The 66,718-nt window shown below is 43.0% G+C and overlaps 2 protein-coding genes and 1 long non-coding RNA gene across 6 annotated transcripts; 1 reads left to right on the top strand and 2 right to left on the bottom strand.

The window, feature by feature from the left end:
- Nucleotides 1-5,046: 5,046 nt before the first annotated feature.
- Nucleotides 5,047-29,288, bottom strand: PROSER2 (proline and serine rich 2). Of its 4 annotated transcripts, none has more exons than XM_085082698.1 (4): nucleotides 29,132-29,288; nucleotides 19,689-19,904; nucleotides 9,724-9,976; nucleotides 5,047-8,834 (listed from the first exon to the last, which is right to left on the bottom strand). In XM_085082698.1, the coding sequence occupies exons 2-4, from the start codon at nucleotides 19,866-19,868 to the stop codon at nucleotides 7,843-7,845; spliced, it is 1,425 nt and encodes a 474-aa protein (XP_084938824.1). In that variant the 5' UTR covers nucleotides 19,869-19,904; nucleotides 29,132-29,288; the 3' UTR covers nucleotides 5,047-7,842. The 4 variants fall into 4 exon arrangements, with proteins under 4 accessions (XP_084938824.1, XP_084938842.1, XP_084938834.1 ...); XM_085082716.1 differs by lacking the exon at nucleotides 29,132-29,288 and adding an exon at nucleotides 28,913-29,054; XM_085082708.1 differs by lacking the exon at nucleotides 29,132-29,288 and adding an exon at nucleotides 28,832-28,854.
- An 18,860-nt stretch (nucleotides 29,289-48,148) lies between these two features.
- Nucleotides 48,149-54,077, bottom strand: ECHDC3 (enoyl-CoA hydratase domain containing 3). Its single transcript, XM_085082687.1, has 5 exons — nucleotides 53,912-54,077; nucleotides 53,705-53,826; nucleotides 51,459-51,556; nucleotides 50,428-50,628; nucleotides 48,149-48,640 (listed from the first exon to the last, which is right to left on the bottom strand). Exons 1-5 carry the CDS (start codon nucleotides 54,037-54,039, stop codon nucleotides 48,311-48,313), a joined length of 879 nt encoding a protein of 292 aa, XP_084938813.1. The 5' UTR covers nucleotides 54,040-54,077; the 3' UTR covers nucleotides 48,149-48,310.
- Nucleotides 54,078-55,273: 1,196 nt separating this feature from the next.
- LOC146443103 (uncharacterized) lies at nucleotides 55,274-65,922 on the top strand. Its single transcript, XR_014856563.1, has 2 exons — nucleotides 55,274-55,406; nucleotides 61,911-65,922. It is a non-coding gene; the product is annotated as an uncharacterized LOC146443103 (long non-coding RNA).
- Nucleotides 65,923-66,718: the final 796 nt, after the last annotated feature.

Raw genomic sequence — 66,718 nt, 5'->3', positions numbered from 1 at the left:
GATGGATATTGGAAATAAAAATGAGCTGACAACTGTTTCCTAATAGATGTTTTAGTTATGAAGAAATAATCTCCCCTCCTGCCACAACAGCTTGTAGGAATATTGTTTTCCTTCTGGTGTCATTCCACCCTCTGAGCATCAGTACAACGGGTGGCTTATCTTCATGAATCAGAATATGAACAGTTCCTGGCACATGTGAGTTTGAGCTTCCAGGCTGCTGGATTTTCTCCTGGGCTGGCAAGGGAATGCTACCAAAGGGGCAGGTGTGGTGGTGGGAGAGGAAGGGTGATTCAGGATTACTCCATAAGCCTGGAAACCCGAAGGTCAGGCTCATCTCTGCTCTTTTTCCTTGGCTTAACGTCATTGCCCTTGTTTCCTAGCTGGGGAATGCAGCCCTTGCCCTTCCTTGTGGGAATGGATAAACGAGCAGAGAACAGATTAAAAAATTACACAGTTTTCTGATGCTGAAGTTCAGGGAGTTAAGAGCTTCCTTTGAAATGATGGGAAAAAATACATCATGAACATTTGAAGGTGAAGTTGACCTCCCCGACCCTGTGAGGAAATGAGCAATCCCGTTCTAACAGAGAGCTCTGAGGCTGAATCAGAGAGGAAAGTTTTGCACGGGAAGCCCCAGGCAGCAGTGAGGGGGATGCTGTGGCAGCTGCCATGGAGCATGAGTTGGGCTCAGCAAGGGCTGGGGGCTCCAGGGCTCTGTGCAGCTCCCTGCTGGCTCTCCAGGCTCAGGGAGGAAGCTCAGGATGCTGACATAGCTGCACTGAGCTGCTGTGGCTCAAGGACATGGGTCCTCCTAAGGGTCTGTGTGGGGCTTTGGAGGGAGTGTGGGGACACTGGGAGGGGACAGAGCAGGAACATGGCTTTGTGCATCACCTCGCAGAGAAGTGTGATGTTCAGTAGTACCCACTGAACTCATAATGCCCCAGGTTTGGGGTCTGGGTGAGACATCCCTTGGCTGCCCCAGTGCTGTGTCCTTGGTCTGGGGCTCAGATTTTACTTTTCCAGTACTCCTGTAATCTTCCATTTGCAAACAAGGAAAGGGGAAGGAAGGACATCCTGGCTCCTCTGCTACAGCAGCACCCTGGGAAGGCAGATTGACTGTTCGGTGGGATGAAAGGCACTGCTGAGCTGCACTTCCCACCCCCACCTGCTCCACCAGCCCACACAGGGCTGATGGCAAACAAATCAAGAGAACTCTGCAATAGATAAGGTGAGACAACCCTCTCCTGAGCCCAGTGCAGTGTTCAGTGCTCAGGTGGCTGCTGGGGCACGTGGCAGGGGCTGAGCTGGTGACAAGGGCAAATTGAGAGGGTGGACAGGGTGATGCTGCTGTGGGATCAGTGCAGACACTGAACTGGGTGCAGCAATCACCAGGAAGGACTAAAGCCAAAAGCTCTGACAGACCTCAAGGAGCAGCTCAAGAGTCCCTGGCTGGCTGAAGCACTTCTGGATCGTAGACTTTGGGAATTGGGGCTGCTCCCTGGCTTGGTGGTCAAGCAAAGGATTTTATGTATTTATTTTCTTTTAAATTCAAGCCTTCAACATACCTAAAAAAAAAAAAAAAAGATGGGGACAAAAAACCCAAACCCCCAAAAAAATTTGTCTTTCAGGTAAAGGTTCTGTAGCAGTTGCATTTCTTAGGGATACACAGACACGCCTCTGAGAAGAAAATAATGGTCCTGGGTAAGAGTGCTCAGCAGCTTTGGAACCACTCAGAATTAGTTTGTGGTTCCTGGGGCTCTGTGAAACATTCATTAAAGCTCAGGGGCAGGTGCAGAGATCCATGAACAAAAGAGAAATTGAATCTGAGTCGCTCCTTCAAGCCTGCCAGATGGTTTATCTACTGCTGCTCATGCCTGCTCACTTTAATCCCAAAGTTACTGAAGCCTCTCCTGGTGTTCTTTTTTTGGCCAGCTGGAACTAGCAGCAGGTAGCTATGGCCCAGTGGAAAATAATCTTTCCTGGCAGTTCCCCTGAGGTAAGGACACATCTGAGCATTTGGTGATGTAGTCAGGGATGCACCGAGGACTTTTCAGGGAAGGCATTTCCTCATCTGGGAGGAGTCACCTCACATGGGAAGAGAAACCCCGTTCTGGGGGAAGAAGAAAGACCAAACAATAACAAACCACACAAGACTAGGGTGTGTTCCTTTGGAAGGGTTTGGCTCCATCCAGTCTAAGGACCCTCCATAGCTCAGAGGAAAAGATATTTATAGTTTGGGAGTCAGCATTGGGAGGGAGATTTGTCTCCCTGTACCTCTATGGGATGCAGGAATTATCTGAAGGCAAGAACAGCTGGAGGGGTGACGAATTAAAGGTCTCCTCATTGAAAAGTTGTCAGAGTCCCTTGGGAGGCAGCACTGGAAGGCAAAGGAGTTCAGGAAGGCTGGATGTGCTTTTAAGAAGGCGATTTTAAAGGCACAGGAGCAGATGAGCCCACATGCCAAAAAATGTGCCAGCAAGGAAGGAGACCAGCCGGGCTGAACAGGGAGCTTTCGCTGGAACTGAGGGGAAAAAAGGAGTGCATGACCTTTGGAAGAACTCAGAAGGAATACAAGGGTATCAGGGTTATGCAGAGCTAAAGCTTAACTGGAACTTAATCTGGCTACTGCTGTAAAAGCCCAAAGCAAAAGTTTCTACAAATACATTGGCAACAACAGGAGGGCTGATAAGAATCTCCATCCTTTACTGGATGCAGGAGGAGACACAGTGACAAAGGATGAGGCTGAGGAACTTAATGCCCTCTTTGCCTCAGTCTATAATGGCAAGACCAGTTGTTCTCTGGGTACTCATCTCCTGAGACAGGGATGGGGAGCAGAAGGAAGGCCTCATAATCCAAGGGGAAATGGTCAGTGAGCTGCTACAGCACTTGGACACACACAGGTCCATGGGGCTGGTGGGATCCACCCACTGTTGCTGTGGGAGCTGGTGAAGGGCTCACTGAGCCACCTTCCATCCTTTACAGCAGTTCTGGCTAAGTGGGGAGGTCTGGGTTGTAAACTGGCAAATGTGATGTCCATCTACAAGGGCTGGAAGTAAAATCCATGGAACTGCAGGCTGGTCAGCCTGACCTCAGTGCCAGGGAAGGTCATGGAGCATCCCCAGTGCCACCACACAGCACATGCAGGACAACCAGGGAATCAGACCCAGCCAGCAGGGGCTTGTGAAAGGCAGGTGCTGCCTCAACAACCTGAAATCCTTCCATGACCCAGCTGGAGGGTGAGGGGAAGGCTGTGGATGTGGCTTCCTGGACTTCAGCAGAGTCATTGACATCACCTCCCACAGCACTCTCCTGGAAAAGCTATCAGCCCACAGCTTGGACAGTGCTCTCCTGGCTGCGTTAATCCTGTCTGGATGGCCAGGCTCAGGGAGTGGTGGGGAATGGTGCTGGACCCAGCTGGCATCCTGTCACTGTGGTGTCCTTTAGGGTTCAGTGCTGGGGCCAGCCCTGGTTAACAGCATCATGGATGACTTGGCCAAGGGGATCAAGGGAGTTTGCAGGTGCTGTGGAGTTGGGCAGGAGTGTTAATCTGCAGGAGGGTGGGAAGGCTCTGCAGAGAGATTGGGACAGGCTGGATCCATGAGCCAAGAGAAGGAGGTTCAACACCAAGTGCCAGGTCCTGCCCTTGGGTCACAACAATGCCATGGATCACTCCAGGCTGGGGGATGAGGGACTGAAAGAGTGGCCAGTGGAGCTAGGGGTGCCTGGGATGGCAGAACTGCCTCAGGGTGCAGGCAGGGTCCACTCTGCTCTCCCTGGGCTGAGCTGGCCTGGTGCTGCCTCCCTGCTCCAGAGCAATCCCCCCAGAGCAGGCCCTGCTGTGCCTGAGCTGTGCTTCCCTGGCTCCCACTCTGCCAACAACCAGCCAGCTAAAGAAGGGCTGTGATTTTTACCCTGGTGGTTCAGCTATACAACACTTTGAGCTTGTTCTGCAGAGCTGAAGTTACTCTCTGCTCAGACCCAAACAGGACTGGATTAATACTACCCCCTCCCTCAGCCTTCTGACTTCCCTGATCCCTTTATGGATAACACTTTCTGAAGTTGTCTACTCTAAAGTGAGAAACCAAATTGCATGTGTGTGTGTATAAAACAGGAGTCAAAACATCAAAAGCTTCTGCCTCAAGCTGCAGCCACTTGAAAGGCTGCAGGTGCTGGGCAGCTGTGAAGCTTCACCTCCAGTACTGGGTGAGGCACTGGAACCTCCTTTAAGTTTCACTACAGATTGAGCCAACCTAAATTCTCTCCCTCTGGCTCCAGGCTGGAGCTGGACACAATTACAAAAGGCCACCTGCCCTGCCCTGGCTGAGACATGGAGCTGAGCCCTGAGGCAGCCCTGGAAAGCTTGGAGACAAGGCTGCTGCACCTGCTGATGCTTTCTGGCTACCTCATCCGGCCTCAGGGATGAAAAAGTAGCTCAAGCAAAGGGGAAGTATTTCTTTTTTCTAGAGTGATTTCTATTCTCTCTTTTATGACACACGATATTTGGACAAATGCTCAACAACACCTGAATACTTATAAAGAAATCCCTCTTCAAAAGACAGAAAGGCAGCAAACACAGATGCACATACTCAGAAGGGATGGGTAGGAATGTTCTCTGACAGGGAACTTTGACCTGTGCAACGAGGAAGATTTCCACACTCACTTACTGAAACAGCTTTGGAAACAGAGATGTTATTCTTCTTTCAGACAGAAAATATTCCTCTTGGAAAGGTCATTTTAATAATGTGAAACATTGTGAGAGAGGGGCTTTTGTCTAATTCGAACACTGTTCAGACTGAATTTCACTCCAGCAAGTACCCTGATCACAGCTGCTGCCCAGCAGTGAGAACACACATCTCTTGTCAGACATAACCTTTTTTTATTGTCCCTCCTCTATCACCTGGCCTGACAGGGTTGGGCTCTGGCTAACACACATCCACAGTTGCAAAATGAAAGGTTATTAAATCAATATTAGCCATTAAGAAAAGGCACCTCCCTCCTCCAAGAAAGAGTCATGCTACTGGGTGGCAAAGAACACAACAGCACCTCCCATCAGCCATCATTTCATTGGGTTTATTCTAGTTTAATAGATGATTTATCAGATTTGTGCAAGACAGCTACCTCTAGCACAAAGGGGAAGAAAGTAAAATCACAGCAACATATACACACAAAACAAGATACACAAAATAGAGCTAAATTTATATACAGGTTATTAGCAGCTAGACTTAACTTCATTTAGTACATGGCTTTACTCACTACAGTTTTAGGCACAGAGAAGAATTTATCTGCTATGATGAAGAGCCACAATGAATACCTCGTTCGAAGTCCTCCCTGGGCAGAAACTGATTTACCTAATGAGGATCTAACTCTCACTTCCCACCAGTTGAGGACACAGCCCTGCAAAATGATGAAAGAACATGATCCAGCTAATTCAGTGTACAGCAACTTTAGATATTAAACATCTATTTTGGTATTTTTTTAAAGTAGGGTGATGTTACAGAGTTATTGAACTGAACTGGATTTCAATGAAACAGTGTCAGGGTTTTTTCCCCCCTGTTTGCTTAGCATGGACTCTCAGCTGTAAACAACTCAAAGAAGAGGTGGCAAGAAATGATTAGATGTGGAGATTGCTTCGTACGCACTTCACATTCATAATGAAGAATTTGCTTTACCAGGATTTAAAAGCACAAAGGTCGTGAAACATTTAAATTTACTTAGCAGATTATGTTAATAAATTATGATGCATCATCCACATGTCGTCTTCCATTGCAGCCTGCACTGCAGCACGTGCTTGGGTGTATTTTATGTGTTCCCTCATGTTTCTGATTTAGGACTACAGACTCAGAGCACAGCAGAAAAAGCCTGTGCTTTACTTGCAGCACACAAGCAGCCTTTTTTTGTTTCAGCAGCACCTCTCACGTTTGATTATGCATGCCCAAGTGCTCTGCCAGCCCAGGAATGGCCACATATTTTAATTACTGATTGCTTATGTATAGCAAGCCTGTCACAATGAGGAACATGATCACTTACTGAGCGAAAAGGCTGAAAAGAATAACTACAGAACAGAACCAGCCAGATACGGTAACAACACAATTAAAAATTTAAGCAGCAAGCAGATAATTATTAAAAAAAAAAACACAACAAAAAACCCTTTAACTTATGAGGCAGGTTGAGAGTGACACAAAGGTTTTTCCTTCACGACAGCTTTGTTTACAAGTACAGCTCAGCAAGTTTGAAATACTTTATCACAAGAACTACAAACGTGTTTATCACAGTTATGTCAGAACTCCTCGCCAAAGGGTGTGTCAGTTTCTGCTGTAGCCACCCCTCCTCTTCTCCAAGGTTTATTGCTCAGCTCCTTGGGAGAAGGAGTGGGTTGGTCGAGGCTTTAAAAAGTGCAGAGAGTAAGTCAGTTTTTCCCTTTAGAAAAAAATCCAAAACACCGAGAAATCAAACATGGAGGAATAACAAAAAAAAAAAAAAAAAAAAAAAAGGAGAGTTTGAAGTTTGGCATTGATTTTAAAGTGGCTATTCTTGATGTTTTCAGGCAATACAAAAAGGGAAAGTGTTTCAATGTGGGAGGGCAGCTTTGCCATATTAAAAAAAAAATCATATTAACACACAAATATATTTTGGGAATATCTTTAACAGCTTGTCTATTGAACAAAGGCAAGATACCACCGAATTGGACCATTCAGGAATTATGTGCTCTTACATGCAGCTCTCCTGAAACTCCACTTAGCCTGCAAGACTTTTGGCTGTAACTTCTGTTATGCATTGGCAGGGCAGAATCAAATAAGGCTGTGAATAGAGGATTATTAGGGCTGTCAAACTACAGGAAGACCAAATGACAGTTTTAGAACTAACACAATTTATAATTCGTGTAGTACAGCTACTGTTCCCAAAGTAACAGTTCCTTCCCAGGAACCCCAATGTGAAAGACAAGACTTCTGACATATGGGTCTTGCTTTTGGTACAAAGTTAACTTGTTCCTATGGCTTCTCCACTGTGAGATCCTCCCTGGGACAGAGCAGTTGGGGTCACAGATTGTCAGGAGACTCTTTGGCTGTCAGTGCGAAATCCATGCTCGGTGCATATCCTTGAGGCTTTCCTGGTGCCTTTCCTGGACATGTGGGTTGCTCAGGCGTGACCAAGAAGCAGGTGGCTGGGAAGGGAGGGGAGACAAGTGAGGCAGTCACCTGTTCAAAGTTTGGGCTGCTCTGTCCAGGAGAAGGTCAAAGCAGGAACCACCCTGTGCACAGTTCTGAGTCAAGTGCAGAGTGAGGGAGCAGAAGACTCCACCACTGGCAGGGAACAAAGCCAAGCCAGATAACACAGACAACAAAAAGTCACAGAAGGGTGTCACACTGTCAGAAATTTCAGCTGTGACATCATCTCGAGCTCCCACAGACAGACAGACACAAGGGCAGGACAGATGGAGCTCTCAGTTTTGGCTTCAATAAGAGCAAAAGGAAGATTTGCCATTCAGTTTTGCTATGTACAACAATACTGCACTGTACACTTCATTAACTTCATACACTTCATGATGCCTGCTACAGTCCAGCATGAATTAAATAAAATTCCTCTTAGTCACAAAGAGCAACAGATGAGTATCTCTGTAGGAAGGAGAGCCAAAACCCACTGCTGTACATGACCCTACATGGTGCCAGTCCTTCTAGGATAAACACAAGTGGCCATTCCACAGTGTCTAGTACCTCCCTGGCTTGCCTGAAGCAGAGAACTTTCCCTTTTTTCTTCCAATCCGCTTGATCCCAATCCTGTTGGGACTGTTCTAGCACAAAGCCATGCTATGACTTTCCCCCCACTGCCACAACGTTCCCATCCCAGTTACACAGTCTCCTTCAGTAGTCCCAGTTTCCGGAGTGCCTCTCTCCTGGCTTCTTCAGTTGAGCCACGGCCGGAAAACTTCACCGTTATCCCTTGGGATCGAAAGCCTGAAGGTCTAGGCAGCGAACCTGACCTCCTCCTCATGTCCAGGCTCACAGCAGGTTGTTTATAATCATTACAACTTTTTTCTGTGTTCTGCTGTGCGCTGCTGACTTTGTTAGCGGCAAGAGCCACCTCTGGTTTGATTGTTACAGTTTTGCCCATAGGAAGGAAAGGGCTGGGCTCGCTTTTTAAAATCTCATGGATGTTTTGATATCCATTGGTAACAGCGTCTGCCTGCTTGGGCTGCACATCAGGTTGCTGAGTGTTTGGGGCATGGTCCACTTGGTCCTGAGCTGGCTTTCCCTTAACTAGGCCAAGTTTTGTCAGGGCTTCGTAGCGTGTTTGCTCAGAGGAGAGATCCCGTAAGGAAGAACTTCTGTTACGTGACAAGAAATCGTTTTTGTGCAGCTTCTCCTCCAGCTCAGCTGCCAGAAGAGCTCCCCCATTGATGTTGGCCAGCACCTGAGCACGCCGCTCCTGGACGTTAACCGCCGCTTTGGAAATCGTCTCGCTGAACTCCTTGCCACTGATATTTGTTATGTTGATGTTGCTTGGGAAGCGGTGCAGTTTGGGGGCAGGGGCAGGAGGGTGCTTAGGTGCTGCAGAATAATCACCGTTGGCTACCAGGGCTTTCTTCCTGTCAGAATTCCCTTCCTTAAGGGCGCCAGGGAATCGCGCCCGGCTCTCCGCCTGCTGCTCAGAGATCTTCTGGGCCATGATGAGAGGAGTGGGGATGGAACGGAGCAGCTTTGGATGCTGCACCGGAGGAGGGGGTGGAGGAGGAAGAGGAAGTGTCTCAGACACGGCTGGTGGTGGTGCAGGAGGGTGTGGGGGAAGGTCAGCAGGTACAGCTGGCTGAGGGCTCTCGGCTCTCCGGGTGGCATCCACCACTAAAAGGCAAAGCAGCAAAGTCATTAACTCTTCACACTGAGCAGAATGCAAAGTGTGAAAGCAGAATGCATTCCTCCCCTCTCCCTACCTTTCTAACTCAACCTCAGCCCACATAGCCAGAAGAAACTTTAACTGAACTCTCAGCAATGGCACTCACAGGCAATGCTACAGCTCAAATCACCATGTCTACAGTGTGGTCACTATCACAGCCCTCTCTCTGCTCCTCATTCACAGTCTGTGTGTTGTTTCACTGTGCTTCAATGGCTGCTTTTTCATAAGAGTTTTGCAGTTCTTATTTTTTTATTAAGACAGCCAGGAGAGGACTCATTACATCCCACTGTGTGTACTAGCTGATAGATTCATTCTCCAAACACAGAGAGAACACACTCTACAGGGTGACAAAAACAACATGCCATATGCTATCTTGTCACAAACTCACTGATGGGATCATGTGCCTTTCAGTCCCACACAAAGTAACACTGAAAACAATCTGCTATCTTAAAACTCTTGGAGAAAATCTTAAGAAATCTTAGGAAGAAGCAGAGCATAAACAGGTTGGTGAATACTGTGTGCCTTGTTGCAATGACTGTGCACAACAGTGACAAGTCAGTCTCCAGCTTAGAGGACTGAGAGCAGACAAACAACTTCATCAGAAGCATGACCCCCACGAGGGAAAAGGAAAAATTAGGAAAAAAAGTTACAGTAACAGCAAGACTTTCAAAAACCCTAAGGCAAATTAAAATCCGAGTACTCAAAGCTCCTGATGTGTAACAAATTTATCTTGAGGTAGTAAGGAAGGTACAGAATTTCTTTAGCTGTTTCTAAGGAGAACTGAATAGGTCAGGGCTGATCAAAGGAGAAACTCACACTTAAAAGAAACACAACTACCTGGCTCTGTATCTCTGCTGGAAGGGCCTTCATGGTCACTGCTCTCAGGTGTTGACTGCACTAAGTCAATGATATCTTCAGTCTCTGAATGACTGGACACATTTTCTTCTGTTGACCTTGGGGACTGACAGTGGATGCCACTGTCACGTAGGGCCATCTCCTCCAAGTCATCTTCTAAGGCATCTATGGTTTCCTCAAAGAACATGAGAACATCCTGTTCTTCATGAGTTAAGTATTTCAAGCTTTCATCATCCTATGGGAAAAAAGAAGAAAGCCAGGAAGATTAACACCTTCCCAAAGAGACATTCAGACACTACAATGCAAGAAGACAAAAAAAAGTTAAAAAACCAAAACAGCAGCAACTGGTATCATGCCCTTTAAAGTACCCAACTTTGGGGAGCAGCAGGGAAGAGAAAGAGTGCACTCAGGACAGTCCCAGAAAGGTTGATTCCCTTTTTTGCTTTAGGTCAAAGGGTGACTTGGCTTCTAGAGGCAAAACTGGAGCTGAGAAGTGTTGCTGCCACTACAAACTATTAACCAGAGTTACTTGTTAGATTACAAAATAGTAATAGTAATAGTAAGGAGAGAGATGGTTTCTAAAGATTTTACCTCTGAGTTACAGAAAGAAAAACCCAAGAATAAGTATGAAGATGTGTTCTCTAGCACTACAGGGCCTTAGGCTATTTTCTTCAGCAGGAAACAATCCTGTAGACCACAGAAGTGATAAATAATCACTTGGATTATCCAGTCTTCATTTTCTCTGAGTCACTACTGTTGATTAACTTGATTAACACATTATCACTATGAGAAGCTGAGAAGCACTGCATGAACTCTATTCCCTTTACCCTGGGAAAAACTCACTTTTCCAGAAGCTTGGATATGACAAAGAATGAGTAAGAAAGGCACTACATTAGGACAATGGATAAAGGAAAGACATTTCCCAAGGGAACTGTGTAAGTTCTGGAATGTAAGTATATGTTGTTGAAAAGCAAGTGAGGTTTTCCCTTTTCTGGATTGAATTTCTCCCCTGCCAAGCATATACTGGAAACTTTGCTGTCAGTAAGTCAACAAGAAGCAGCAAGGACACCTCATTGCACGTGCAGACAGGGTAAAAAGGCTACTTCTCAGTGGAGGGCTGGGAGAATTTAGGTAAATACATAAAGGTATGCACTACAAATATCCAAGAGGTAGCCACATTCTTGCTAGGGCAGCACAACTTGCTTCAAACTCACCATGCCTGTTCAGATCATCTTACATTAGATTAGACTAAAAAAACCTGTGTGCAGCTCTACCTGTTAACTCCTTGCACAAACAAAGCTTTTATCCCCATACTCAGCATTAAAAATAAGAACAACATAGCTCTGTAGGCAAGTCATGCCTATAGATTAGGAAATATAATGTGCTGCATTGTACCCAGTGGCAGTTGGTCTCCAAGCACTCAGTGTTACAGATGAGAAAATAAATGCTTTGGGGCTCTTAGCTGCCTTCTCCTGTGTGGCCAATAGAGCATTTGGTGGGTGGGAAAGATAAACAGAAGTGTGGGTATTTCTAACTTAGTCTTACTATCCATAGTGTACTGTCAGAGTAAGTAACTTATTCCAGCTTGCAGCAAAACTGCTACAAAAGCTAAAATTTGGATGCCATTTGCCATTGCCTGTTTAAAAGATGAACTTCAAAGGCTGACGTATTCCACAGCTTGCACCCACCAGTTTCAAAGGCCAAGGAAAGTTTTACAGCTGCACTTGAAAAGCAAGAGACAGACAAGCCTTCCTTTTTTGTTTTTCGGGTTTTTTTTTCTTCTTCCCTTAATGGATGTTGCAATCTCCTTCCTTCCCCACCCAAATACTCATAGGGCTGCTATGTCTAGTAGGCGAGAGAATGACAGGAAAAGAGCCCGTGTTAGGTAGCCCTGAGCTGGAGCTGAACAGGAGTCCAAGAACCTTTTGTTGAGGGTGAGCTCATTGCAAGAGCCAGACTTACACAGGCAAAAGAAAAGAAAAGAAGTTGTGTTTAAGAAGTTCATAGTGGCAGCAAATCCAGAGCGTGGTACAGGAATTACCGCACCACTATGCGCCTAAAAACACTGCTCTCCCATGTGAGCATAACTTGTTTGATCAAGGGCTGAGCAAAGAATAAAGCAAGGAAGCAAAGACTTCCAGAAGCACTTCCTTCCATCCTCTTCTGTGCTGTAAGACTGAGCACTTTTCCATGCCAGGGAAGATTTGCGGGAGAGCTTTGCCTGATTTAACCATCCCTCATGGATCTTGCCAAAACGAGCAGCGTCTCTTTAGGTGAAGGATCTAAATTGAGTAACCATCCCTTTGTAAACACATTTGTAATAAATAGCATACCAAGATGTGAAAGGCCAGCCTCATCTCTGTTAGCACTTCTATCTGTTTTCTCAAGCAGTTTCCCTTCAAGATGATCAATGTCACATTGCATCAGAAAAAAACCCAAAGCCAAAACCAACAGCTCTGGAGAACAGGCAGTGTTAGGTCAGGGCACTGTGCTGAGATGCAAGGCATCCAGTCTGGATAGAAACTCCCTCAGGCAAGGCATGTTTCAGTTTGCCAGCCAAGGAAACAATCCCATTTTAGACACACAATCACAGTGGGGAAAAAAAAACCTACTCAGGCTGGTCAAACCAAAGGAGCTCAGCGATGTAAAGCAAGCAGTGACTTGCTTTATTCCCACCTGTATTACCTGTATTATAGTAAAGCCTTCAGAAAGATGGGAGGAATTGTTGTAACTTAACAGGTGCCAGTTTTAAGTAAGGTAACCTAGTCTATTTGCAATTAGTTCATTTTCCATATATTCCAAGTACTGGAACAGTTCACATTCTTTCCAGGCTGGTTTTCCAGGCCTCCCTTCTTCTTCATGAATCCAGGTTTTTTAATAGTCAAAGAAAAGTCTTTTTAGCTACTTGAGTTATTCACCTCATCGTTTCCATCTACTCCCTACTCTTGATACACAAACACACCTCCCAAAACTAAATCTCACATACACCTAACACTACAGACTTTAAAACTACTGTCAAAAGGCATCCTGAATTTGAAACTTGAAAATTGTGCCTCAGCTTAAAATTAAATTAGAAGGATTAAAAAGACTGCTTGGACAAAAAAATTTGGGATGCAAACAGCTGAAATAGCTGAGTATGCTCAGCTGGCATTAATATTTTAGATCTCTGTGCAGCCAAACATTTCCTGCTTACGCCAAACAGGAAAGAATCTGTTATAACAGTGTTTGGTATAAAAGAGGGAAAAAAAAAAGAATTAAGAGAAAGAAAATAATAGAATCTGTTCTACAGAAAAGACTGTTTGATTCCTTTCCTACCTGTTCAAGACAATGACTTAATATCCAGAGGCCCACAATTTTTCATATGCATCTGAAGAAATTCTGATCATCACATCCAGATCTAAAATCCTAACACCAGCACAACTTTGACAGAAACAGAGCAGCACAGGAAATCCCAAGACATCTGTAGTGCTTAAAAAAAAACAACCATGCACAACCTAAAAACTGCTAAGGAACCAAACCTCAATTAGCAAAATACCAGGAGAACTGGTATTCAGTTAATAAATCAGATTCAACTGATTTATCAATCACTTGACAGCACCCAAGGATTAACAGGCACAATTCCATGGGAAAGAACTGACTGGATGTTTCTCAAAAGAACCATGAAGGGAGCAAACTATTCTAATGTGTATTACAAAGGCCAATGTAGCACCACTTGGGCCACAGTCTGTTAATAAAAAGGCAGTTCTACTTGTCAGAAGGGGTGAAAAGGAAAACTCTGCATGCAGGAACTGTATCAGAACAGGTATAAAAGCTTTAGCACAGATGAAGAAGTCAAGTACCTCTGAGTAGATTTACAGAAAAGGGAAACAGAATGGATTGTACTGCTGCATTACTAAAGCTGGAAGCAAGTGAACTACAGCTAAGAACATGAACTACTATACAGGATCAGACCAAAAAGCCCATTCAGCTCAGTAGCCTTCAGCAACTATGAACACACAGGACAAGGGAAAGAGGCTGGTGGGAGGTGTTGCTGTATATTGGATGGATATATATTTTTCTCCCCTAAATCCTTCTAGCAATACATGGCTTAAGGACTTCCCAGATGCTTCTGTGTATTTAATAGCCCTTAATGAGCTTTTCTAGCATGAATTTGTCGTATTGTTTGAGCCATGGAAATGACTGGCATTCACAGCATTCTGTGGCAGGGAGTTCCAGAGTGTAATTGTGTGCTGTGTCAAAAAGTGCTTCCTCTACAACCCACTATCTGATGGTTTTGATAATACCATTTCATTTGGTGAAGAAGACTATAATATTGAACATTGTTTTCTTCAGTTTATGAGCATAATTGTACCCACGTGCTTCATAACAGGTAGCAAAGCATATAATCAATAGGTCGCAAATGAGGAAACAAATTAACTGCAAGTACTTAAAAGATCAACTGGATGAGCTAAAGTCATAAACTGACCAAATTACTTCTAACCTATTTTTAATGAAAGCAAGCAGAATGTCTACGTAAACTCTGAAGACACTTCTTTGATAAATAGTTAGGCTGATCAGTTTATAGAAATTAAGGGAAAAAGAAATTGTGTTAGAACAACATTGAGAAAAGTGGGGAGACATTTCAGACAAAAGCCACTAAATAATTTTCACCAAAAAAAAAAAAAAAGTCAAACTATTTCACACCAAGCTTATTTCTCATGAGAGGGTTATTGACTTGGCCTCGATGGTTGCAAGCACAAGATGTCATATAACTTGATTTGAAGCCTTTATGGCATGGCCCCCAAAAATGCACTCAGATGAACAAAAAAATGATGCTGAGATGAAGTTAGTGCAAGTTACCTGTGCAATCTGTGATTCTGTCAGCTTAAGTGCCATAAAGAGGGAAAAAATCTGCTGTTCAAGGATGCAGGTCTCATTCTGGGATATATTAACTAGGGTGATGACACGACAGCACATCCTCATTCAGAACACAGAGTTCAGATTCAGTTGCTGAACTTTGGAAAGGATGCAGCCAAGCTGGACAGGGTCCAGAACAAAGCAAGGAGTACTGCGAGTTTAGCTGCACAGGAAGGCTCAAATAATGGAATGCATTATATTTAAAACAGGGGAGGATGAATGGGTGGTGGGCAGATGCAGCCCTGTGTGTATTTTAATATATAAAAAGTTGACTACCCATATAATCACAACAAATCTTCTCTACATGCACTGAAGGTGACACAAGTAGAAGTTGGCTTTCATATTACAGAAACTTTAATGCAAGTATTCTGAGAAAAGTAGTGGAAATATACAAAGAAAACACTCTGGAAGTTCAGGAATGCCTATCAGTGTGGTTTCAAGAGCAGACTTGCCCACCTGCTGGAATAATCTCTATCTACCAAATCCTGCTTTGAAGCAGAATAATACAGTTTGTGCATAAAGCCCAAACTGCCTTCAGGACCTATTTTCTCACTAGCACATTTTACAGCAAGATCATTCCTTGCTAGCAGTCAGGTTCTTATTTTTCCAAGGCATACTGCTTCCAGGTCATACTAACATCAGTTTAAAGTGGATGAAGCATAGCATAACTCTCTCCACACCCTGTAAGGAATGGCTTCTACCTGCCCCAAGGCAGCTGTATCCCTACAAAGCAAACAGTCAAAAATTCTTCTCATTTTTTTGGGTATGGTTATTTGGCAAAGTCCTTAGACACAGTGAAAGGTCTTGTAGTACAGTAAAGCCTGTGGAGTATCAAAGGGGAAAAACACATTGATTTTATGAAAGGCATCTTTCTCAGGACTTTCCCTTGAATGTACCTGAAGTGCAGCTCAGCATCACAAGACTCATTCAAATTGTGAGAAAAAGGGGTGGCAGTGGGCTAACAGACACATGATCTGTCCTTTTCCAGAGCCCCTAAATCCACACTGGATTCCCAGTGTATTTTCCTCAGATTCCTCTTCAGAGGGGTTGGCGTAAAGGGATACAAACATGGTGCCCTTAGAATGCCAGGTCTGTTGCATCTGAATTATCTGTACTGATCCAAAAAAGGATAAAGATCATAACAATGAATTTTTAGGCTATGAGAGACACCATAACTACAAAACAACCAGGTCACTCCTGAGTTAAATGTCTGTGTGAAACAAAACACTGAACCAGCTCAGACTGTTCACAGGATACTTGCTCTTCATGTCTATGTAACCAACATTCAGAATGTCACCTGTACTATATACAGGATTCAGGAGTGACAAATCATCTTCAGTGACTGGCTATCAAGTCCTGTTAGAGCCAGAAGGGAAGCTTATTTGAAGAAATAACAATCAATACAAGAAAAATATCTTTTTTAGAGTCATGGCCTCTCCCAACTTAAGGCATTTGATTAGTGATCAAACTAAATCACTTGAACAAATTATGGAGGTCACCATTGCCCCAAAAAGAGTGATGGTGAACTGTGGTATTAATCAAGGATCTGTGTGATCCAAAGGCAAAAAAATAAAAGACACAGTGTGATCCACCAAGAATAACAAGAACTCACCATCCCTCAAAGCTATCCCTCAGTAAGACATGTTCAGATACAGTACTGAAGTTCTAGCAACAGATCCAAGGCACTGACACAGCTTATTATTAGTGGCAGTTCCAATTAGCACAGCTCACTTTAGGTACAACCAGCACCTCTGCCATGATTTTCACAGGTAACATTGTCCTAGCACATTATTCACACTTAGGAACTAAAGCAGTTACTTATGGCTGAGAATAGATACCCAGTCCAATTACCAGAGTGAAGCACTGAAAGAGGATTGGCTTTAAAAAGCTGGTCTGTGCCTATTCAGTCAATGGAACAAGACAAATTGCTTAAAAAAAACCCCAAGACCTAGTTTTATCTTTAAATTAAGTGTCCTTAAATTGCTGGAACTATATTTCATGGCTAGTTAATTCTTATACCACATGTCTGGGAGTGTCATTCCAGACTGGGTTTTGGAAGCTAAAATTGCCAAGAACAGTATTTTCGTTTGCCCTCACTCTTGGATAAGTGCAACTGATTCCATGCATCAAGAAAATACACTTCTCTCAAGCAGATATACGGATATCCTCCTTGTTAAAAAGAAACCAAAATATACATGCAAATTCATGTCCTCATATTTACCAGCTTTTATGGCTACAAACTTTGACGTGAGATGAAGATATCAAGGCATACATTCCTCCCATCTCAACTCAACTTTCTGTGACAAATTCATCAGAATAAATACAGACCCAAACATCTTTAATTTCTGTGGAAATTCTCCTAAAATCAAGGCAGCACCTTGCTTTCCATTTAAAAAAAAAGAAATTTGGCTTGGAAGCCTACAGTTGTCAAAGATTAACTAAAAGCATCATCGTGTAGGTAAGAGAAGCTGAGGAATTTGGCAAAATTAAACTGAAGTGACAACAGCTGAACTGGGAACATCCCACATACAGAATTTTCACACCTTTTTAGCATGTGGCAATTGATGTCCATCTCCTAGTCATTCCTAAACTGACAACCAGTTGCCCAGCAAGTGATGCCAGCAGCGACACACAGGATGCAGGGCCAGCCAGGAGTCAGCCAAACCAGCTCTGAGCAGTCAGTGAAGGCTAAAGCCAGTCCAAGTTTTGTCCCCATTATCACATCCCTGCGTTTATCTGAATTACACAGATGCAATACAAAGGTTATATTTAGTGACTAATGTAGTTTGACACTGAGAAGCTTAAGAGTCTGTTTTTTTTACAATCAAATTGGAAGAAACCTGCAGCAGTTCAGGCCTGTCACGAGAAGCACTGTTATACTTCTTTCCTTTGCAAGGCCAATACAAAAGTCCCCCAAAAATCAAAGCCAACCCTGACCTTCCTTGCCATGTCTCTAGGTGAACAGACCCAGGAAAGTGATAAATGAAGAGGCTGTTAAGTCTTTAGCTGCTTCTGTTTCAAGGCTATGAAGGTTCAGTGTGCCTGAAAATACATCCCCTCCTTTCTCAGAATGGGTGTAATAAGAAATTCTTTGTCTTCATGAAATTGCCTATTTCTTTCTCCTCATTAGGTCATCAAAGCTTCTGCATTTTCTGAACTTTTATAATAAAACTATTGAAGCAAGAAGATAACACATCTAGGAGCATGTTCCAGCAATTAGGCAGAATAGGCAGAGTTTCCTTCATGTTCAGTTTAACACAAACCCAATCTCAAATTTGGAAACTGAAATTATGCCTGTATTGAGAAGAGTTTTCCTTGCCCAACCTGTTACTCCCCACAGGCAAGCTGTCAGCCTTATTGGACACGCCATCTACTACAGTGCTGGAAGAACAACCATGGAAGGGGATCTGTGGCACCACAATTAAACTTGTTGGTACACACTTCACTCTATTCATGAACAAACTCAAACAAGACAAACTAAAGGCTCTGAGAACTTGTGCTAATTCACAGGTCTGATGGGAATTGCCTAAGTCTGCGGCTAACTTTTACTCCATCTATAAATGACTGCATTACAGAGAAGGAAGGGATTCCAATTCTAGCTGATGCATCATCATATGGGTTATCACATGGCAGGATCTAGTCAGACTAAGGGAATCTACGTCATTTTCTGACACAGCAGACCCAGGATGAGACTGTACAAACAGGCTGATTTATACATAGCTTTGTTATTCAATACTGATCATTTCAAATGTCCAGTCTCATGCCTGCTATTGCAGCTAAGAATAAAACCCAAGGCAACATGATTGACTACTACTGTAATAACCTGGGAAACTAGTGGTAATGAGCAAAATTAACTTGCAACTTATGTAAAATTAAGTTGTAATTCTCTAGCAAAGTACTACTTCCTCTGTAATTCTCTAAAATTCAACCAGTTTTCATAAAATAAACAACATACACTAACTTCCTGAGTCCAAATGGTGTGCTTAACCTCTCCTACCCCAATCCTTCACAATGTTTTTCTACAACAGATCAGAAATAGTTAAGGAACTAAATTTCATAAGGCTTGTTTTGTGTTTTAACTAGCAACACAAGCTGAAGGATAGAGTCATATTAACAGTATTTTCAGCAGAAACAATGAAAAAAAGGAAAAGCTTTAAAATTGCCTCCAGGTGCCAGAAAGCTCACAAAGTAGCTCAAAACCATGAGTGCGTTTGACGTATAGCTAAATACAGGTTTTGCCACTTACTCTTCCACAAAAAACTACCACATTAAAAGGAAATTATCAGGGAGGGCAGAGGGAGAGAGACAGAAAGCCTAATTCCATATTTAACGCAAGACAGAGATTTAGATTTCCACTTACGGCAAGCATGTTTACCAGAGTACTCTTTTCTCAATTAAAAATAGATGCTTTTCAAATGGTTGCAATGATAAAAAAATATGGAAGGAACTATACCTGCTTTCTAGGCTCTAGCCTGTCACAGTACAAAGTGTACTGTTGAGTTCATTGCCTGATTCACCCTGCTAATTGGGAAAAATGCAGAAGTGCATCCTACTCCCTCAGTTACTCACTCACGATTTAAATGGCCACACACTCATACTCACTAATGTGAGGACGGCTTTGTTTATGGTGACATGTTTGTTACTCATCTAATTAAGGTGGAATAAGCTGAAACCTTTATTCAGGAGCGTCAACAAAGAGATTAAGCAAAAAGCACTGTGTAGAACAACCACTATCCTTAAATTCCTTTATGAGCTACTTAAAAACGCAAGGGCAGAGCAGCTCTTACTGCCATTCCTGGTTCTCTGGGAGGAAGGGCTGGAGAGAAGCAACTCTCCAAGCTCTCAGAGACAATCAGACCAGAATAACAAGCTGTTGTACCAAAGCAGAGAAGTTATTTCTGGCATTTGAGTTTAACAACCGAGACAACACCAGCAACCACTTAGGATCAGAAATGGCAAAAATCAATCTTAATAAAACAAAAATCGCATGATGTGGATAGAGCTATTAATGTAATCTGTATCACTAAGCACAAGGCTCATTAAACACTTACCATGGCAAGATTTCTGCACCTAGCTTGGCTGCCACGATTCTCCACATTGCCAGCCCTCTCCATGCTCCCATGCATGTGCTCTGGAGAGATTTCAGATGCCATTTCAGGATGATCCGACAGGAGATTCCTAGGCATCACACTTTCTTGACTTGCTGATCCCGATGCAGCACAGAATGCCATCAGAGTGTTACGTGGGGCTGCTTGCTTTATTCATGTCTGGAAACAGAAAATAAAGTGGTATGGTTAAATCTGCTTGTTAAAACACTTGAAAAGGAATGGAAAACAAATGCAAAAAAAGATCGCACACAAGTTAATAAAGGACTTATCTGTATGCTCTGGAACACATCTACCCCTTTATGGGCATCTTTTTAAAGAAATGGTTGTATTCAAAAAGATAACTAAAAAAATCTAACATGGAAAGGTTCTGTACCCCATCTCTCGTGCTTCCAAACCAGATGTCTACAGACAGAAGCAAGAACCCTGCATATATCCTTGTCCTATAGATTCAATTTGTGTTTTCCATTATGACACATCATTAACAGTAATAAAATCCCACTGGCTGAGATACCAACTGGCCCAGTTCAAGTACCTTTATTTGGTTTTAAACAAGAATTCTATTTATGGGATCACACGAGGGAAACAGAACCCCATTCATTTCCTAACACTGCTGCAGTTAACTTGTGTTACTGAAGCAGCTCTATGCCACCTGCTTCTGGTGAAAGATCTATGAGCAGAGCTTGGTGCCATTTTTGCACCAGCACATTACAAACTGCATTTTAAAGCTTCAAGAGCTTTTATTTCACTCAGCCATGAAGAAACAGTACTTGTACATTTGGAAGACACTTACTGAAACAGACATATGCACTAGCACTCACTGGAGCAAAAGTCCCCAGTTTAAGCTTTCCCAACGCCCAGTTCTGTAAAACCTCTCTGAATTGTCGTCATCTCCCAAAACACTCTGGCAGAACTTTTTTTTTTTATTCTCAAGGACACAAACGCAAAAGTCATCTTAGTGCACTAACAGCATGAACGGGGGGTAGGCAAAAAGTAGAACCTAGCTCATTTCTCGCTCCAATACATTAAACCACCCTCTGCAATGAGAAATTGCCTTGTTTGCTAACAGTCCATCTTTTCACCCACCCTGCCTGTGACCCGTGAACAGCAGTGACACATTCCCCAAAACAGCTGGTTGTGAGGTACCACCTTATATGCCACCAGCTGGGAACTGGACACCATTCCCCTGACACTGCACAAATTAAATGAGATGGCCCTGCTTCCCAAGTGCTTCTCCCTTTATTATGGTTCAAGAGGCGACACGAGAAGCAAAGTCAAGCCTGAATTTCCAATTCAATCAGATTACTTCTCCTTGCTCCCCATGGCTGTGGGCTGAGGGCTGAGAAACCAGAGCCTTCTGGTAAGCTGATTAGTGTTTCATAGCAGTGAGATAACATCTGCCAATAGTGAGCAACAATTCCATCCCGCTGATCTCTCATCCCAGGAGAGGGCTATGACATTACCAGAGGTGCAGCACCAACGTGTCCTGTGGGAAAGCTCCCACACAATGTAGCTAGGCTGCAGTCCAGCAAGTCTTGGGAGCACATTCACAATCCGGAGCACTGGGTTGCCACAACAAAAATATCTCAGAGCCCTGCTTATGAACATTAGGTCCAACGATCAAGATTTAGCCTTGCTTTAACACAAAAAGGACATTCTCCCTTTTTTCTATTAATAACTTTAGCAATAAATGATATAATGCATCCTCAGGATAATAGACTTTAAGTGATGCCACAGAGGTAGAAACACGCTCATGGTCCTTGTTTTCAGACTCACAGGACAGGCATGGGAGCACTGAGGCAGCTGCTGTACCTCTGGGTGCTGCAGAAAGCCAAACAGGAAAAGAGCAGCCCAAGCATGGAACATACCCTGCAACAGCAGCTCCATCTGCAACAAACCCTGTGGCGCTGAAAGCCACACATAAACACACCCCCACAAGAAAATCTATGCAATTTTTAGATGCCAACATTATCAGTAAAAATCTTGACTCCTCTGAAATACTACACATGAACAAATACAAACACATAAAATTTTTTTAACACTATCAGAGAAAATCTTGACACCTCTGAAATTCACAGAAAACTCCCACTGACTTCAGATTTCAGTGACTGCCAAGGTGATGTTCAGATGGAAAAAAAGGACTAGCAAGAGGTGAGTACTCCCACTGACATCCAACACAAAGTAAATATTATTTCTCACCAACACTTTTAAGCTGCAGCATGAAATTTTTATCCAGGTGATCCCAATATAAACTGAACTCACCATGTTTGTTCAGTGCCTCAGTGATGCTATAGACTACAAGATTTCTATAATTATAATCAAAACTACGAATATTTTACAGACTATATTATGGGAGGTCATAGCTGCAGATTGTAACAGATATCATAAATAAGATCCACATTTAAAGACAAACCAGGTCAACATACTAATACAAGTTACCAAGAAACTAATCAAGAGGCCCAAATTTTGAGGTAGAAGTATTTAGGGGTATTGTCCTGCCCTCTGCAACAGCAATATCTTAGTATAACCAGGACTGAGTTTGATGGTGGGCTATCTGCATTCAGGACAGCAGGACACCCAGATTCAGCAGCAATAAACATTAAAGCCACAAATTCCAAATAACAAATAATAACTTTGCTCCCAGCAAGCACCCATTACTCATTCTGGAGCTCCAGTTCAGATGTTTCACAAAGCTCCTGAACAATGACTAAAGGCAGTGAGTGCTGCTGGTTCAGAGAGCCACCCACACAAGAGCCAGTATCAAACATTACAGTACCAGTCCTGCTTTTGTGTTGGGAGCTTGCTCTTCTTTGGGAGTTTTCTCATTTCAGAAAAGCTTGGGAGTGATGCAATGGCCTGTGAGCCTGCAGAAAAGGTGTGGGGGAAGATTTTTCTCCTCTTCTATCTTTTACATCATCTTTAACACATCAAGGGCACATGTCAATAAAATCATAATCCATTCATATACATTATTTGTTCTCCCCTTTGCTGTGTTTTTCATGCTTTGGGAAACGCCTACACCTTCGTACAGTGTCTAGAGCAGCTACAGCTGAGGCTGCCCAGCACTGCTGCAATACATATAGCGTGTTTTACAGACAAATTCCCCTCCTAACCATGGCTAACACTAAAATCCCTTCACCCTTTTAATGTCAACTCTATTAAGCAACAGACTTCAGAGATTTAAGACAGAAATAGACAAGAATCTCATGAATTTCCAGACCCCACAGTCTGTTTCAGTAGGATTGCCCAGGTAACAAGCAGGGTTCAAAAATAAGGTAACCTTGATCAGAGAGAGCAGGAGCAGCAGGACGACAGGCGGCTGTTCCTCCTGACCTTCAGAGATGCATTAAAAATGAAAGCTGCTTGCAATGGGATTTGTTGTTCAGTCATTGTAGTGGGTATTTTTTAGCTTGGTTTAAGAGATGTCTGCCCATACCATTACAGATTAATAATAAAAAAGCTATCACACCATGACACAGGAGTGCAGAAGTGTGACAGGGACACACTTCTATTTGGAGAGAGGATCCCAGATATTAAACCAGAAAGGCATCTTAGGGCAGATGTGATTCTATCAGCTGAAGTGATCACTAGAGAGAGCCTTCATGAGATATTTAAAACAATACAAGTCACATATCATGCATGTTTTTCAGAGGGTAAGAGGAAATTGAAAGATTCTGAAGTTAGCACTGAATTTCACCTCCAAAGATTTGATTTTGCTTTGACAGAGGCAAATAATTCAGAGAGAATGTATTAAGTTGCCATCAAAGATAAGGTGCGGTCTGTCCTTTCAAAAAGGATATTTTTATAGTTTTGCTGACTAAGGTTACTTCTTCACTGAAGCTCAATGTTAGCATTTACAAGGGACTGTTTCTATAGTAGCAGGAGACCGAAAGAATTTTTTATTAACAATCCTGTTTGAAGACTAGCTTAATAGGCAAAAAGATCAATCCCACAAAAGTGCAAGACATTTAAATGCTAAAAATCAACTGCTACGTAAGCCAGGAGCCAAAAGTCAGCAGACAGCACCAGGCCATTAACTGCACAATATACTTAAGGTGAGTTGACAATTTTTAGAAAATGATCATACATTTTTAAAAGGGCGCAAGATCAGTCTGTCCCTTTCACTATACATACAATTTCCAGAACACTCTTTGCATGAAACATTTCTCAAGATAGATTTCTCAGCCTCGAGTGTACTCCAAGCATCACACATGCTTTGGCTTTGTTTTCAACCAGCTCCTTCTCAGTGATTCAACTGAAACAGAAGTGGTCAGTGAAGTTCAAGGCTGGTTTAATGTCAGCTGTGTACAGACATACCAATGCACATACTGTCAGTCACCTTGCACTCCATGCTGGTGGTTGAATTTGGAGAGTTAAGCATCTGGAAAAACATGTGGAAATACTCTGTGGTCATTAGAAATGTTACTATGGGATGGGTTTCATAAAAACGATGGTAGAGGGACAGACTAGAGACCTGTATCTCTATCAGCCTCTGACAGCAGAGCACGTAAAACAAGGCAGAGGAGAGTAGGAATTCATTCAGATTCCTGTGTGCTGTGGTCAGGAGACCACAAGGCTTCCCAAAACAGCCAAGGTGTTTGTGTCTAATAACCTCATGAAGTTTTCCTTGTATTAAGTGCTCCTGCAACATACTTTTGAACCAGCTGTACAAGATCAGAGCTAAACAAAACCAGCTGGCCCATGACATGTCTTCACTGAACCACTGCTGTTCCAAACTCCTTAAAACCAACTGATGGTTAGTTATGGTGGATGAATTTACTCCTTCTGAATAGGGCTATCAGCAACTGATTTCTTCTTAACTCCTTCAATATGTGAAATACTGAGTAAATCCTTGAGCTTTAGAGGTAAGCTTACTCTTGTGATGTAGAGTCAGATTTAAGCTTTCTGGTAAAAGAATAGACTAAATAATAGTACTGCCTACAAAGGCCAAACCTCACAGGCAAGTTGACTAATTCTAGGAGCACACAGGATGGCTGAAGAGGTTTTGCTAAGCACATAAAGCCTCCACAGAATCAGACAGTAAATTTATAAGCTGTTCTTACAGAAAGAATCAAACAAAACTGAAATAACAGAGAGAAGCTGATGTTTAGGAAGCAAGGTAAACCAAAACTGGCCAACATGGTTAAATTCTGACTTTTCTTCTCCATGTCGTAAGTATAGAAGCTTATGATAACATTTAGTATGATTCACATTCTTTATCTGCTCATGAAAAATCCTGTCTGAAACAGTCATGGCTATTTAACATTCAGTAGCCCGGAAACATTCCTGCCCTTGTTTAGAGAGGGACTGTCACCACAGTACGGCCAGAAAAATAGAAATACTGAGCATTAATAAAAACAAACAAAAATACACAGACACAGAATCTATGACAGTAAGGTATGCTAAATGAGAGCCAGACCACCAGTATTTGCATAGCCAGTTCCTTGGATATCAATGCTGATTTGCAAAACAGGTGACCAGTAGGACTGAACAATGTTTAGCCAAATGTGAACTCAGGCAGCTCTCATGTCAGCCCATGACAGATATGCAACTTCAAAGTAATTACAGAGTGCCAAGAACCATGCAAGACTCCCAGAATTCAATGTATGTAACCCCAATATTTTGTTTTAAGTTTTCTGGTTTGTGTGGCACATTTGTGAAAATTCAAACTTTCCTCTACAGGCTGAGGAGCTACAAAATCCGTTAGTTTTAAAGTTAAAAACAAAGATTCTCTCAGTCTTCTAAATCTGGAAGCTGGAGCCTCAAGAAACACACTGAATGTCATTCATACAACTCTCACTAGAATTTGTGAGAGCTGCCAACAATGAAATAACTAATGCTGTGTACATATATTTTTGAAAAAACTAGATGGGCAAGGCAGCAATTCAGTAAAACTTAAATCTGACTTCGTTAGAACATTTCATCACATGCTTAAATGGTTCAGTGAATTGGATCTCAAATTAAATGCAGCAACCACTTTAAAAGAAAGGAAACAATCACAAACCAACATTTTCCTCACCTAAGTAATAATTCAATTACTATACTGAATTCTCCAAATCATGCTTTGCTCAGAAACAATGCCTAAGGTCACACCTTTGACCACATTACAAGATACCAGAAAATGTGGATTCCATACTGCACTTCATTCTTAACCGATCTTCTAGATTTTCAAGAACATCCTTTTTACTGTTTTGAGACCCTACTTTAGAGACTCTGCTACCTACAACCAAGCCAGCACAAGAATGTAAATCACCAGTACCTCATACTCCTCTCTGCAGCGTTTGGGAAATGCTCCTTTTTTTAAGGCAGACAGCAGAATATCAGTGCAGGATTTGATGATGCTAAACACATTGGTCCACCCTCAAGACAGAATTTATCAGGGTAAAAAAGGCATCTGTGAAGCATGCAGCCACACATCTTTACCTTTCCCCTTGCAAATAAACTCTGATCCCAGTTCACTGCATCAGCAACAGCATCACCTGAATCTCATCGCCCAAAATGAAAGCCAGTGGCAAAGGCTCCTGCACATCATTATGGATTAAACCACCAAAGATCCATAAAGTGCTCACATTTCCCATGTGTTTACAGTGACAGAATCCCTTCCTGCCCCAACTAAAAATAAAACTACAGCCAGAGACAAGTAGTTACTTTTCTTTAGATTAAGGTCTTACTAAGGATAACGATAAGGCTGGTACTCTCCAGCTGAGATTTGATGACCAGTAGCTGCTCAGTGGGAGAACTGTGTGACACCCAGAGCTGCCGACTCTAGTCCTGTATGGGGCTTTAAACACATCCAGGTGGTGGCTGAGCTCTCCTTCAACTTCAAATGTCCTTATGCAAATTTCAACAAGGAAAGCATCCCATTCTTTTCAAGTTACTCTTTTTAAATCTCCCCAGTTAACATCAGGGTGGTGCTATCTGTGACAGCCAACACTTTAGAACCATGAAGTGTACATAAACAATTTCAGGCATAGACGCCTCTGTAATTAGTCAACTTCTGTCTTGTTACAGGTGCAGCATTGCTGGGGTTTAGGGTTTCATTATGTAACTACTGCTACAGTCATAGCAATGGTGAGCTAAATCCTGTTTTACAGAGTATTCAGGATAGCAAGACGATTTTCAGCCCCAGCACAGCTGTGTCACAGTCTCACAACTGGATTTTAGGCTGCCGTCCTATGTTTCTTTTTATGACTGCTGTGCTGGTGTAGGGAAGAAAGCAGAGGATATCTGAAGCACAAAGCAGGGTATTTACTTTAAAAATTAACTAATTTATGGACATTTCATTCCTATGAAAGTACATAAAGGTCTGCCTGCCCAAGGTAAACAGAGCTGAAAACAGCACTGGTAAGACAGAGCAGTAGAGTCTTGGCCCTGGACTTTACTTGGTACAGAGATAATCCATACACACCCAATTGAAAAGAATATATTTAAGCAGTTACTTACACTGGAAATTAAAATTACTTGCTTTTATTTTTTAATTAAAAAAAAAAAAAAGGAGGAGGGAGGACATGGTAACAGTAACAGCCTGTCTGGCTGGCTTTGAAAGCCACATTCATATGCTCATTTATTTTCATGCTCCAGTATTTCAGAAGGTCAGTCAGCCTGAGACTTGTCAACTGCTCAGGAGTTAAGTTGTTCCAGTTACTATATCCAACCAGCAATCCGTCTGCCAACATTCTTGGTTAATATTTCTCTCAAAGGCATGCAGAGAAAAAGCAGCTATGACTAACAGGAGGAGAAGAGTTTTACTACTGACAAAACAGAGATGCAATATAGAATCTTCCTGTTCCTTTCTAATGCCAGGCATTACTTGCACTTTTAGTCATAAAACTTGGTTTTACTCATTCACTCTCTATAGTAAACCCCCAAACAAATCCTTTATAAGAAAGACACTGCTGGGAAAGACTATTCAATTTCTGAAAAATAAGTAATAACTTCATTTCTTGGAGACCCAAGCAAGTTACATTCCCCCCCGCCCTTTTTATTGTTTAAACATCAGCTCCCCCCTTATACAACAATAATTCCTGCAACGGAAGGAGAAAAGCTACAATCGTTATTTTTTACAGTACCTGTACAAGGAAAGCCAATCTGCAAGGTTGCATTAGTCAAGGATCTGTGGCAAAGTCTTCAAATAATATCTTTTTATTAGCATAAGCCAGAAATTGCAAAAGCTTTTAAAGCTAAGACTTATGCTTTAGGGTTTGGAAAGAAGTCTTTCCGTCTGTCCCTTCATAAAAGTGAGAGGAAAGGAAATAACTGTTACATTTCTGATACTTGTTATAGTTTAAAATCCTTACAAAATGTTTAGAAAAATTCAGAGGATGCTGTGTTATCTCTTTCCTATTTCATCCTCACGCTGGTTACCACAGGAATCATCTCCTGCTACACCCATGCACAGGACCAAGCACAACAGAGCTCCACTTAAAGCAACCTCCTCTCCCTGCCACACTAAAACAAAAACTATACAGGAAACATGCCCTTGAGATCCCGGATTACTGAAAATCCCGAGAGTGTTTTTAAGGCTGTGCTTTCTCTTTACATGCACTAAACCTCGCCCGAACCACCTAAGATTAAGATCTTAATAAGCACCAGCCATCTCATTCTTACCACCTCCAGATGGAAAAAGCACCTGACAGGGGGAAGGGGAAAAATATCCTGAACTAGAATCTTCTACTGTTTACACCAACAGCTTTTCCAATGGAAAACTTAAATTGCAGACAGTCGGAATGCCAAGAGGAGGCATAAGGCAGCTGCTCTCCATCACTCTGAGTCAGGCAGGAACAGCATGCATCAAAGTTTCACGAGTATAAAACCTTTACTTAAACACATTTTCTTAAAGCTGACGATTAGCAGAAGCAAATTTTAGATTATGATAGGGAAGAGCAAGAAATCCACAGGGGAAGAGAATTCTTAACAGCTCAACAGTGGGAAGCCAAGCCTCACACACGGCAGGGCAGCAGTTTGCTGATAGTTTTTCTCCTCCCCGCCTGTGTACCAAAACTACCCCAAGCGCAAAGCTGTTCTGCGGGGCTGTCCCTGTCCCCGGTGCCGCCCGCCACCACAGCCCGCGCAGCACACGGAGCACCCACCGTCCCGCCCGCAGCTGCTCTTGGAACAGGAGGGAAGAACAATTAAAAATCCATTAGTGAGTAATAAGAGTAACGCCGAACCACTGCCGTCGCGGGCTGACAGGGACGCGCAGCTCCGCGGCCTCTCCCCGCAGCGAGACCGAGCCGGGGCAGGCGGAGCGGCGCGGGTTCGTTCCCTCACGCCAGCGGACCCGAACCCCGGCGGAGATGAGCCCGAGAGCAGGCGGGGGAGCAAAGAACCCCTGAGCCGGGTACCCGCGCAGAGCGAGGAGAGCCCCCCGAAGAGGGCGCGGCACTCACCGGGTTTGGGGTCCGCGCCTCTCCCGGCTGAGGGCGGAACGAGAACGGGCGGAGGGCGGGCAGGTGGCCGGAGCAGCGCCGCGGGCTCCGCCGAGCAGCCAGCCCGAACTCATGCGCACTGCGCCGGCCGCCACCCACGGCGGGCGGATAAAGCGGCCGGGCGGTGGCTCTGCCCGGCCCAGCTCCGCCTCGCCCGGGCGGGACCGCCGCCTTTGTCCCGGCGCCCGGGGCAGGCCGTGAGGGAGGGAGGGAGGGAGGCAGTCCTCCCTGCGGAGAGACAGCTGCGGTTGAGGGGCTGCACTGCCCCGGGAGCGAACCCCAGTGTGTTGGAGCTACGAAGTTCGTTAAGGGTCTGGAGAACCTTACTTGTGAGGAAAGGCTGAGGGAAATGGGCCTGATGAGCCTCGGGAAGAGGTGACGGAGAGGGGACGTTGTTAATGTCTGTCAGTATCTAAAGGGAGGGTGTCAGAGGATGGACCAGGCTCTGCTCGGTGGTGCCACCCAGTAGGACAAGAGGCAAAGGGCAGAAGCTGATGCCCAGTAAGTTTCACCTGAACATGAGGGAGAATTTCTGTCCTGTGCAGTGACTGAGCACTGGGACAGGTTGCCCAGAGAGGGTGTGGAGTCTCCCTCACCAGAGTTATTCCAGAACCATCTGGACACAGTCCTGTGCTGTGTGCTCTGGGATGGCCCTGCTTGACCACTGCGGTCCCTTCCAACCTGACTGATTCTGTGATTTTGTGTCCACCTGCAGTGTGGGGGACATGGGACTCCACAGCCACCTTGTGAGGGCACAGAGCTGGGTGCCATGGTGGGCACAGTGGGTGAGGGGACAGTGACACGCTTGGCTGCCTCAGAGAACCCTGAGGTAAAGCCTGTCCCGATCCTGCCTTGGGAACCTGTGGCTGCCCCGTTCCTGAAAGTCTTCAAGGCCAGGGTGGATGGAGCTGTGAGCAGCTTGGTCTAGTCAAAGGTGGCCTTCCCTGCCCATTGGAACTGGGTGATCTTCAAGGCCCCTTTGCAACCCAAACTGTTCTATGATTCTGTGAGGCATAAATTTTGTTGGATCTGGTGTCTGAGGGGCTTGTCCCTCACTAAACTACTGGGAAATGGTGAGGGTAAAAGAAGAGAAAAAATGACTGACACAGCTGCCTGAGTCTGCTTCCTCAGTGGGGAAAAGGTTTGCATGCCTTGTTAATCTGTGCCACCCATATACTTAGCAGCTCAATAACAAATATGGCCTATTTGTACTCTTATTTATTACAAATAAATAAATACTTGCAAGTATTTATCAGGTGATGGTGATAAATCCCTCCTCCCTCTCCCTCCTTCATTTTGCAAGGCCACGGCAGCCAGCAAATTAACAGTTTGACTTATATTACACTGTAAAAATTTCAAGCTGCTCTCAGAAATCATTATTTTTCCCCCATGCTGTGGTGGCTGAAATATTCCTAAAGCAAGAAGTACTTCAAAGTATGGAAGATGGAAATGTTTCAGAAAGATGTGACCCTACACAAATAACAGAACAGGGAAGGGGGAACTGTGCCATGTGGGTCAGTGAGGAATGGACAAGATAAGACCATTCCCAGTCTGTAACTTTCTCTTGAGCATTCTCCAAAGCTACAGGAGCAGTGTCCAGGAGGAAAGTGAACAATTGAGATTCCAAAAAGTAATTTACCTTACGTAATTTTTTGCTTATGTTAAAACTGGTGCCTAAACTAAGATGTTTGGTCATTCTACAGCCAAGAGAGAGAGAAGGAATTTCCACCAGCTTAATCACATTGTGATAAATCACATTGTGATAAATCACATTGTGAGGAAACATCTCTCTAGTAGTTGTAGTGGTGAAGCCTGATCAGAGTCCTATATGTCTCTCTTGAGTGGAGGCCCAGTTTTGAGCTTGCTGATGTTAGGCTAAATGAATCCCACCTTTCTCTTTTATTCTTGGCTCTGGCAACAGCTTGGTACAGGATCATATGTCTGTCCTGTGTAACAACTGTTACACAACAGCCCAGGAGAGGAAAGTGCCTTATTTCATCAAGGAACAAAGTGGGAGTGGTGTCTACTGGATTTATGTAGCATGGACACCCCGGCTAAGGAGAGCATCTCTGTTCTGGGAACATTTAATTCAAGAGTATACTTAAAGGCAAGTGTGTACTTTACCAATTTCCAGTGTGGGAACATCAATACAGACATGCAGAATGCTTTGACATTCATCATGGTGGAATGTTAGATAACTTCAGTGCATTATTTTTACAATGTATTATATGCTAACTCATCCTGCCTGAGCTAAAGTTCTCCTTACTAAGTAGGACATCACACTGAGGAAGATTTTACAGTCCAGGGCTTTATCAGCTCCATGGTGTTATTTTCTTTCTTTATTTACTCTCATCACCTTGTAATATCAGATGTAGTCTTACATTAAAAATGTGCCCTGTTGACATTTTTCTACCTCAGGTATCTCCAAAAGAGTTTTTTGTCCTTTTGATCATCATTCATATGTTTTTTCCCTCTTTCCTCGTTCTTCAACATTACTGATTGCTAATCCTAGCACCAAGTTTATTCTAGGAGACCAACTTTGTGTTGACACATTCTGTCCTGAAGGTGGGGAAATTTATGGAGCACAGTTCCAAGTACACAGCACATTACTATGTATTATAGAGAACTTCCCTCCTCTGCTCGGTGAAAACTTGTTATACCAGTTTAAAAATATGTGAGGTATGCATCTCCGTCCTCCAGCATTAATCATTAATTAACATGTGATACTGACATTTCTGGTTGCTACTTAATGTAGCAAAACAGTATTTTATGTGCGTTTCTAATTTCTTCTATCATACTCCAGCATCAGTGGAGAGTGACACATCCAGCTGTCAGTGTCAGTACACTGGTAATGCTGCCCAAAACAGAGCCACGAGAACAAGCCCATGTTTATAAAACTTCTCTTGCCAATCTGACTCCTTTGCCTTGTGTTGCAGGCCAAAATTCATGTTTCTTCTCACAGAATGTGCTTATTGTATTTGCTACGGCAAATAGCTGAGAGTAGACACACTGAACTAAGCAACTGTGATCAAAGAGGATCTTATTCACCTGTTTTGGACTTTTTTCACAAATAGTTTTCATTTTGGGTCTGTCTTTTCTTTTTCTCTGTGGCCTGGATTTGATAAGAATTAGTAGAACTGAGCAGTCAGAAAGAAAACATAGACTGATGGGAAGCTATCTGCTATTTACTTGAATTTCAGTAGGCTTAGAAAGCTCCACAGTTAAAGTTCAGAGCCCCTTGGGCGAGGCACTGTGTGTAAAGTAAAAGAACAGGCAACAAATAGACAAAACAGGGAAATAAATATGCGCTGAGATATGAGATAACCATGAAAGAAATAGGGTTTAGCCAAAGTGAAGGTTGGGTTACGTTTACAGCCATTATGGTTGACTTAGTGTTGTGATAAACATGGTCTATGTTTATCAAGTCATTATCATGACTTGTTATTTGCATAAGAGTGGCCATAGGAAACCTCCAGACAAGAGCATGGCTTATTGTACAAAGTGCTGTACCAACAGTAGTTCAGGTAGTGCAGTTGCTGTTATTGTTTACAGTCAGTAATCCCATATGAAATGTGCTTTGGGACTGATTCATACAACTTTTCCTTGTGATTGACCACTTCCTTTTTTTGGCAGGGCACTTAACAGCCAGAGCCAAAGGAAGGCTTCAGTGTTGCAGCACTCCCTGCTTTTCAGTGCCCAGCTGGCAGAATGCATTTCCAAGCAATGAGATAAACTTACAGTAACCAAAACTTGGGGCTTTGCCTGTGACTCAGCAGCAGTCAGATATCCCGGCCCAGATGCCTCCCTCCTGCCAGCTCTGTGGCTTTTGTCTTGTGGTCAGGCAGGTTTGCATAGGGAAATAGCTTAAAACAAACAAGACAAGATTGAAAGCTCCCTCCCCAAGTTTGCTGATGACACTAAACTGGGTGGTAAGATGGACATGTGAGAAGTGACAGCAATCTTACAGAGATACCTGGATGGGGTGGAAGCGTGGATTAGCAAGAACTGTAGGAGGTTTATTTGACAAGACAAGAGGCAAGGTGCTGCACCTGGGAAAACATAACCCAAGAACCCATTAGAGGCCAGGCCACACCTGGGGTACTGTGTTTGGTCCTATGCAATTCAAGACACAGTCAGACTGGAGAGGGTTCAAGGAAGGGCCACCAACATGACCAAACCTGCTCTGTGAGGAAAGACAGAGCAAATTAGGTCTTTTCTCCGTAGAGAAGATTTTGAGGGGCCCTTATCACAGTATTTCAGCCCCTAAAGGGTTACTACAGAGAGAGTGGAGGCTTTCTCTTCTCAAGGAGCCACATGGAGAAGACAAGCAGCAATGAGTACAAATTTCTCAAGGAGAGGTTTCATCTTTATATTAAAAATATCTTTTATGGTGAGAACAGTCACTCATCAGAACAACCTTCCCAAGAAATCAGGGAGAGCTGGAGGTTTTTAAGATGTGACTGGACAGGGTGCTAGATAATCCCATCAAGGCTCCCTTCTCCATGAAAGACTGGACCAGGTGATGTTTTGAGGTCACTTCCAACCTGGGCTGTTCAATGATTCAGTGATCATTTTGGCTAGGTGCTCGTATCTTTTTTTTTTCACCCAGATGCTTTTGCATCTGGTTTGGACTTCTATGGGACAAAACTAAACTTTTGGTTGAGGTAGACAGAGATCTGAAACCAGATCCACTGCTGTAGGGACAGGAATATCTCTGAGCTGCGGAGAGCAACTTCCGTCCCTCCCCTGGATGATGAGGGTACATGTGTGGAAAGTGAGAGATGAGTTTGAACAGTCTGGTGGTTCAGAGACAACAGAGTCTCCTAGATGGACACTTCCTAGACAAGCACTTGAGACACCATCACTTGCTGTAAAAAGTGGCTGAGATAGGATCTGTGGAAAGCAGAGACAGTATTTATTTGGTACTCTTTAGGAACACCTAAAGAGCCCTGTTTGTGATTAAGCCAAAAGAATATCTAATTTCCAGGTTATGTTATAAATTAATTCAGAAATGGCCCTGAGGCTGCTGTGGGCAGTGTGGTTCTTTCCCTGTACAGAAGTAGAGCTGGAGGCATTGTGAGCTGTTGTTATTAACTTCTCTCCAGCCAACCTTCACAGTCTTCCTTCTGCCCTCTGGATACCCAGATTCCCCGTTGCCCCTTCCCTCTTCAGTACCTTATCTCCTCTCCGCACTGCAGAGGCCAGCTTGCTGTCCCCAATCCCTTCTGCCTCCTCTGCCATCACCCCCACCCCACCCGTGCTTTTCTCTTTCCCCAGAACTCTCCCTGTTGAATTTGTGGTTTCCTACTGCCTTCTCTGTCCCACTTCCTTGCCTGATCTCATAGGCATACTAGTGAGTTGTCTAGGAAGTCAGACCTAATTTCTCTGCTCTCCTTACTTTGGTCTTTGTGCACCTCACTGGTGAGACAAGATTTGCAGGTACAAGGAGAAGGCTGCAGAGGAAGAAGTAGTTCCCTAATGAGTTGTGCTGCCTTCAGGCTTTGTCTGCAGTTCACCTGGGGGGAGAGAAAGGGGAGCTGGGGTGTATTTTTGGCACTCAATACCTCACTTTAATTTAAATTCGAGTTTTGGCTCCTAAATTCTCTATTAAATCTAATCTTTAATCTTTTCCTTCAGCAGATCCTACTCTGAGAGCAAATACTTCCCTTTTCCTGTGTTTTGTTTAGAGGGGGGTGGGACAGCTTTCTACTGGTGTTGCAGTATGTGGTTAAAAGTGGCCTGATTTTAATGGCTGTTCCTTGGCTTCTGCTATTTAAAACATATGTTTTCTGACATTTAATGATAAACTTGTTCTCCCATACATCCCAATGAGTGTAAACAAACTGCTTATTTTCCAGTGTCAGTGAGTTTGAAATTAATGCAACTTATTTTCCTGTGGGAAATGGAGACATATGTCACGGAATTGAATTAAATATTAATTGTATTGTTTCCAAAGGGGAGAAGTGCAACTAAAATCAAAGAAATATAGAAAATTATTTATTCCAAGAGAGCATAAAATACATGTACTTGGAAATAAACCTGTCTTTTTAAATTGCTGTGGGGTTTAGTGGTTTGTGCTTTTTTCTTTTTCTTTATTTCCCCTTTGTTTTTCTTTTTTCTTTTTTAAAAAAAAATTCTGGTTTGATTTCTCTTAGAACTGAAAGTTAATTCTTCTAATGGTATTCCATTGGCCCATAATGTGTGCCTGGATGAACTTAATTCCAGTTCGCAAGGACAGAGTGTCCTGTGATACAGCAAGCTGTATTTTGCATTTGAGCTGTATTTACTGTTTCAGCAGGACTGAATAGTTTATGGAGGAGGAGAGCAGGACTGAGGGATTCCCTATAGATCATGTTTGAGGGAAGGACGTGCTATTGTCATCCAGGATATTCTGGAAAGGGATTCTGGTGGGCCTGTGGGCTCTGCCCAGGGTCAACTTCAAGTCAGTGGAACAAATCCCAGTAATTTCATTAGGAGCTGAATCAGGCCTTTAGTAGATCAGGAAAGGGGTTTAGACTTCTGTAGAAGAATGTGGATGGACTTTAAACATTTAAATTTCATCTGCAATCCAAACAGTCTCTGCTTATCAGCCATCAAAACCTGCTTCTGCCTTATCTCTTCAGGAGCCTCCCAGTTTTCCATGGAAGTTCAGTAGCTGCATGTGCTGTATGAGGTAAATAGAAATTTTCTGCACAAATTCAACCTTGTCCAACAGGGTGGCTCACACATTTTTCATCCTCAGTGTCCCTCAGGGTCAGAGTGTCACAATGTGTTTGGGGACACTGAGAGACATTTACTTGTGAACTTGGGTTCTGTGACTGTCCCTCCATGAAAACTGGACTGCAGGATACCCATCATGGTTCAGAAGGTGAAAGCAGAGATAAAAGCTTCTACTCAAGGTGCTACAACAAGAAGATGAAAGGAGGAAAGAGGGATGGAAATCCTCAGATCCTCCAGATCTTGAGGGACAAATCACGTATTTTACATTGCCATCAATAGATAAAATAATTCCCCATAGTGGCAATCCCCTAATCCCACAGCACAAGGCTATTAGAGGATAATCCTAACCTAAATTGCAACCCTATGTTTGAGCATTGGTTCTCCTAATGCTCCAGGATACAATTACAGAACAAGGCCTGGAAACCACAGCCTTTGTTGTGTCTTATTGCTTAATTGTTTAATGAAGTATTCACTTCATCTAAGTGAGTGCTTTGTAATTTTGTACTTGCATGCAGCTGGCAGAGGCAAAGAACTGGCTTTTTTACAGAATAACTTGTTCTTTTGGTGGAATAAGGTACCATTAAAGATATCAGGCTACAATAGTAAATAATCTGAGAGATCCCTCCATAAAAAGGAAATCTCACCCTTGAAAGTGAGGAATGAGAGGACATTTGTTACTGCTGGGTTTTTTTCCTTTTTCCTTCTTGATGCTGTACAAAGACAGATGGAGGAGGCAGTGGGACAACTAGAAACAGATCTTGCACTAACAGGTCTGTTCTGAGGTCAGGACACTGCTAACGTGTGCACCTCTCAAACTGGAATGGGAGAGGCCTCTCCAATTTAGGGAGGAAAAAAGTATCCAAATAAGCCTTATTATCAAGATAAGACTAATATTCAGGCCCTTAAATAAGTGCAAAGTCACTACATGTAAGTGCAAATAACATGAAAAAAATACTCTAAAAACTTCTGTGGATTTCCACAATCTCCCTGTTCTACTCTTGAAAATATTCCTATGCTCAGGACAACACGTCAGGCTCCAGCTCCTGAGTAGTTCCCTGATGAAGGTCAAGTGCTCTGAGACATCCATTCCCTACCAGCTATGGGTAGGCAGCTCTGTATCTCCCAGCATTTCAGGCGTTTTGATCTTTTGAAGCTTTTCTTCCTCTTTATAACTATAGAAGGAACTTAGACAATTAGCTCTGGGCTTGGATATCATTTTCGGCTGGCGACCTGAGCTTCAGACACCGGATATCAGGGGATTTGCAACAGGGTAGTGAGAGAGAATGACCCTGGGAACAGGAGAAAATAATTAGAACGTTGGAGGCTTTTTTCAGTTCCAGCCATGCAGGGTCTCTTGCAAATGCCAAATACCAAAGAAAGATTTCCAGTCTGTAATACCAAGTTTTTCGTTAATAGCTGTGGAAGTGTTTTATGAATAACATCAGTACAGACAGAAGAGGTGAGGTCACCTGTGCATAATCCCTTCGTCTCTTGCCAGCCCTGCCTCTTGGGAGGTACTGCCTGTGGATACTTTCCTGGTTCTCACAAGGAAGGGTGCTGCTTCACTGGGAGCACGTTGTTAGAGGGACATAGCCATGAGAGAGGTGGTTCACAGTGGGTTCACTTGGTGCTTTCCATACAGACTCTGCTGTAGGTGCTATCTTGTGAAGTTTGTGGAATGCAGATCATGGGAAGGAAACCATCACACAGTTGTATTTGAGGTACCAACAAACAGAACAGTACAGGGCACCCATTTGTGTATGGTAGATGCAAATGTAAATAGTCAATACGTTGTTTGTGGCCCCCCAAAAGTGACAAATGGATGACTTTTAACTGCTACGTTCCATTTGAAAGCAAGTACAGTGCAAACCTTTTGTTTGTCAGTACACTTTGTAACTTGTTTTCATGCAACTACCATTTTCAACATCATTTAACAAGTCATTATAGACCTTTTAATAAATTATAGTCATTAACCTTGCCTAGGGTAACTGAGGGCAAGATTTTAATTCAGGCAGTAAGAGTCTGTCCTCTAGGCCTGTGTTCAAGATCACAAGAGTGTCAGAGCCAACATCAGTTCAAGGACCAACAGGAACACACCTGGCTTACAGCCATCTGTTGTACCTTTGCAATGCTGCTGGTTCCTGCTCGTGCCAGTGCACAGAGACTTCTCAGGCTGCTGTTATCCATGTTCATTCCAAGCTGCCTCTGTGACCTATTCTTGCAGTTGGAAAAGCTAAACCTGGGAAGACCCTGGTTCCTTTGCCTTTAAGGACATACCTGCCAGCTTCTCTGTAGGGAGTTTCCTGCAGAGGCAGGGATCTGACTCATCATGGTTGCTGGAGACACCTCTTGGAAGATCTGTCATGGAATAGCCACAGGCAGTCGTGATTCAGTCCTGAGCAGTCTCATTAGCACTTGATTTCTTAATGGCATCCCGTATACACTTATATTACCAGCTATTTTTGTATCCTCCATGCAACCAGCCACCGCCTTAACAGGAACTCTCTGTCCACATGAAAGACTGTTTTGTTTTGGGTTTTTTATTTATATGGAAATGCTTGCATAAACTTTCATTTAAACCTTTTAAAATTTGTTTGTAATTAAGAAGAAAATAATAACTCCGCTTAAAACTGATGTTCTGTATGTTTTTTTCCTAAAACAAACACTTTAGCTTCTTTGAAGAGCAGATTCAAAACAGGCAGCAAAAGCATTTATTTAGCACATTTTTGTCTTAAAATATTGTCTTGCCAGATCTGTTGTTATTGCTACTTATCGCTCTGAGGTAACATTTGCTTTTTGTTCCAAAGTTTCAGTTGTTTGCTTTTAGGGATATTACTGGTGGTGGCTCAATATCTGTGGTTACAGATGGCCTTAGTCTGAAACGACTCCTGCCTGAACCAGCTTCTCCCAGTCAGGGAAAGCTCAGAAGTGGCAAAGAGGAAAACAAAGCCAAGAGCACAGGTCACCTCTGTCCCAGCTCTGTGGGAACACACCTGCACAGCAGGACTGAGACTGTCTGGTGGAAAAGGTGTTGAATCACAACTGACTGCTCTGAGTGGAGCCTTTGTAGTGAAAACTGGTAAAGCAGTTAAATTACATCTTCCACTCAGTCCACTGGTGAGAGCTGTCCAGAAGCTGCTGGGCATGGAGCTGACATAACCTGTACCTCATTGCCATGGGCTCTGCAGGTTTGGCCTGGGCTGGACCCCACTTGCCACCTTATCGGTGTTCTTGTTGACCTGGCTGGGTTCACTGCATTCCAGAGCTGGAGTGCTCAATGTTGTTTGTTTGAATTCCTCTGCTGCTCCAGCACAGCTCACTGTACTGGATCTTTTGGGGTCTGAAGTTGTAGATTTCCCTTACTGTGGTGGCTTTGAACAATGGCTGTGCACCTCATCCATCTTCTATAGTATGAGAATTTGGGGAGAATCAGCTGATAACCAGTGTTCCCTGAAATTCCAAATATTATTGAAAGTATCATGATAGGTGGTCATTCTCTCTTACTTTTCATGAAACCAGGAGTAAAACTGAGGTTCAGAGACACCTGGCATTTGTATTCCTTCATATTTACAATAGTGTAATGATTACCTTCACAGATTCTTGCAGAGTGCTCACCTGGCCTGAGGGATGCAATGACTTGGTAGGATATCTGCATTACAATTGGAATATTGTTCCTGCTGGGAGAGGACTTGAGAGAATATTCTTATTTTTCAACAGCTCCTGCTGTGCCATGGCATTTACAGTCCATCTGGACTAACACCTTCAGCAATTTTTTCTCTGCCCACCAGGCTATGGGCCAGCAGTGACAAGCACATTAGTTCATCACCAAATTGTGAGTAGCACAGTTGATTAATTCTTATCATCCACTGCTTTTAGTGTGTCATACAGAACTTTAGAACTTCCTTTACAGCTGGGGAAACTGAGTCACAAAGAGACAAGATGATGCCACTTAGTTCACTTGTTAAGGTGGGTGGAAGAGGCAGCACTGAGATTCTGGCTGGCTGAACTCTGGTGGGGAGACCCATCCTCTGGATCCTATTCCTGAAAACCTGAGGCATGAAGGCATCATTGTCACTCTTCACTCACACTTCACTGTGGCTTGCTGACACAGTCTCCTTGGAAGGTCCTTCTGAATCACATTTCCTCCAGAACCTCTTACCAATCTACACAGACCCATTTGGATCTAAAATTAGATCTAAAACTCCCTAGGAGAGCCAGAACAGCCAGGCTTTCCCAAACTCTGCTCAGCTGAATGGTCCAGCTCCTCAAAGACACCTGTATTTCTCACAGGTGTATTCCTTAAAGCAGAAGAGGGTCTCCTCTTGCTTCCAAAGATCTCCCTGGAATTTGGTACGAAGTTGCCTCTCGAATCAGATTGCAACTGGTCCTCCAAGGTAATCAGTGAGGATGCAAAGGGAGGGAAAGTAGATATGAAATCTTAGATCCCTGGCTTGCGGGGCTCTCGGGGGTACTTTCTCTCCGTGCTGTTCGGAATAAACCAAGGGCTCATTCCCACTGTTAAATCAAGGCTGGCAGCGCCGGCCTGGCGCAGCTCCCGGGAGCTCCTCAAGCTGTGAGCTGCCATTGCCCTCTGCCGACTGTTCCGTGTACCATGCACTGCAAAGTACGTTTCTCTGTTCTACGGCAAACAAGGAGTTCTGGGGATCTGCAGAAAACTGAAGGATCCTCCCCCAGACAGGGATTTTTGGGGTTTATGGTTTTTATTTTTTAATGTCCTTTCTCGCTCTTGTAACTTAGATGCTACACATCAAACAATCACAAATCAATCATCCTGCATCAAGGACAAGTCCGGTGAAAGCTGTTGTGCAAGGGGAGTGAGAGCCAAATTTTTCCTGTAGAGCTTGTGGTGTACAGGAACAACACAGATAAAACATCGTGGAAAAAACCCCATTGATCAGCCCCATTTTACCTGTAAGCTACTGAGATACTTAAAGATCTACCTGAGCCCACAAAAAGGCAGCTCAGGTACTCTACTTGAAAGTCAGGTTAATTCAAAGCAGAAATAAACCACAAGTCCTGACTGCAAGGAAAATGGATCACACTGTTGGCATCTTCTTCTTTTTTTTGCTTTTATTTTTTTTTCATCACAAGGTTAGATAACTCCTTAGCTCGACCAAAGCTCAAATCCAAGTGTTGTTTGGGGGTAAAGCAGGCAGAAGCAATGATCTGTGATAAATAGGAGGTTGGACTGGACAGTCACATTTCTGCCTCTGTCAGTTTGCCCAAGGTCATAATGGAGTTTTGTGAGAAAGCCAGGAAGTGAATCAGGGTTTTTTATTTGTTTTGGTTTTGGTTTGTCTGATTTGGTTTTGTTGTTTTTTTGTTTGTTTGTTTGGTTTTGGTTGGTTTTTTTTTTTTTTGTTGGTTTTTTTTTTGTCCAGGGCTTTAAAATCTTTTATTAATTTTATTTATGTTTCAGAATTATCTAAGAAATTACTTATAAAAATATATTTCAGTATTATAGTGAATGGGACAGAAAGGTCTAGGACATTTTAATAGGTTTTTCTTAGCCAATGAACTGCCACTGAGCTCTTTACCAAGACTTTTCCTGTGGTAAATTCACTGTTTGGGTTCGTTATGAGTGCTGAATAAATTGGTGTTGCATTTCAACCATCCAGTACCTCATAAAGATTTCAGGCTGTCAATGGAAATATCCTTGGGTTGCTTGGTCTGAATAAATGCTCATGTGGAAAAAGACTAAAAGCTTACAGAAATATCCAGACAGCAAAGAAAAAGGATTTTTATCTTCAGCAACTTCCATTTTACTGTGATGAGTACATGGTAGGGACTAAGTGCTTTTTCATAGGCTCTGTAAAAAGATAAAATCTTCTTGTACTGACAGACAAATGCTATCCCTCATATCAAGCAGCAAAGGCTTCTGATTTCAGTGTTTAAAACCAGCTTCCAAATCATGGGGAGGAGATATCAAAATCTAAATTCCTGAATTTTAGTGCTGTCATTTTATTAAATCAATTATTTATTAAATGAATTATAGTAACTATAAAAATAAGTAATAGTATTGACAATTAATAATACTCTCAGGCTAATGAATAAGGGGCTAATCATCTGTGCATGAATATTTTTGCTGGTCCCAATGAAAAAGGGGTAAATTAGATGAATTTTCCAGTGCTCTGCGTGGGTGCTCTGGAGAGCACCTCAATGTTTCTCCTGCAGGGCCTTCTTTGAGAGAGCCAAATTCTCTCATTACCCTGCTATTTCATCTGTTATGTCTCAGATTTGTGGACTCATGTAAGAATGAGTACTTTAGTCATGTAAGAATCTCAGCATTCATTAAAATAAAGTTAACCCCCAAGAGGGAGGAAAAAAAAACCAGAATAAGAGTTCTGACTTTACACTGAGGTCTCAAAACCAAACCAACAAACAAAAAAAGAAAAAGCACAGTGGTGAGGTCGTGAAAGAGAATGGAGATTAACTCAGAATTATTCACCATGTCTATATTTTTGCAGTATCAGAATAGGGATTTTTGGTATAGGATTAACTCCCTTAAACAACAGATTATAAAGTTTTATTGGCATGAAGGGTGAATTTCATTAAACAGGTACAAGAAACAAAATACTAATATCTAGACTGAAGATCAAATTAGGAGAATGACTTCATGTGTTCATTTCCTTCTTCCTTTCCCCTGTGTTCTTATATATGATTTACTAATTCTTTATTGTTTCTTTCCAGAAGCATCGCTCACTGTCCATACAGAGAATGATTTTGGGCCAGGAAGTTGAGAAGACCAAAGCAGGTATATATATCACATTATCCTTGATGCTGAGAGGGCAGAGTTGACAGGGAAAACATCACTCATCTTTCCAAACATGATTTCATCCACTGTAATTGTTTATAGGAGGACAGGTCTGGAATAAAACCTGAGTGCCACTTTGGAAGACCTCACGCTTTCTCTGTCATCAGCAGCTGAGGCAGCCTGAATGTCAACATTCCCTTATTGCAGGGAATGTGTCCTTAAAAACTCCTTCAGGAAGCAGAGCTGCTCCTGCTCCCTCAGACATGGCCCATTACATCAGAGCTCCTGACAGAGCTCTAACGAGCCCAGTGACAGACTCAGACACTGCCATCCACACCTGTGCTGCCTTCCTGGGAGGGGACATTTCTCCAGCACAACTGGTGGATGAGATTGATGCCTAAATCCATGTTCAATCCCACAGGTTAATCTGCACTCTCATTAAAGTTAGGTTAGAGAGCCGGTGGGAAAGTTTACTTTCAGTTAACTCCACAGCATCACAAGTCTTGGTTTTGGCTGGCTGAGAACACCATCCTGCCTCTAGGAGGGAAAATGAAAGTCTCTCATATTAAGTAGCTATGAACAATAGTCATGAATCAAACCCATTTTAGTAGTGCAAATCCCATTAGTTATTTTATCATCTGGTTCTGTTTTAATGTCTTTTCCTATAACAAACATAATCAGTAAAATATACAATAACCCTGTGATGCTTCCATTATCATGAGTCCAGGATAAAAATATTTAAAATAATTGTTAATATTTTAAAACTCATAGCATGAAAATTACTGCAGTTGGGCACATCAAAGTCGAATGAACTCTTTTCCCCTTTCCAAATACATAGTAGTATTAAGAGTATATTTCTACTATTTTCTTTTTAGAAAATGTACAGGTTTGACAAAAATAATTCCTGATACTGACCACAAGCAGCCAGGAGATGGTACATCATACTATGGAGAGTGAGAAAGGTACAGCTCTGATGGTTTTTTCCTTCATTTGCAAGTGCAAAGCAGGACGGGAATGCATTATTCAGCAGTGAAATTCCGAATTAGTGTAATTGAGATGCAATGCCAGTGGAATCAAGACAAATGAATCCTACTCATTGCAGTATGAGATTTGTCCTATAGCTTTAGGTCTTCATGGAAATGTAACCATTTGTCTAGTCTCCTTATTGCTCAGATAAAGCAGCCAGCATTTCCATGAGATTATTTAAATGTAGAATTATTAGAAAAGTTTACAGCTACAGAGATAGATGGTTTTTACATAAAATCCCTGCTCTTTGTAGCAACCCAGTGTGATATTGAGAAAGATAATGGTCAGAAAGTACATTGCCAGGCTCCTAATGAGAAAGTGTTGACAGTAGAATTACCCCAACATTCATCAAAAAGCCAATAAATGTCAAGCAAGAGCCCTTTGATGCAGTAGCTCATAATTCCTGTTCAGAAGCCTTTGCAGTCACTTCAGGGCACACCATCATCCTGCATTTCTGCTGATTTTACCGAAAACTTTGTTGCTGGAGAAATACAAGGAGCAGGTGTCAGCGTTCCAAGTGCCACTACTGTAGTGCCACAGGCTCGCTGTGAGACCTCAGGCGCAGCACATTTGGCCTCAATTTCCCCATCTGCAATACAGGAATGACAATACAAGAATTACCTAGAGGCAATTCTGTGAAGGACATGGTGCTGCCATCCAAATGCTCAGAAATCATGAGCTAGATGGTAAAAACTCTGATGCTGACTCCTGCCAATGAGGTAGTCATGTATTTTTAATGTTAACTACGTCCAGCTTTTTGGGCCTTTGTAGGACATATTTTCAAGCTCTCTCCTTCACAGCTACAGGAGATTACTTCAAACCAACCCAAAAGTAATTCTTACTCAGGCTGCTGAATTCTGGGTTGGGTGGTCTTAAGAAAACTGCATGAAATTTATGTAAAAGTTTATATAAACTGTTCTTGGGCTCTGTGAAGCACAGAGGGTATAAATACCTTGCCCATTACCCAAGTCCTCCGTTTAACTCTACCTTCAGTACATATTTCCCAAGTGATAGGTGAGGCAGGTTGTTGCCTGGCCCATGGATTAGGAATAACCTTGTGCCATGTGATATTTGTGACTGCTCCCTGGCTTTTCACTTGCCTTGTTCATGAGGGGAGCCTCAAACTACATCACAAATGATAATGATCATATCCTCTAGATTTTGCCTATGTGCCTTTTCTGAAATTTCCAGGTAAAGGCTCACAGCCATTCTAAGGCCTCCATGGATGGTGAGGCAGTTAATTCCATTCATACTGGCAAATCCTTGCTTGCATATCATGACTGATCTCCATTCCAGCTCTTCCTGTAATATATGGATAGAAAATGTGTTCCTGTTGATCATTTCCAAGCATAAGCTGCATCCTAGAGGCTGTACAGATATACAGCCTCTATACAGATAGATTGTACTTAGTTTCCAGAGCCACATGCTATTAGGATGTAGGATGACATGAAACTAGGCTAATTACCTGGCAGACTTTGCTGCAGAAAGATTCTTTAGTAAAAATGGATAGGGTGACAAGGGATAGGCTCCTTGCTATTTTGGGACAAACTCTTCCCTCAGGCAGCAGATAACCATGGTGGTAAGGCTCCCCATCGATCATTTGGTTTGCTGTTTCTTGGCTGTAGTATTTAATTAACAATTCTGGGACTGCTCTGTTTCCCAGGAATAGCCTGTAAATCCATTAAATTAAACAATAAGGGCAGATGTAGGCAAAAATAAAAAGCCCATGCAAGTCAGAAATGAAAAATTAAGTTGTTTTGTCAGTCTTCAGGGGCCAGTCTGGGTATGTTATAAAACCTTCTGAAGCTTTTCTGTCTAGTGGTTCAAGCAAGAGGGAAATGTTCCTGTGGATGCAAACATTTTTAGAACTGATGATTGCTAATTACAAAAGCACTAGTGACAGGACAAGGCAGAATGGTTTGAAACTGAAATAGGGTAGGTTTAGACTGGGTATTAGGAAGAAATTCTTTAATTTGAGGGTAGTGATGCACTGGAGCAGGTCTCCCAGATCAGCTGTAGATGCCCCATCCCTGGAAGTGTTCAAGGCCAGGCTGGATGGGGCTCTGAGCAACCTGGGATAGTGGAAGGTGTCCCTGCCATGGGGTTGGAATTAGACGGTCTTTAAGTTCCCTTCCAACTGAAGCCATTCTAGGATGACCTTATGATTCTATAATTATGTAATTACTTCGTTGCATGAAATACCACAAATCCTGTGAAAACTGAGTTAAAACATAAATATTATTTCTCTTCAAGATCTGAATGGAGTTAATAATGCCAAACCCTATCTCGTGTTGATGGCTATCAACTGCAGAAGAACTTCTACATATCTGAAAGAATGTGCTCATCTAAACTGTCACTTATGCTTTAAGATGGCCAGTGAAACCATTTTATTACTGCAGTTAGCTGGAAAGGGCACTGTTCTGCAAAAATCAGATAATGTACTTATTTCTAAAAGCCTGGAACAAACGAGCCAGTAGAGATTTGCTGAGTAGTTGCAAGATAGCCATTAAATATAAATATTTTTAAAAACAATTTACTCTTTCCTAATGCTTTTAGAGCAGCGTGTGGGAACAGAGTCTAAGTGCAGCATCTTACTGCATTGAAAAGGACATGATGAAGGTTACTGGGCTCCAGATTTAACTCTTCTCTCTCTTAATTGCTCATAACAGTTCCTAACCTATAGAAACTATGTGAGATTGTAAAAAACTTACCCATCTTTCCTGGTAGTGATAATAAATGTTTATATTTTTAAAACAACTAGTGCCAACAATGTACATTTTTCACATTTCTATGGAAACAGTTATTGCTGAATTAAAATTTAAGTTTCCATTCCTAAAATTAAGACTCGCAGCAGAAATGAAAATTTTGTTCTTTTGAACCTCTAGATGGAGGTTTGTGGGGCTGATAAGTATAAATAATACTTCCACATTTGGAGTTTTAGTAGCCATAAGGAAGATTAATTTGATCTAACTTAAGACATCCAAGTCTGCATCAAGCACTTTAGGCTTCTTCTACTGTCAACACAGAAAAAAGGTCCATCCATACTGTGATTCATGTGGTCTTGCTTAGATGTCTGTTTAAGGATGAGATGGATGAGCCCTCATGATCTGGCTATGTGGAACTTCAGAAAAAATGTGTTTGCTGGGAAGTCATCCCATGTTGATCACCATGGATTGATACCAAGGCTCGTATCATTCACGATTATCATCAATAACACATCCTCAGCAAATCTGCAAATAATGCAAAAACACACTTCAATCCAAACCAACCACGATCTTCCCCCTGGGAAGAATAACCAGTACAGGATCCCAGTACAGGTGAGGAGTGGACTGGCAGGGCACAGTCCTGCTGCAAACAGGCTCACAGGGGATGCCTGGCTGAATCCAAGTCAGCAGTGCACTCCCATCACGAGGCAGACAAAACACACACTGAGCACCACTCCCTGGCCAGCACATGGAGGGAGTATTTCGCTCTTCTGCTCAGTTCTGGTGAGGCTGTATTAGGGTACAGCCTGGTTTTGGCACAATCAGTTCAAAAAGGATGTGGAGAAACTGGAACTGGTCCACTGGAGGGCTGCAAAACTGGTTACCCAGAGAACATGACCTACAGGGAGGGTGGAGGAAGCAGGGCTTGTTCAGTCTGGCACAGGGGAGTCTAAGAATGTTCTAAATACAGCCTGTGACTGCTTGAAGAGAGTTACACAGATAATGGAGCTGCATTTTCTTAATAATGTCAGATAATGTAGCAAGAGGCAATGGCCAAAAAATCCTGCTTCAAGGCTCAGATTGGACATTAATAAAAAGTATTTCACCTGGAGGGTTGCAACAGATTACCCAGGGGAGTAGCTGAATCCCTTTTGTTGGAGGTTGTCCAGTCCGTAAATCCATGGCTGAACTGCTCCAGTGCTGCTAAAAGCCCAGCTTTGAGCACAAGGATGAACTTCCCAACTAACACACCAGCCTGAAAAGTACAGCTGGGGCAAGCCACTGCCAAGTGAGAATCTCTGCTGAGGCCCACAGGGTGCCTTTCACCCCGAGCCATGTTCATCCTCCCTGGAGGCAACAGCAAAATTCCCTAGAGCTGGGACAAGTGCTTGAATTGATGGTGGAAAACCAGGATTTGCTGTAGGGGACAAACTGCTGACACATACAGTTGATAGAAGATATAAGGAGCAATGGATGACTGTCACAGGCTTCTGTCTGTAACACCCAAACAACCCTAGATGATTATGATATGAACTACCATCATCTCTGGAATGTGTCCAAACCCTTCAATTCTGTATTAATAACAATAAATGGAAATTCTCATCCAGAGCTATGGGGCGCAGGGTCTGAACATGGTGATCTGAGCTCTCAGTCCCTGTGATTCCCTAAGTAACCTAAGATACCTTAAACTGATTTTTGTAGCACTGAGTGACTTCTAAAACCACAGATTAAATTCATTGCTCAGGAAACACATTTTCTTTGATTTTTCTTAACATTTATTACATACTTAAATTTATTGTGTCTGGCATATATAAGAAGAGAAATCGAACTTTAAGTAAGAACAAAAATATAGTTTCCAAAGGCAACTGCGTGAAGAATCATAAGGCACAGCTAAGGTTTGTTTAGAGACAGGACTCATTTCTTCTCCTCCTGAGAGTGTGACCAGACAGGCTTACGCTTCTGAATAAAGGCTTCGATACCTTCCTGCCCATCTCTCAAAGTCAAATTATCTACCATGACCTTAGTAGTCATTTTGTAAGCAGTGTCAAGGTCCTGGGTTATCTGTCTGTAAAAGGTGGCCTTCCCCAAGGCCAGGACAGATTTGCTGCTTTCGCATATCTTCTGAGAGATTTTCATGGTCTCTTCTTCCAGCTTGTCTTCTGGTACCACCTTGCTGACAAGCCCGTGCATTAACGCTTCTTGGGCAGAGAGAGGTTCACCCGTGAAGAGCATCTCTAGTGCCACCTGAACAAGGAAAAATACTGTATTAAGTCAACCCAGCTGCCTCATTGCTTTGCTCTGTTTGGGGAATTTCAGCCTCCTCCTTCAAGTACTGTTGCTGTTGAGCCGCTAGCAGAGAGAAGAATCCAGTTCTCAGTGGCAAGAAGGAAAGACCTTTATTGTTTTGATTTCATCATATATATAGAGTTTTCAAAAGTCACCCAGATTGGTCAGTCAGACACCTCCCCCTAGGCCTGATTGGCCAGGCCTGCACCATCCAGATCTTGGGACACTGTTTTTAATAACATCCAAACTTTATTTATAAAACACAAAAAGAATTCTCATGGGAAAGACCTGCGCTAGCCACAAAGTACAAGTTACTCTTTTGACAAATGATTTAAATCTTTTGGCCTTTTAAACTGCCAAGGACTTTTTAAGAGGTCTCAGCAAAAAGAAGGACTGGGTCTAAAGCTGGTCTCTTCAAACCTGCCCACTGATTCCAGCTGTCCTAGGCTGACAACTCTGGGTTTCTCTTCAAAAGCCCACAATCTCTAGTGATTGCTGTAGAAATTAAAAGAGAGGTGGGATCATCTACAATGTCAAATGACTGAACTTGGTATTTTAAGCTGGGCATATGTGCAGTTTTTTAAAACACCTGTCTTAGTTTTAAGTTTAGTATGAGTGGTTTTTAATACAAACTTTTTATAGCCACATTATTTCAGTCTCCTGCTGCTTTCAGCATCTGGTACTTGACGTTTGAAACTAAAAAATCCCCCAAATACTCAGTGACTATTCAATGTCATGTATAAATAAAGATTGTTTTCCAAGACTCCTGATGCAGTTGACCAATGCCTAAATCATAAGAGCTGATTATCCTCATTAGCATCTTTGCTCTGGTAGCTACAATGGCAACACTTCTTTTGTTAAATGGTAAAAATCAAATCAGCAGTCCTGGGAGCTGTAGGGAATGTTGTTGCTGCTTTGAAAAGTGGCACAGAGAAAAGCATATCCCACACATTTAAAAAGATAATCCTACAGCCCAGAAATACTATTTCAGAAACAGCTATAACTGCACACAAGAGCAGACTTGGAAAAATCCCCCATGGACTATATTTGAACAGGATGGTCCTGCAGATGGGAAATTTTAAGCTGAAGCTCTTATCCAGCAATGGGATGTGTGCAGTTCAGCCACTGCCTCTCACCAGAGCCCTGCTGGGCTTGGACTGTCTGTCTGCATGAATCCAATTGGATCAGAACTTAAAATTTCTATTCTCAGTTGCAGAAGCTTTACAGATTGTACTATTTTTTGTGCTGTGAGAGATGTGCAGCCACAATCAGTAGGACATAAACCAGGAATACAGTATAGGAGGGTTTTAGATGCTATTTAAAGCATCTTGATCTACAGCCAGGCAGATCCTGCTGGCAGTGAAATGTCACTGCCTGGCAAGAATTGATGCCTCGGTGGGATTGTTATCCTGAACTTGCAGGGGTTTCCTCCTCAGGGGAGAACATCATTGGCTGAAGCCCAGAGCTGTCTGTTGGAAAGGAAAGGGATTGCTGAGCTGCTGGGCAGCTGGGATGAGCTCGTGCTGGGTGGAATCACATCAGTAGGAAGCTGCCTTCCCTAAACAGAGTTCACCCTTTATTATTTTTCCCAGTCCAAAGAGTTATGGAGATGCCTTTTGAAAGGAAGTATTTTGAATGTTCTACCGCAGGAAAATAAAGTTCTGGCAATGGAACTAAAACTCCTAACACAGGAGTTTTAACAATTTTTTGCAAAATCACTAAGAGTATCTGGGAAGGAAGCCTACCTTTCTTGGAAGAGATCTGCCCAAGGCCACGGCTGGTGTGGAGCAGAACAGCCCAATGTTTACTCCAGGAGTAGCAAACTGAGATTTCTCACTTGCCACCGCGATGTCACAACTTGCCACGAGCTGGCAGCCAGCTGCTGTAGCCAAGCCATTTACTTTGGCAATCACTGGCACTGGAATTTTCTGGATTAAAGTCATAACCTGCATGCACAAAAGACAGTGGTCAGTATGAAAATTTAGGAAGACATGATCCTGTTTTGGAAGCCCTCAAAAGTACCTTCCTCTCTATTTACCAAAACCCCCAAAACTGCTAGATCTTCTAACGAAAGGATGATGGAGGACCCTTCAGCTGTAGCTTTCACATATGGCTTTTACAGAATTCCTTAAATATGGTCTTGGCAATGTGTTAGAGATCATTAGTTCTGGAGGAACTAAAACAAAAGGTTTCAAAGTACCTTCTGTTGTCACACTGAACAGGATTAGGGGTCAAATCCTAGCACCACCACAACCCAACGGGATTTTGCCATTCTCCCCAAAGGCTCCAGGATTCACTTTAACTTCCCCACATCCCTGGCCCATGTCTTTGACAAGAACTGGGACAGTCAGTGAGTCACATCTTACTTTCACATTTTCTACTTGATGTTTAAGCTGATCCTGAGCTTTTAACTAGATGCTGGGAAAGAACATTTGATCACAAGTGATTTGAAGGTGGTTATTCATAGATTTCTAGGAAAGACATTGCTCAAATACTCAGCTGCAAGGAACACTGGCTAAATTAAGGAACCCTGACTGTGTCCATTGTTGGAGACATGCACATTGGATTTCTAGCCCTTTTATTTACATGTAGAGAAATCCAGGAAAAACATAATTTCATCCGGATCAGACATTAGAATAGCAGAGCAGCAAAAATCAAGGAATCTGAAGGAACAGTCTGTGCTTTAGCAAGCAGATGACCAATGCTGTCCCTCCTTAAACCAATGCTTGCTCTTAATACCAGGCAAAAGCAGAGGCATTCAAGAAGAACTGCTTACCTCTGCACATAATTCAAATACTTGGGAATGATGCTTCACATCATCTTCACTTGACAGTTCCTTTAAATCATGGCCGGAACAAAATACAGGTCCTTCAGCTGCAAAGAATTTCAGGAAAAGTTGGTCTGAATTAATAAAGAAACCAGGGAAATCAATGTCCCAGCTAAAGGGATGTCAATAATACATTCAAAAAGGAGTTTGTGGAGGGAGGGAGCTCCAAAATATTGCCTTCTGGGTTTTGTGATAACTTTAACTCGCTGCAATGTGACATTTAAGCACAGTAATGCCCATTATAATTTTTCAAGGCCTAGTTTTACTTCCATTACACTTAACTCAATTTAAAATAATGCACTTCACACCTCTGAGCCCAGTTTTACGTAAGGATGTTCAAAACAGCTCCTCAGTAAAATGCAAACTTATTAACTGCAGCAAGGCTGGAGTGGCCTGCTCTCAGACTGATAAATACAGTTAGTTCTTATTTATTGTACCCAGAATTAATAATTAACTTTCGCTAAATAAGCATCAACATTTTTTCTATCATGGCGTTGAAGGTCACAATGGAAAAAGAAAGAAAAAAGGTTATTCTGCTACGGGAGAACCAGAAGGGTTGTTGGGGTGTCTTCTCCATTGCTAAACTGTCATCTAGAGAGCCTCCAGAAGCATGTCCACTATTTGGGCAGCAAAAGAGGAGGTTTCTGTGGAACTAAGCTTTGGATTTGCTAAGATCAAAACACTCTGTTAATGTACTCAATCTTTACAACAGTTTTCCTTTGTCATGAAAATACCTGCCATTAGAATAAACCAGTGTGATGCTTTTCAATCTTTCAAAACTTCTCAGGTATTTGTATGAATGTGACATTGGCAGCTATACCTATGTAGACCAAACCTTACTTAAGCATTTGTTTCTTATGGATCATATTATTGAGACACAATCTATCCAGAAATAACCACACAATCAGCTCATGAGGTTGGCAATATATATCTGGAAATTAATTACATCTGCATTTGAGCCTCATTGAAGAATCTGCTGCAAAGTGTGTGTTAAAGGCCCAAAGCATTCCCTGAGGAATCTTTTATTTTCTTGAAATTTCTTCTTTTGCTTTTTATTCAGCAGGTGAATTAGAAATCAACAGGAAAGTGCAATTTCTATAAAAACCAAACACAACTGTGCTCAAAAACTTCCCAGAGCACTGTACTCTCAAAGAAGGACCTTTAGTGTTTCACAAAATTTTTAACTGCTGTTTCAAATGTATATTTAAACTCACCCCTGTGAAATCAGCTCACTTCTGCTCTCATGTGTGTGCCCTAACACACAGAGTTTTCCCCTATGTATAGGAAACAGCATCATCCTAAATTAATAAACCAATTTATCTGAGATGTTTGGAAGGGGGGCTGAGGAAGGTTATCTTAAAATAGCAGAGGAAAAGAAGATGGCTTAAGTATGGCTCAAGTTTCATTAAGAACTCTACAGGTTAATACATAAATGGAAGGAAACTATAACAGGCTCTGAGAGGCTGTTTTACATCCGTGGGTTATGGCTGTCTGTGGTGTTGATATTATGGACTCTCCTTCCCTGGAGTGTCTTAAAAATAGTTCTGACAAACCATTGGCAAGGATAACGAGGCTGATCCTGGCTCAGAGCAGCAAAACAGAGTACCGGATTTGCAGAAACCCTGTGTTTTACTACAGTCTGTAGCCGCCAGAGAAGGCAACAAATGTCATCCCAGCTCTGCCTGTTCCTGCCCAAAACCCCTATCTGGGAATGTTAATGCTTTACTTTGAGAACTCTTAGAACTTTTGTTTTGGTTGGCTTTTTTTTTTTCAGTTTAAAGTATTCTTTCCATACAATCTTAAAACCAACTAACCCTAGTCCTAAACTGCCGATTGTTTTTACAAAAGGAAGCAACTCACCGACGTGTAAACACCCTCATAGCCCGACTGCAATGCTGACACTTTGAAACGTGTTAATGTTTACACACGCTGGCTAAAACCAGAAGTGTAACAAAACCCTCGTCAGTCGTTAATGCTGTGTTAGGAATGAGGAATTGAGTAGAGGAGAGGGGAAACCGGGGCGAGTACACAGGAACAGCGTGACAGGGAGCTCTGACGGGTGCGGGCAGCGCCGGGAGAGCAGGGCAGCGGTAGGGGAACAACACACAGATCCCCTCCCGCCCCGTTCCCTGCGATTCCCAGCGAGGTTTGGGATTCAGCCCCGCGTTCCCCGAGCTCCCCTGCCCGCCCGGTACCCGCGATGACGATGACGCGGAGCTCCGAGCTCTTCACGTCGTGCAGCAGGTCCTGCCGCAGGCTCTGCAGCATGGGCAGCGACAGCGCGTTCCGCCGCCGCGGGTTGTTCAGGACGATGGTGCTGCAAAACCCGTGAAACACAGCGGGGTTACGGTCAGCCGGCTCCGACCGCGGCCGCGTCCCGGAGCCCCGGCGCCCCCGCTCACCGCACGCCCCCCGCCTGCCGCCGCTCCGTCAGCGCCTCCGCCGGCGGGCCCTGCCCTGCTCCCGCGGCCGCGGCGCTGCCGAAGGCGGCCGTGAGGGGCCTCCGCAGCCGGCACAGCCGGGCCGCCATCGCTGCGGGGTCGCGGTGGGGCCGGGCCGGGCAGGGGCGGAGCGGGCCGGGCGGGCGGAGCTCCGCGGCACAGGGGCTGGCAGCGTGCTGTGGGCCTGAGCGCGGCCCAGGGGTGCAGCGGGGCACTGTAGTCTGGTTGGGAAACACCGCTGAGGTCATCGAGTGCAACCTATGACCGAACACCGCTTTGTCAGCCAGACCATGGCACTGAGTGCCACGATCAGACTTTCCTTAAACACCTCCAGGAGCGGTGACTCCATGCCAGCCCCTTCCAATGTCCAGTTGCTCTTTCTATGAAGAAATTTTTCCCAATGTCCAACCCAGACCTCTCCTGTCACAGCTTAAGATCGTGTCCTCTCGTCCTGTCGCTGCCCACCTGGCTGCGCTGTCCTGTCAGGGATTGTAGAGAGCCTTAAGGTTCCCCCGAGCTCCTTTTCTCCAGGCTGAGCCCCCAGCTCCTTCAGCTGCTCCAAACCCACAGCTCTGTTGCTCATCTCGACCCTCTGCAGCACCTCAATGCCTGTCGTGAACAGAGGGGCCCAGAGCTGGACACAGCACTCGAGGTGTGGCCTCACCAGTGCCCAGTGCAGGGGAAGAATCATTTCCCTGGTGCTGCTGGACACACTGGTCCTGGTGCATACCATATGCGCAGAGCTTCCCTTGCTCCTGCTGACCTGACTCTTGCCCTGTAAGGCCTGGGTGGGCAGTGATAGCATTAATACGTAGCTGGGATGTTGGAGAGCACTCAGAAATGTTAACTTTTGTGATAATTTCTTCAGAATCCACCAGGTATTTGTATCTGCGGCCATGGGATGGAGATTAGGACTGTGCTGAGCCAACGTGTCAGACAGGTGTCAGACAGTGGGATCTATCATGACAGAGAGGACAGTGGTGTCATGCAGAGAAAATGACATCGCTTTGAGGCTGAGAGTAACTGGCATGAGATGAAATTCAGTTCTGCAGCACTGCTAGGGAACTAGGAACATAATTTATTCACTGGGAGCTCATAATCTGGAAATTGTCATGGGAGAAGCCTTGTGTGTTCTAATTGGTTCTACAGAGTTAGTCTGTAGTCCATATGATGCATTCAAGAAGACAAAAAAAAGGCAAATGTGATTTTAAGAGGTGATTTGGTGATTTTAAACTTCAAATGTGATTTCAAAATTCAGAGTATTTTAGGGACATACAGGTACATTCACAGCCTGTCTTGATTATTGCTTATGCTTCTGGTTACCTGTATTCCAGAAGTGAAGCTAAAAGAGAATGTGGATGAGCATCATGTGGATGAGGCAGCTGGTGAACAGTCTCATCTGCCAGGAGGTGCTGACAGGCCCAAAGATCAAGCAGCCTTGTTCCACAAGATACAGGTACCCTAAGATGGAATAGATTTATGTCCAGCATATGTTCCTTGTGAATGTAAATCTGTGCTCCTTCTTCCTGATCTCCCTGTTCTTGTGAGTCACTGCAAAGTACTTGTAGGTTCCCAGATGTGTCTCCGGTTTTCACCAGTGGCTGTTGAACCCTTGCAGCTTTTTTGACTGTAGTGGCAATTGAGGCTTCTCAGTTGTGAGCATCAGCCTCATAAAAGAACCACTTGAATTTTGTGATTAATACTATATTTACTTGTACAGATAGTAACAATTTAGTGTGGGGATGCTCTTCCTGCTTACTGATTTTATAGTGACCCCTGAGATCATCAGGCTTTGTGGCTCTGCTGTAAGAGCAACAGTGCGTTTATGTACATTTATGTACCTTTTTTCAGTGTTGAAGGTCCCTGACAGATCTGAGAGCTAATTCTGCTCTGGGCTTTCCCTACTTGACCATTTTCTTTTTCTCATGGTTTGTGCCTCATGGTCAAGTCACTGAAAAGCTCTTCCAAAATATACTTCTAATATGCGGTGGGGATCTGTAGCAAAAAAAGGAGAAAAATTTGGAAGCAAATGAGATCACCTTATATAGATCTCATAAGTTTTCAAAGTCCCTGCTTGGTGTGGCAAAGAGTAGCACACCGAGAACAAACACAACATGTGTGCTTGCTCTGGGAGGAGTTCCCAAGCCCCTGAAACTCTGACCACTGACCTCTTTCAAGCTTGTGAATACCACCTGATTTTTTTTTCTTTCAGTTCCTTCTCTTTCTCCATCTGCTTGTCCTTTTTCTGTCCATCTCCAAGGAAAAAAGTTTTTGTGGTCTTCTCCAAAAAGCTTATTTCTTATATAGTGTTTCCAGCTCTCTGGAAATCTGATTGACAACCTCATGTTTCCTTTCACACCCACCCCCATGACAGATTGTTTTTTGGCTGCAGCTTCCCCAATACATTTAGCAGGCCTGCTGCTGCCTTCTCTGAGAAAGTACTGCAAAAACTTTCTGATTTCAGGCAGATTTCCTTTTTATAGCATTTGCCAGCAGCATTGTGGTTATGGCTGAGCTCACACTTTCAACTGGAGATAGCCAGGAGCCAGGATTGCAAGTACCAGACAGGGCTTTTCTAACCTTTAGCTGTATTGATCCTTAAAAAAGAAGGGAAATTACAAAGAATATAATGCAACTTCATCCTTAGATCATCACAGAAACTTTCAGGGTATCACACTGTGCAGGAAAAGATGTTTTGAGATTCAAGTGTTCTTAGCTGCTGTAAAGCCCTCTGTGGTCTCCATCGTAATGTTGCGGGACAGCATGCATGGACAATAAAGATAAAGGATCCCTTCCTTTATGAAGCACAGGCATTTATTTGGGTCTTTATTTCCTTGGCTTTCAAGGAGCCCAGATGGAATATGCATCCTGCAGGAGCACCTGCTGCTATGAATAGCAGGTCAACCCAGGGCAAAGGCAGACCATGTTGGGATGCAGCTGAAATGGAAAACACATCCACATCCACATCCACAATGTGTTAATTAGTAAATATATCCATAAAGACATTTCTCCCTATTAATTGGAATGCTATGATGAAAATTTGGGACTATTTTATGGAACATGAGGCAGACATATCCTTAGCAGAGTTTCATGCAGATTATCTCTTGTCAAACGTTGGCATTCCCAGAGGATCTTGTGACCTGATTTTCAACGCCGCTGAAGGCATTCAGATTCCACTGGGAGCCAGAGGGGTTTGGCACCTTTAGAACTCAAAGACTGCTTAATTCTAGTCAGGTGTGTAGAAGTTCCAGGATAACAGGGAGAGCAGGGCCCTGTTCTTGCACCCAGGCCAAGGAAAATAATTTATTTCCGTGCTTTGTGAATTCTGCTAGCAAAGAGATAGACTAGTGCATCATGGTTTCTCTGATGTGGAACCCTTCATGACTGACTAAAGAAAAGATGAAAAAAGATTTTGTATTTTTGTTCCCATTTAGCTAGGATTCTGAGCTGTCCCAGCACCACAGGATGGGTTCTGTCTGTGTAACATTTTTCTGTGTCCTTAGACAATTTATGTTTTCGCTATTTCTATTAGGACAGAAATAGCATAGAAACTTCAGGACAATACTTAATTGTCCTGGGAATTTCTACGGGCATGAAGCCTTTTTATTCTATTCACACCTGGAATTCACATGACTTTGCTACCAAGCCTCCTTTGAGTCCTAGCCCTGGTTTTTTTTCTTTGAAAAGTCAGAGAAATGTAAATTGTATATCAGTCTTCTCTTTATAGAGGCTGTAATTATTTGAAGTAGTAATTAAAAGTCAGTTACAGGATTAATGTATAAGAGACTACCAGAAATTTTAGCATGTACTTTAAGAGAAAGTTATATTAAAAAAAAAATTATTATTATTCTGAAAGAAAGGCTTTGAATCCAATTCTACCTCCATGACTGCTATTGAGAATTTGCTGCAGCCTGTGAACCAGGCTAATCACCTGCCATTCAGGCTTATATCAGGTCCTTACCTGGCGGTACTGCTGCCTCCTGCCTTTACATTTAGCGTTCCTTCAGCAAACAATCCAGTGTCCTGTTTGCTTTCGACATTAAACATAAAGCTCCCAGTGCCACTTGTGCTGCAGTGTTTTGCAGTTTCTGCTCAGAGCTGTTTCCCAGACACAGTGTGGCAGCACTGCTCCGTGTAATGGGCGCTGCTCATTTTCCCTTCTGCTTGCGAGCCAGGTGATCGACCAAAGTCCTTTTGTCACTACACTCATCCCTGCTCCTCTTCATTTGCTGTCTTTCTCTTATCCTCCCACATTCATCTTTTATCTTGCATTGTCCTCACTTTTAAAGTGATTTATATTTCCCTGGCGTTAATATTAGATTTTTTGAATGTGCCTTCCAATTGTGAGATTCTTAAGATGTGAACAATGACCACAATTATAAAATATGTGAGGCTATAACAGGCTTGGAAAAAAGGTGATATTCACTCCTGCCCTCAGAGGATCTAACCTCAGGTCCCCAATTTAGATACTTAATCCTGCAAGGCTCCCTACACAATCAATAGAGACATTCTCTCCCCCGCAGGGCTGGTCAGTGTCTAAATTGGCTGCCTGCTCACAGTGCCTCTCCAGGCTCCTCCTGCTCTCCATTCCTTGCATCAGTGTTGGGGTTTAACCCCAGGTGGCGACTCAGCCCTGCACAGCTGCTCACTCACCTCCCCCAACAGGATCGGGGAGAGAGGCAGAAGAGTAAAAGTGAGGAAAGTCATGGGTTGGCATAAAGATAGTTCAATGGGTAAAGCAGAAATGGTGCACACAGGCAAAGCCAAACAAGGAATTCATTCCCCACTTGTCAGGTGTTCAGCCATCCTCAGGACAGCAGGGCTCCATCACACATAACAGTGACTTGGGAAGACAAGTGCCATCACTCAAAATGTCCCCCCCTTTCCTTCTTCTTCCCACAGATTTATGTGCTGATTATAACCCCATATGGTCTGGGATATCCCTGCGGTCACTTGGGGTCAGCTGTCCTGGCTGTGTTCCTGCCCAACTCTTGTGCACCCCCAGCCACTGGTGGGGTGGGGTGAGAAGCACAAAAGGCCTTGACTGTGTGTAAGCACAGCCCAGCAATAACAAAAACATCCCTGATCTATCAACAGTGATTCCAACACAAATCCAAAACAGCCCCATACAGGGTACTGTGAACAAAACCAACTCTGTCCCAGCTCAAATCAGCACTGCAGGGAACCAAGGCAAACTGGTCTAAAGCCTCTTGCAGGTGATGTGAACTTTGCCCTCACCCACATGAAAGGTACAAATACCCAGGGACCTCACTAGGAGAAGGGAGAACCAGAATCCTCTCAGCCTGATGATTCTCTGAACTGTATCTTAGGATTCACTTCCAGATGTCAGTGTCTCTCTGCTGTGGTGACAGACAAAAACATTGCTGTGAATGAAGAGGTAAATTGTAGCAACTGTTTGGGGGCAAGAGCAAAAGTTGGCCTAAAGTTGTCCATACTTGGGAACAGCCACTGCTGTGGCCTGGCTTTGCTTTGCTCCAAGCCCCTTCTGCAAATGACAGTTCTCACCACAAAATTGCACTCTCTACCCTGCTTGTCCCTGCCTCTGCTAGTAACTACTTTACTGTAGCAAAATACATTGAAGTTTCTGGACTCTTCCGGTTCACCTGTTTCCTGCCCCTTGGCCAATTTTCAGGTAGTTTCATTTTCTTTCAATCCTTTTCATATTAGAACCAGGGAAATGATTCATTTTTCAATTAAGTTGGTTTTTTATCCAATAAGAATACCAGAATCTTACAAATGAGCAAGAGAATGACAGAATCCTAATAGTTAATGGTTCCTTGGCACCACCAACATCACAAGGTGCACAGGGATAACACAGACAACATCCACCTTGGGTAGAAAAGTTTTCAAACTTCCTGAAAAAATTAGTTCAGTCAGGAGCTGAAGGCAGTCATGTCCACACCAGACTGGGGCAGGAGGAGGAGGATTTTAAGTGTCCTTGCAACATTTCTTGCAAGAGGCTTGACACAGAACGCTGCTCATTAACGGGTTGTTGGTGACTTATGTATCTTAATGGTGTATATTTTACCTTATCTTACATCTTGTCTCCCCTTTGCTGTGTCAGATGTGGCAGCCATGAGGCAGGACAAGGAGTCACCAGGGAAGCTGCCAAGTGCTTGTGTGCATTTTCTCTGTGGAAGGAAATGCCAGGCAGCAGGCTGGGCTCAGACCATCCAGCTGGCCCTGATACTCTCACTGCACACTTTATCTTATCAAGGCCACACATGTTAAATTCACAGTGTGTTGGCACAAAGGAAGGGGCGATGGCCTGATCCAACACAGCTGTCTCATATTGTGGAGAAACATCCTGTAACTCTCTGTGTCAAAGTGCTCGTGGTTCCTGTTTCCAAGCAGAGGAAACAGTAATACATAATGAGCAAAGAAAATTATTTTGTATTTAGGAAATACTAACTCACACATTAAAAGGGGCATTTTTATAATAAAGAATTATTTGTGTTTTGAAGCAAAAAGAAAAATCTTCAGAAGATTATGTATGCCAGTCCCCTGGAATTGTCAAGAAGATTGGAAGAGATGTTAAAAGTTGCAGGAAAATTATTGCTGAGAAGAACAAAAAGACAGAAATGGATGCTTGCCCTGAGGAAAAGGCTGCAGCACAAGCCCAGTAATGATCTCTTTGGTGTGACCTTCTGACCAATCCAGGGATGTGCCAATTGATACATGGTGCTTGGAGCTAGCCCTGCTCTCACCCAGCCAGCAGCTATGGGCTGTGGAAAGGAGCTGAGGCATGGACTGTTTGTGTATGAGCCAAACAGACACTGAGAGAGAGGCTTCACATATGTGGAAACTTCGGTGTCACTACTGTGATGGTGCATGACAGAACTAAAATTAGCTGTAAACAGTGTTTACTAGTTCTGTAGTTGAAGAAGGAACCTGAGTTGCTCCATCCCTACAGCTCTGTGTCACCTGCCCTCCCACTTCGCCCCCATTCCTTCAGTCCTCCTGACCCTTCCTTGAGCACATGTGCTGTGGTGGGAAGAGTGCAGGGTTTTGGCAGGTCAAACACAGCCCAGTGAACTCTGTGTCTCTTCTCTAATTTGAGGTGGTAATTTGGGTCTCCAGTCTCTGCCCAGCTATTGGTGTTCTTAGGAGAGGTGGATACTTAAGATCACTGAGAACCCCAGCCTGCTGTTAAATGTAGCAGGAGACAGACAGTCTGATCATATTTCCACAGGAAACCAGGCTAAAATAACCTTCACGATCATGTTAAACTCCTACATTTAAAATTACACCATTGTTGGCATGAACAGCCTCCTGCACAACAGCAACACTACAGTGAACTAGAGATTTTCATCATTATCCATCTGTTTTACTGAGAGCTGAACCAATTAGTACTGGAAAGGTTCTTAATATGGCAACACACTTATCAATTATCAATGAACATTTTAATAAACTAATCCCATTAGTGAATTTTTAGAGTTTCATTTATTTTAAACAGCTGACTGACTAGTCTATCTTTGTTTTTTATTTTTACTTTTTCATTCCACTTGCATGAGAAATTTGGGCTTGGGCTTCACAAGACAGCAGGAGAGATGTGCATGCTGATTTCTCCCTCTCTTCTCATCAGAGGCAAGGAAATCAAATGCTTCCTCGATTTACATCCTGCTTAATCCCACTGACATTAATTTACTTAAATCTGGGTACATAATTTGTTCAATTAGATCTGTACAGTATGCAAAATACGAGGGTTTGGCTAGGTCTCTTTGAAATAATGTAGTTTAATTTATCACTTATTTTTAAACATGGCCACCTGTGTTTCTCCTTCATCAGTGTTTATATGCATAGTTCTGGAGGAGGCAAAAGAAGACTATTCCTAAGTAGTAAATTTATTTAAATTTGGACTTCAGCGATCCTTGTGGTTCCCTTCCCACTCAGGATATTCTATGATTCTATGACCTTTTAAAATTTCTTCTTGTTTCAGGAGTACCTTTTGTGCTTGGCATGTTCAGCTCCAGGAACTTGGACGCCTCAGCTGACACTACTGTTCCCAGCAGGAAACCTTCAGGGACATGAACAGCATGTATTTGGACATCTGAGACACATGAAATATGATTATATGAATTGTGGATGTGAAGTTTTTCAAGTTCTTCATGTTTTTCATGAACATACAGATTTGGTGGTTGACAGTGGCACAATGTTTCATTTGAATTGCTGAGGATGGAAGGGTTTCTGACTTTGCAAGGCAGCTGAATCCCAATTCTGTTTGGAGCTGGTGGCTGTATTCTTACGGATTTCACTGTCATCAGGTTTCCATCTGCCAGCGTTCTGGACCAGGCACAGCAATTCTCAAGCACTGACGTTAGTGGCAACTCATGACAGTTAATGAAGACCTACTTTCAGTTTCTGGATATACAGTGCCATCCAAACTGGATTGGAACTAGATGATCTTTATAGTCCTTTCGACCCAACCCATTCTGTGATTCTATGATAATAATGTCGGTGTAGTCTCAGAGCCACAACAGTACAAAAAGGAATTTAGACAGCACCTTGAATCCCCAGTGCTCCCAAAATTACAGAGGTACATAATTGCACAGCTTTTTGATACTGGAAGACCAACTACTTTTCTTCAGTGCACATTAGCACTAATCAGTTGTCTAGATCTGGACCAATCTATAGAAGTGAAATTACAGATACACTAGGAAGTTGAATCATGTTTATTACACCAGTGCCTAAGGCTGAGAAAGTATGAGGCTCTCCCCAAAAGGCACTGTACTCCCTGCTCCAAAAAAGCTCAAAGCTGGAGAAAAGCAACTGAATGTGTTTGTAAAGTGAAGGTGGTAATTTGAGAGCAAGCATGTAGGTTATGTAGTACCTCGGTAAAATAAGAGTCAGTTTGAGAATACAAACAGGAAGAAGAGAGAAAGGAGAAGAGACACTGAAAAGAGGATTGTTTGAGTTACAGTCCCAGGAGCGGAATGAAGCTGATGTAAGAGATTTTGAGCACAGGACAGTGAATGTGGGTGAATGGTGAGCCAGCACTGCAGAGTACCTCTGGGGGTGGCTGTCACTCTTGCTGTGACAGCTCCTCTCATGGCTTGCTTCTTCCCCATCTGAGAGCTGGGTCCCTCAGAAATGGGGATTGCTTGCAATATAGGTGTGAGCCAGAGCATCTATAGTTTGGTGGGGTTTTTTTTTCTGAATTTCCTTTTAGAGCAGATTTAATGAGTGAAACACACAGAGTACACAGAGGGACATTTGCAATACTATGTCGAAAATACTGCCCCAGATCTAAAGTTTAGGAGCTAAAAATGGGTATCCACATGCCAAACTGGAGCAACTCTAATGCTGGTTTTAAATGAAATCTGACTGCTCACAGCCTCATTGATGAGATGTTGTGATGCTCCCTTGTTTCTTCACTACATCAGCTCTAAGCCATCTCAGGATCTGACCTTTGCTGAGGGAGTTCTCCTGTAACACTCTGAGCTCCCTTGTCAGTTTCTTCCATCTGCTCTAGCAGGGATTAGAATTTGTCTCGAGGAATCCCCATTTTCTTTTTATAGCTTCACACTGATTCACCATGGGAAGGGGTTCAGTTTTGAGGAATGTTGCAGGCTCTGAATTACATCCTGCTCAGCTGCACACCTACAGCTTCCACTCATTTGTAAAAAAAGACTAATATGCATCCAAGAGGGTAATTTGGTTCTGTTCCTGTTATTAGACCTGCATGATTTGATAGTACTCAGAAATAGTTTCTGGTTTTTGGACACTTATTATCATTGGAAGACTTTATTATTCCTTGTAGAAAGAGGCAAGCTTTTGAAGATGAAGAATAATTCTTCTCTCCATATCCTAAAGTTCTACTGTTCCCTTTCCAGTTATGTCCAAACATGACAGCTGGCAGTCTCCTTTCTTTGTACGTGCAGGTAATTTGTAGCTGCATTCTGTCCAAGATTACAAATAAACCAGAAAATGGTTTTTTTACCTCTTTCTTTGATCCAATTCCCATCCCCCAAAAGGAAATCAAGCAATGTCCAATCCTGCAACAAAAACCATAAAGAATAAGATATTGTTTTAATACATTTTAAAAACATGTACTTACTTAAAAACTCTAGGTGTAGCTGACCCAGCTGTGGGTAGGAGAATGCAGTGGATGAGCCCATCTCAGTGTCCCTTCCAGTTATGTTTTCTATGATAATATGATTAGGATGAGGATAATTATCAGCAATATCCAGTGTGAACACAGGAGCAGATTGGGAGTGCTGCCTGATTGCAAGGTATTTGTCTGACATTCATTGTCATTGCATGAAAATGCTTTAATAAGCATTGAAAACATTTAGTTACATGGACCATCTCTGGCAAAAATAGACTGTCTGACGTGCTCTGTATAAATGCCAAGTGTTTAACACGTGGACACACAATGCTGCCACCTGAAAACACTAAAACCTCTAAATCCTTGATTCTTATTTGCAACAGAAATACCAAGAATCTTTCACTTTGAAGATTCTCTAAGAATCTTTAATGTAAACATTTTCTTACCAGTATGGATGAACAATGACAAAGTGTGTTTTTTCTACTCAAAAATAGATAATGACCTTATAATCATGAAAAGGACTAATGAGCCTGATCTTTTTCTACAAATGCAGATCCTGTTCTGGCACCTGAACAGCTGAGTAGGAGGTAAGTGTATATTTAAAGACTAAATACCACACAGACACAGCAGATTCCTGTTTGTTACTGGTTTATATTCAGTTCTCAGTGCACTTCAGATTATATTTTCCAAACACTTCTCTCCATTTTACTTCATCAAAGTAATTCAAATCTGTATTTTAAACCTGTGTTTCTACCGAATTGTCTGGAAGCAGATTCATTTACCTAATGTAAAGGTTAGACTCAGCACGCAGATTAAGACACCTAAATTTAGGTGTCTGCACGTAGCTGCTGACCTGTGAGCTGTGGAAGCTCTGGCACGGCCAGGAGGCACCGGGGCTCGTTAGCTTGAGAGACTCACTCACTGGTGATCAGATCTGAGCAAGTACTTATGGAGTCATTTTCCAGCGTAATCAATGAAAGGCTGGGCAGTGGGGCTTAGGGTGGCATCAATCCAGTCACCTGTAAGTGTTGTATAATGAGCTGCCTTATGCCCTCAAGCCCTTGGAGTGCCCTCCCTGGTTCACGCACAGGCACATACACTGTGGACCTAAGGCCCTTTAGGTTAAAGTTAAATGAGATCCATCCCACCCCCAGTGGGTATCAGATGAAGGGATCCTCTCAGCTTACTTCTTGCAGGAAACACCTCTGCACATACCAGGCTTTTCCCAGCTCTCCCACAAAGTCTAGACAAGAAGGAAAAAATATTTCTTCTTTATGGACAATAAGGGTGTGGGGGTGTGACCAACTTCTTCCCATGGAAAAGACCTGGGGGTGACTGATGCAGCACACTACACGAGTGTGCTTTTCTATCTCAATGCATATGTTTCAGAACAAAATTATCAAGAAAAGGCTGACGCAGCTTGTGTGACAGATTTTCCTGACTGTGTAAAAAGTCCAGGATGTATTTTAGGTGACGCATTTTGTGTCATTTAATTAACTGATACTGTGGCTATGTTTGCCCTGCCAGAGGATTTCTAAACTCTTTGTACCAACTAATTTTAGTTGAGACATAGTACAATGAACTTACTCCATTTTCTGCATTTCCCAAATTCAGATTTCACCCTTTATCTTAACTGAAGCAGCAGCAGCACCATGTACTTTCCATTACCTCCTTCCCTGCTTCTAATAAAAATTCAACTATGGGTCAAATCCTTGGCTGGAAAGAGTCTATACAGACCAGGATCTGCTGTGTATAAAAAAGTTACAAAAACAGGATGTGTTTTATTTGACTGAAGTGAACTTAATGGTCAGGGGTCGTTTTCATTTAAGACACATTTTTTCTCATGGTTTTCAAATGTATTTTGTTTTTTAAATGACAGCAAGAATAAAATGCATTTTTCTCAGCATTTTTTCTTAAGGATCTCAAGGCACTTTGCTGGCAGTAATTTGCTAGATCTTGCAGCATCCCTATATAGTGAATATGTCACTGCTGGCCTGGCCTTATCTGCTTTCTCAGCTTTCAGTCTTATTTCCCTCCAGTGGGAGGGAAGATCCTGGGTGCTTTCCAATCTAGAATGATTGAGAGAAACATCATATATTTTTATGTACTTTTAAAATTGTCTTCTTTTTTTCCTGTTACTTGTATTTGTCTTCATTTGTCTCCCAAACTGAAAGCTTGGTAATGAATTCTTCCTTTATTTCACTGGCATACTATTCTTTTCTCTTGTATTTAACTACTCCCCAGCAAGTCTCCGGTTTGCCTGTTCCATTCATTCCCTCTGGAAGAGTTTTCAAGTTTTGAAAGTTCACCTCAGGAAGATTTCATAATAAGAACTTGAGGAAAATAATATAATCTTGCTTTAAAACACTTCCTTCCTCTGTTTTGCTGATGAATTATAACAATTCACAATACCATCTGGCCAGCAACGGGTACAGAACTTATTTCATTGTTTTAACTGTATTTGTTTTGGTTGTAGAACACATAACGCAAGAATTCCCCCACTGCTGTTCTGTGATCAGACAGACCCAGAGTAAAACATGAGATCAAGATGTGCCCAAATGTCTGGAACTGGGCTAGAAATAGCCTTGGCGAATGATCTGTAAACTTAAATTGAATTAGAACGTGAGTCCTGTGGTGGAGGGCAAAACGCAGGTCTGAATTTTCCAGCTTGATCCATTTTCTAAAATCAGGCAACAACT

Source organism: Lichenostomus cassidix, chromosome 1Aa (genome assembly GCF_008360975.1).
Source record: "Lichenostomus cassidix isolate B80296 chromosome 1Aa, HeHo_3.0, whole genome shotgun sequence".
NCBI lineage: Eukaryota > Metazoa > Chordata > Aves > Passeriformes > Meliphagidae > Lichenostomus > Lichenostomus cassidix.
This window is presented reverse-complemented; position numbering and strand designations above follow the sequence as displayed.

Coding starts and splice junctions, on each gene's coding strand:
- PROSER2 (XM_085082698.1), bottom strand. CDS start 19,868: ATGGCATTCTGTGCTGCATCGGGATCAGCAAGTCAAGAAAGTGTGATG. Junction 9,977..19,688: donor GGTGCAGAAATCTTGCCATG/GTAAGTGTTTAA, acceptor TTTTTCCCATAG/GATGATGAAAGCTTGAAATA. Junction 8,835..9,723: donor CAGCAGAGATACAGAGCCAG/GTAGTTGTGTTT, acceptor TTTGCCTTTTAG/TGGTGGATGCCACCCGGAGA.
- ECHDC3 (XM_085082687.1), bottom strand. CDS start 54,039: ATGGCGGCCCGGCTGTGCCGGCTGCGGAGGCCCCTCACGGCCGCCTTC. Junction 51,557..53,704: donor CCGCGTCATCGTCATCGCGG/GTACCGGGCGGG, acceptor AATTCTTTGCAG/CTGAAGGACCTGTATTTTGT. Junction 50,629..51,458: donor TATTTGAATTATGTGCAGAG/GTAAGCAGTTCT, acceptor TTGTGCATGCAG/GTTATGACTTTAATCCAGAA.